At 39.1% G+C, this 72089-nt stretch overlaps 3 protein-coding genes across 3 annotated transcripts; all 3 read left to right on the forward strand.

Moving 5' to 3' along the window:
* The first annotated feature begins 6393 nt into the window (after positions 1–6393).
* On the forward strand, positions 6394–7344 carry LOC136664338 (odorant receptor 131-2-like). The gene has a single exon (XM_066641512.1). The coding sequence runs from the start codon at positions 6394–6396 to the stop codon at positions 7342–7344; it is 951 nt and encodes a 316-aa protein (XP_066497609.1).
* A 24867-nt stretch (positions 7345–32211) lies between these two features.
* Positions 32212–33162, forward strand: LOC136664411 (odorant receptor 131-2-like). Its single transcript, XM_066641624.1, has one exon. The coding sequence runs from the start codon at positions 32212–32214 to the stop codon at positions 33160–33162; it is 951 nt and encodes a 316-aa protein (XP_066497721.1).
* Positions 33163–35329: 2167 nt separating this feature from the next.
* Positions 35330–56950, forward strand: p4ha3 (prolyl 4-hydroxylase, alpha polypeptide III). The gene is made up of 13 exons (XM_066682731.1): positions 35330–35803; positions 38218–38372; positions 38491–38714; positions 40489–40632; positions 40752–40803; positions 41346–41509; positions 42128–42304; positions 48679–48743; positions 51420–51579; positions 52028–52090; positions 53084–53152; positions 55649–55745; positions 56518–56950. Exons 1-13 carry the CDS (start codon positions 35616–35618, stop codon positions 56586–56588), a joined length of 1629 nt encoding a protein of 542 aa, XP_066538828.1. The 5' UTR covers positions 35330–35615; the 3' UTR covers positions 56589–56950.
* The last annotated feature ends 15139 nt before the right edge of the window (positions 56951–72089 follow it).

Genomic DNA, 72089 nt, shown 5'->3' on the forward strand with positions numbered 1-72089 from the left:
GTTCAGACACGACCACATTATTTGACTCCCCCCCTTCAACAGCTTTGCAGAGTTAAGTGAAAATACTACTATTAATTATATAAGAAAGTAACACAAGTATTCAGATTATAAAAAGTAAAAAAAAAGTCCCATGCTAGACATTTAAGAACACTATAAAACTACACTCTTATTTAATGGTTACAAAGTACGTAAGAAGTTGTGCATATAAAAATACTCAGCATATAAAAATAGTCTAACCAGGAACGGACTGACCCGGCTCAATTTTGAAGGTCCTCAGGTTGGGAGATCCGCCGACTACCAGTCGCTCAAACCCCTTTCTTCCCCAGACAAAGCCTGCGCAGGTTCCACTCCGAGCAGCACCCGATGAACTCCTTCATGTCCGACATACATCAGCTCCTCTGCCCACCGGGAAATATCATGTTCACCAGGCTCAACCTTTCACCTGCGCTCCCCACAATCAACAACGGTCACAACAGGTTCCAGTCCAACGCACACACACCAGACCCGGACCTCCTTCTTCCTCCTGTCTCAACATCGTGGCCTCTCAAAACGCAATCGCAACCTGGAAGTCCCCTCTCAGAGATCGCTCCCCTTTTAAAAGGGTCTAACACCACCCCCATTCTTAATCATACTTACAGTACTTCTGAATAAAGTAAGAAAGGTCAGGGGTTTTCAGTGCTTTTGTTACAGATATTGATGCCTGTAAGATTCTCAGGGATTAGTTTGAGAAACGTTAATACATTACAAACTTGAATTCATTTATTATTGTGCAAAATATAGCTTCTGCATTTAACTCATCTGTGGCAGTGAACACATATTAATGCACTAGTGGCGGTGAGCAGTGCTTAATTTGTAAATCATGAGGTAAGGACACACAGAGACTGGGCTGATCTAACAAGTGCACATGGAGTTTAAAAGAATCCAGAATGCACTGACTAAAAAAAACCTTTGAATTTACTTATTTATAAAGTAATATCAGACCTTTGTTTGGTAGCAAAAAAAAAAAAAACACAGTCCACAGTCTGACAATTGGTAAAGTCCACAATGTGGAACACATGTGAACACGTGTATTAATACCTCAGAGTTAGAGCTTTAATTCCCACTGAATCTGAACTCATACTGGGAGAAGACCCACTGTTTGGAGAAGTCCCGTCCCGACCTGAAAAGAAGATTCTAACTGTTTATGCCTTTGAATTTGACTCCCTGTTGTCCTGCACCTAGCTGAAATAGAGAGTGTGATTAGTTCTATTGAGGAGTTTGACTCTCCAGTTCACATGGTTTAGGGAGAGTGGATTTCTTTTAATAAGCAACTGAACTCAGTTATACATCTGCCATTGTGAACAGTGCCGGATCTAGGTAAACAGGTTCTGGAATGCATGCATTATAAATTTGAGAGTTGCTGGATTTTGTTCCGGCAGGATCCGACTCAGATTAGCACTGATTGTGAGCGTTTTATTTAAACAACCGTATGTGTAAAAGTACTCTATGGCAGCACATTTCAGCAAGGTAGCACAACTCATCAGAAAAGCTCTCGCACACTCTCTCTCTCTCACTCATCGAGTGATGTTTACAAAAATAGTGAATGGCTCTCAGCGCTCCAGCTGATTTTGAGCTGGAGGAATAAAATAATGTTGACTATGATAAAACCCATATACCACACTGGACCATGTTATTACAGCCATAAAGTGTAACTTTTTTGGTACACTAGTTGTTACAACCACAGCAACCGAACGTAAAGCACTCATAACCAGAATTCATGTCCAATGCTAAAAACTGAGCTAATTTGGCTAAAGTAAGCAGGTGCTAGCACTTGACCTCATTCATCAGTAACTCTCAAAACCAGATTATAACACTGTCCTCAACTAAGCTTGGCTTCCACCGACACAAAGTGTAACTTTAGTCATTTAATCCAAAAAGCAACTGTCAAAGAGCACTTATTCCCAAAATCGATGTCTAAGACGAAAAAGTGAGCTAACTAGGCTAAAGGTAGCAGCTGCAAACCCTGCCTCTTTGCTCAGTAATTCTCAAGTCTGTTTCAGCTCACTCTGCTGTGTAAATTCAGTCCAGTATTAACTCTTGTACAGCTGCTAATTCCCTCTCTCTTTTTGTCTTCATTGCTCTCTCTGCCATATAGTTAATGTCCATACCAGGAATACCAAGTTAGATTTTTCTTGTAGCTAGGCAATCATCCACCTGTGAGCTGTGCCGTTATGTGTTACCCATTTCACGCGAGAGTCCTCCGCCCGTGAATCAGAAGTTGCTTAGTGCAGTAAACCAGCAGAGGACCCAGCGTAGCCACAACAGAGGCTCTGTTCTCCCTATTACAGCTTAGTGGAACATTGCAATTATTTCGAAGTTGTAATTTTAAGGTAGAAATACATAGCGTTCCTTTAAAATTAAGGTATGTGAGCACACAAAATATTTTACTAATTAAAATGAACTTAATAGAATTTCTTGAAAAACTTATATATTTAAAAAATATATTTTAATAACTGGGAAATTCGACAGAGAAAGCCTGTATATGTATGTTTAATTGAGTAGAGTGCACAGGCTGCTTGGTTGGTGTGGGGGGTGGGGGGTAGCGAAAGATAATGGGTGAAAAAGCCTTTTTTCACATTTAGAAAGCTAGAACTCTATTCTGGGCTTGATTTGAGCAAGGATGCCAGTTCAATTCAGAGACTGCATATTTTGAAGGACACATTTATAGGTTAATTACATCACAGCAGTATAATTATGCTGTCCCATTTCCAAGACTCCTTTGTATGTGGCCAGCATGTGCATCCAAAATAGGTTAGATTTAAGAAGAATACCTCAACCTTAAGATTAGGAATATTTCTTTAGGTTTGTATTTACCAGTATCAGTACTACACGATGTTTACTGAGGGGAGCCTAGACACAAATGCAATGCCAGGATGTTACAAGTGTGACAGATGAGTGTGTATTTATTAACAGAATGATATGACCCTTCACTGTGGTTTTTAATTCTTTGTCTAGCTGAGAATATTATAAGGAAAATAAAAATATAAAAGGTGTGTTTGTGTGTAAACAAAATGTGTTTGTGAGTGTGAGACCAAATTAAATATAAACCAATGTATCTCAGTACAAAATCTTTTCAGAACTTCTAAATAGTGTATACTTGATTAGATATCACAACAACCAAGGAACACAGTATGCATGAACAACAACCATTGCCCATTTTTATGTGTATCAGAAATTTGTTCAAGTCTTCACTACACAGGCAGACAAGCTTCATATGCGTATGTGTTTTGAATGTCTCTCTCTCTCTCTCTCTCTCTCTACTATGCTGATTGGATGTGTGTGGGCTGATGTAACCCGCACAACTCACTGAGAGTTGTACTACTTGGCTCGGGGTAGTCAATTGATTTACCATTAAAAAAAATAAATAAAAATACATATAAGCATGATGCAACACTTTATTTATTCATTCATTATCTGTAACCGCTTATCCAATTCAGGGTCACGGTGGGTCCAGAGCCTACCTGGAATCATTGGGCGCAAGGCAGGAGGGGGCTGGAGGGGGCACCAGTCCTTCACAGGGCAACACACACACACACACACACACACACTTTTGAGTCACCAATCCACCTACTAACGTGTGTTTTTAGACTGTGGGAGGAAACCGGAGCACCGGGAGGAAACCCACGCGGACACAGGGAGAACACACCAACTCCTCACAGACAGTCACCCGGAGCAGGAATTGAACCCACAACCTCCAGGTCCCTGGAGCTGTGTGATTGCGACACTACCTGATGCACATATACTTCATATAACTCTTATGCTCTTTGGTTTGTTTCGCTTTTTCACTTGCTCGGAATCATTTCAAATATCAACATGAACATTTCCACATAAACCTTTCTTTACCTAGCATTTTCTAAAATCACCAGAGTTTTCCTTCACAAAATAATTTTTAAGTGATATGATTCAGTTATATGCAAAAAAACTCAAAAGAGCAACTTAATATACTTATTAGACCATCTGGACAATTTAACAGCTTTCTAAACAGAAAGGATTCTAATAAAAGCAGAGACTCAACACGGGCCCCTGAGATTGCACTCAGTGAAAGGGAGAGAGGTAAAAATTTTAACGTTATATGCACTTTAGAGATGGGCTCAGGAATAGGGTTATTATTGAACAGGGGTTATATGTGGCAAGTTTTCTTATTGTTATAAGTTTATTAAATGTAAAAATATGTATAAAGTTGCAATTACAGTGTGAACTAATAGACAGCAGCTGCCACTAGAAGCCAAACAGATAATGAAATATCAAGCAAAAATATCACCAAACTCTTCTATGTGGATTTGAGCATAAAGTTTAATCGTCCTATTCGATTACTACCTCTCCTGTTCACAATGACAGGCTGAGCTGCACGTGATTTGAAATGACTCAAGAGCCAATCAGAAATAAGCAAATGAAAAAAATATTTTTTGGTTGGTTCAGCTGGCTTTGTGTTTGGGGGAGAAGAGAGAAATTTTAGGTGGGCAATGCCCACTTCTGCCCCTTTCCACCGGCCCTGGTGCACAGTATTTAAAAGCTCCAGAAACAGTGCTTAGTGTAACACACTTGTACCAGTGAAACACACACCAGTATGTCACCACAATGTATATATCATAACTGGCCTAACAATGGTCCACCACCAAAACAATATCCAGTAAGAGGTGGTTATGTGGTGATTACTTTTATTATATTGAGTACTTATTAAGTGAACCTATATTATGAACCATTGTGTCTACTTAGATCAAAAGTTTCTGTTTGAATGTTTTTTATTTGCCTAGGATAATTAAATCTACTGCAAATGAAGCACCCCAGCTTTGGAATTAACTTCAGTCTCAGTGTTCAGGACTTAGACACACTGTCAATAATTAAGGTTAAAATCCTGTGTATTTAGTAATGCATTTGGTAATTTATTCATTAGTTCATTAGTTAAAGGGTACAGATGAGGGGTTCATGGACAAACAAATTGTGGTAATCTGAGATGTCAAAGCTGTCATGATGAAAATAATATTGAATTTAAATAATTAAAGCACAAAGTAAAGGTTGGCTATGTTCTAAGCCGATTATTGCACAGATACTGTCAGTAAATATAAACCTACAAAGTGTACCCAATATTACGTTTTAGTGCAGGTTTGGTGTATTAATAAACTGATAACTCTGAATATCAAGGCCCATTCTTATTCCATGGTGAATGAACACTGGTCAAAAACTTCACTGAGAACTTGGGAGCAATATTGATTATTATAAAAACAATGTGTTGTGACAACGATATAAAATGAACCTTTCCCCAAAGGGACTGCACCAGAAGGCAAATATTTACCAATTGCATCACATAATAAAGCAGCTGCTTCTTCTATATCATATATAAATATGACCAACTCATCTCATATTATTATATAATTTCTCTGCCTGCCAAGACTGGGTGCGTTTATGGACTTTGTACATAACTTGTTAATAATCGCAGCATAATGAAGTAATGCTTTTGCATCTATTCTAAATAACTTATCGTAAAACATGTATTTTATTATTATTTGTTTTAATTTTATAAATTTCATCAGTTGTGTTTAAATTATTCATTCTGTTCATGCATTTAATTATACTTATGACACTAAGCTGATTAAAATTGTTTTTAAATTGTATTATTATTATTAGTAGTAGTAGTAGTAGTAGTAGTATTGGTTGATCTAGTCATTCTCATTGTTAGTGTAAAAACCAGCAAAAAAGTCTCATAGGGTGTATCACTTTGATAGATCTGGAGAAGATTTACAATTTTAATTATTTTTTACCACTTTATAATAAGACTGCACTCATCAAGGTTTATAAATTGCTTAGAATCTGTCGATTAATTCTGATTATTAATTAAGTTGAACACTATTAAACCTCAGACCTTGCCAAATAATGACCTTACTTTGTTTTCTCCATCAGTCAATATTAAACCTGTCAGCTTCGACACTTATTTGTTAAGTTTAAACCATTTAAGCACTAAGTTTAATCAATTAACCACTGATAGAATGTGTTTTTAGACATTAACATATGCAATGACTAAATGCTTATTCCTATGTCTTAGCTTACTTTTTACCATGACATTTTCAGTAAGACCTCTACCACTTTTAGTATTAGACCAAAAAGAGGTCACTGTTGCCCTTTGTATCTCTTTGTTAAAATGATTATTAATGACCTTTAAAATATTTAAAGCCTAATTAATCAACATGTAATTAACCATTTTAAAAACACAATTTATGGAGACTACACCTTTATACGTGTAGTCACATTGTAAAGTGAAACAGAATTTACTTCATTTCAACTGCATATGTTTTAGACCTGCAACAAATACTTTCTCTATTTATTTAATGGCATATCTTTTCTAACAGGTCTGACACTATGCCAAACCTGACGGAATTTCAAGGCAATGTAACCTCCAGTAAAAATGTGTCCATCATTGTGAAGGTATGTGTGGTCATACCATTCTTCTGCATCTTCCTCTACTGTATTCTCCTGATGCTACACACCTTCGCCTCTCACAGGCAGTTCTTCGACAGCTCCCGTTACATCCTGTTTGCCTACATGCTGGTCAATGACACCCTGCAGCTGCTGACATCTGTGCTGCTCTTCCTCTTTGTGATGGGCAGTGTTAATTTCGCCATTGTCTTCTGCGCACCTCTGCTCTTTTTGTCCACTGCCACCTTCCAGAACAGCCCGCTCATCCTGGCTGCCATGTCCCTGGAGCGCTATGTAGCCATCTTCTATCCTCTGCGTCGTCCATTCTCCTGGAGACCAGATAGGATTTGGATGATCATCCTAATCTTGTGGCTCATCAGTTGTGTCTTGCCCACGGTGGATTTCATCCTGATGCAGCTGAAGGCCGACGTGGACGTCTTGTCTACTCCGGTGCTTTGCAAGCCAGCAAGTCTCAACTCCTCACCCATTCAGACTCTGTTCAAAGTGGCCATGAACGGACTCTTCTTCGCCGTGGTGGCAGTTGTCATTTTGTTCACGTATATCCGCATCCTTTTGGAGACCCACAAGATGCGGCAGGACTGTGCATCTGTCAGCAAAGCCCTGCACACGGTGGTTCTCCATGGCTTCCAGCTGCTGCTAAGCATGATGGCTTTCACCTTCCCCATTACAGAGAGCCTGATAGTGCTGCATGTCTCCTGGTTGCAGGAGAATATTTCTTTCTTCAACTACTTTTGTTTTGTTCTCCTGCCACGCTTCCTTAGCCCCCTTATTTATGGCCTGAGAGATGAGAGCCTGAAGACCCACATGAAAAGAGCCAGGCCTTGCTGCAAGGCTCAAATAGATCCACACAAGGCCTCCAAGACCATGAAATGAACCTAGTTTTATTCTTGTAAATGCAAAATTATTGTACTGTAACATATATTTTTTTAATGTTATTTGGTGTATACACGTCCATGTACTTAGGTACATTTTTTGATGGTTTTGTACTTTCCTAAGTATTTTCAGATTGCAATATTGACAATACTGAGGTGAGTAAATTCATCTAATTTTAATCTAAGTGAATTTTAGATATTACTTTTTTACCTTTTTATTTTTATTTTTTTTGGCTACTCTGCTCACCCCTGTGAGAATGTAGAATAGTGAGTGAATTAAACATCTGGGATGTTGTGCCCTCTGGAAGTTCTTATGATTTAACATTAACATTAATAAGAACTTATTCATGTTTAACTTCCTAAGTTGTTTCCCTGAATGAAATGGAGGAAACATCCTTAACCATCCTGAACAGTTAAATATAGATAGTGTACTTCAAAGTTTAGAGCACATTTTTTTCCTAAAAAATATTTAACATATGTGCCATAAACTTTGCATCATACATTTTCAATTTTTATTAAATTCAGCAAATATACAGTCTATATATAAAGTGTTTAATAAAATCTGCAAATAGGCAATATATTTGGTGTATGATATGTTTCTGTCAGTAAACTCAGTGCTAAACAAAATTAAATCTACAGATATATCAGTAAGCCTGCTCTGAGAATCTTTATTTGTATGGGTCCAGGACTGCTTTACTTTTGCTCACAGCTCTTACTTTAGAATTTTATTTATACCAAAGAAACGTAAAATGTAGAACACCATACTAAAACTATGGCAGATATACTATAACAACTCCAGTAATATTGGAGGTTAGGGAACTGGTGGTTAGGGAACTGGGCTTGTAACCGGAAGGTTGCTGGTTTGATTCCCAGGTCTGGCAGGTCATGACTGAAGTGCCCTTGAGTAAGGCACCTAGGAGCCTTGGCTAGGGCTGCCACCTGCTCATGGCATGTGTGCTCACTTCCCCTGTAATGTTTACTTTTTTGTTGTGTTTCACTGCACGGATTGGGTAAAATGCAGAGAACAAATTCCTCTGTGTGCAAGCACAGTGGCCAATCAAGTGATTCTAATTCTAATTCAAAGTGCAAATAACAAAAATGTACTCTCAAAAGTGCAAAAGCAGATTTAAGGTCCTGCTGTACATATGCAGTGAGTTTGAAATGTCAATATGTGTACTTAAATAAAAGGCCTGGAAAAGATATGCGTATATGGAGTTGATAACACACTGTAAAGGAATATGGTAAAATCATCTTTTCTATACAGAGGTACTGAAAATCTAACTATAATATACCACCACATTGGCCATGTTTATACCCTGAATGGAGGGATCGACTGGACATCTGGCATTTCCTGGTGGGGCAATGCCCAATGTGATTGACACTTGGAACAATCACATTGTTGAATACCAACCACATTCAGGGGTTAAAAATTACAGCTATGCAGACAGTGGCCTTCATCAGCTCCCATGGCTGATGACAGTGGTGGTGGTGCCAACAGCGGTTCTGGCATAGTGGCACTCACTATGATTAGGAATATGTAGTAAATCCTGCAGTAGGCTGGACTGCTTTCAGAACACTTAGGCTATGTAATGAGTAGGCTAAAGCAACCCAACCCCTTGGTAAAACTGATAAAATGATAAAACTTCAGCAAAATAATTTTGGCTAATGTTCAAGTTAGTTTGCAGTTAAAATGCAGGTGAAATAAGCTAATAACCAGGGGTGCACATAACATTTTTGGTCTAGTTCTCAAAGGAGCACCTAAAGATGTTGCCTTTTACAATTCAGGAAATACTACAAGCATTCATCATCACTACCCTCCTGACTGCTCTCATCACCCTCTTCCTCCCTTTCAAACATGGTGGATGATGATGAGGGCTGACTTCTTTCTCCCTGATTTAGCCTACGATGAGCTGTGTGCATCCATAAATCAACAGCTGCCTTTGGGTCAAATGTCTCTGTTGTGGTCCTAGACAAGAGGCTGTGCATCAGTGATGAGAGTCGTAAGTCTGATAGGCGGGATCTGTACTTATTTTTTATCATATGGAGATGTGAAAATCCGCTCTCACATGCCACACTGCTCAAGGGCAGTGTAAGGGACAACAGAATTACTTTGTGAATGTTGGAGTAACTATCTGGATTGCTCATCTTCACTATGTTGACCAAGTCATACACAGAGGAGGCTGCCAAACGCTTCCCTGACTGCTTTAAACGCAGCCATTCTCTTAGAGTGGCATCTCTGTCAACAGACAAGCTGGCCTCATATTTCTGGAGCATGTTACTCAGTGTTTTGTTACCAAAACTGTGGAGGTGCTGCATTTCTTGAGGCCAAGTTGAAGGATCAAATACTAAAAATTGATCGCATGATTTGAGTGATTCATATCTGCTTTCAAACTCTTGAATTAAACCTCTCAATACATCAGACTTGTCCCTGTCAGCATCAGCATTTGAAACAGCTTCTTTCCTGTACTCGCCTTCACTGTCAAGCAGTAGTGTCAGCTGTCCAATAGCTACCATGAGCTCATCAAATCAAATCAAATCAAATTTATTTATATAGCGCTTTTCACAACTGATGTTGTCACAAAGCAGCTTCACAGAATTCCAGTAAGACAAGATTTGACATGAAATGTAAAGACAAATGTAAAACCCTCAAGTGAGCAAGCCAGGGGCGACAGTGGCAAGGAAAAACTCCCCCAGCTGAGGAAGAAACCTTGGGAGGAACCAAGGCTCACAAGGGGTGACCCATCCTCCTCTGGTCAATCTACTGGTGATAATAGTTAGTAGTCCGTGAGAACTTCAGTGTAGGGACAGCTTCAAGGCACTTGGTGGTTGCTGGAGCGTGGGCAGCTGGTCTGAAGCGTGGAGGAGGATCTCGACAGTCATCCATCAGTGTCCAGACAGACAGGTGGGCAGTCGTTTACTCGGAAAGATGTAAAGGGATGGAATTAGTTTTGAACTGTTTTGTGTTTGTAAAGTAGAAAATATGAAAATTTCCAGAGTGTGGCTAATGACTCCGGCAGATCTGACTATGACAGCTTTAACTAAAAGGAGAGAACCAGGAGGACACACAGACACGGGAGCATCCTGAAACACTGGCATCCCTCCGCTCCACCGTCAACAAACCTGAGTGATCGCGAGAAGCGGCGGGACGACAGCACCAGCGTCTCAGTATACTATAATTCCCTGTGTCCATGGACCCCCCGGATCTGCCACCTTTATCTATGGGGGAGCATTAGCTACCAAATGATAAACTAAACAAATGAGTTTTTAGCCTACATTTGAAGATTGCGACTGTGTCTGAGTCCCGAACATTTTCTGGAAGATCATTCCAGAGTCTGGGGGCTTTATAAGAAAAGGCTCTTCCCCCAGCTGAGGCCTTCTGAATTCTGGGAACATTTAAAAATCCAGTATTCTGTGATCTGAGTGAACGTGGAGGCTCATAATAGGAAATTGTATCTTGAAGATATTCAGGAGCAAGCCCATGTAGAGCTTTATATGTTAATAACAAAATTTTGTAGTCAATGCGGAATTTTACAGGCAGCCAATGAAGTGATGATAAAACTGGGCTGATATGTTCAAATTTTCTAGTTTTAGTGAGGACCCTAGCTGCAGCATTTTGAACTAGTTGAAGTTTTCTTAAATTGCTGCTGGTGCATCCTGACAGTAGTGCGTTACAGTAGTCAAGCCTTGAAGTAATAAAGGTATGTACTAATGTTTCTGCGTCCTGGAGGGATAAGGCATTTCTAATCTTAGCAATATTGCGAAGATGTAAAAAAGCTGTCCTAGTGATACTACCTATGTGTTGATCAAATGATAAATCCGGGTCAATTATGACACCAAGATTTTTTGCTGCTGAACCAGGTTTAACTGGAAAGTTAGCTAGATTTAAAATTAAATCTGATAATTTATTTCTTGTCACTTTTGGACCCAAAAGCAGGACCTCTGTTTTGTTGCTGTTTAGAAGGAGGAAGTTACGCAACATCCAGCCTTTCACGTCTTTTACACAGTCCTCTATTTTCTTTAATCTGTGTTTGTCATCGGGCTTGGCTGAAATATACAATTGTGTGTCGTCTGCGTAACAGTGAAAGTTAATGTCATGGTTTCTTATAACTGTGCCTAGCGGTAACATGTACAATGTAAATAATAATGGACCTAAAATAGAGCCTTGTGGAATTCCAAATCTTACTTTTGAATAATTTGAATTTAGATTGTTTACTTTTACGAATTGATAACGTTCCGTTAAATAAGATTTGAACCATAATAGGGCTGTCCCTGTGATTCCAACCATGTTTTCTAACCTTTCTATGAGAATATTGTGGTCTATTGTATCGAAGGCTGCGCTTAGGTCAAGAAGCACCAACAGGGATACGTGGCCTTGATCAGAGGCAAGAAGAAGATCATTTGTTGTCTTGACTAGAGCTGTCTCTGTACTATGATGTTGCCTGAATCCAGATTGGAATTTTTCATATATATGATTCTTATGTAGATATGAACTAAGTTGTTGGGCCACAGCTCTTTCTAAGATCTTAGACAGAAATGGCAAATTAGAAATAGGCCTGTAATTAGACAGTGTACTAGCATCAAGATTTGGTTTCTTGATCATAGGTTTAATAACTGCTAGTTTAAAAGCTTTGGGTACATGGCCCAGACTAAGCGATGAGTTTACTATAGTTAAAAGAGGATCAATAATAGCTGGTAGTACTTCTTTGAGCAACTTTGTGGGAATTGCATCAAGTGTGCAAGTTGTACAGTTTGCGGAGGTGATAATCTTCTCTAGTTCTAATTGTGGGAGTGGGTAAAAGGTTTCAAGTCTTTCTTTTACAGTTATATTATGTTTTATTTCATTCACATTGGGTGGCAGCCAGGATGGATTTGATCCTGTGGCTAGAGTTTGTTGTCTAATATTCTCAATTTTATTATTAAAAAAGTCCATAAAATCTTTACTGGTGAGAGTTGCTGGAATTAGTTGTTCAGAACCTGCTTGATTTTTTGCAATTCTAGAAAACACACTAAACAGTGCTTTCGGATTATTTTTATTATGGGAGATCAGCGAGGCCAGATATGCTGAGCGAGCTTTAGTGAGGGCATTTCTATACTCTATAAGGCTGTCCTTCCAGGCAGAATGGAACACTTCAAGCTTGGTTGATCGCCATTTCCGCTCTAGTTTTCGTAATGTTTGTTTTAAAGTACGGGTCTTATCGTTATACCATGGTGCGAGCTTTTTCTGTCTTATACTTTTATGTTTAAGTGGTGCTACCTTTTCTAAAGTAGATCGACAGGTATTTTCTAGGTAATCAGTTAGTACATCTAGGTCCATTGGGTCTGATGGAGTTGGAACTGGGGTCGATAGTTCTGGTAGGTTTTCTATAAATTGTAGGGCGGTAGATGGTTTTATTATACGCCTTGTAGAATAGCGAGGGTTCTTACATATATGGATAAAACGTAGCTCATATGAAATTAAGTAATGATCGGAGATTGCTGAGGATTGCGGTAAGATATTAATTTTGTCAATGTTAAGACCTAGTGTCAGAACTAAGTCTAAAGTGTGGCTGCAGTAGTGTGTAGGCCCTGTTACATTTTGAGTAATACCAATAGAGTCTAAGATTGAGATAAATGCCTTTTTTAGTGGGTCACTTTCCTTCTCAAAATGGATATTGAAATCTCCTACAATTATAACTTTATGATTGCACACCGCTAGGTTTGTAGCAAAATCGCTGAATTCTTTCAGAAATTCTAAGTAAGGCCCTGGTGGTCTGTAAATGTTGCATAATAAAAATGCGTCCTTTTTTGTGACCGGATTTGTAATAATAGTGGAGAGAACCTCAAAAGAAGAGAAGGTGTCACATTGTTTAAGACTAATTTCTAGGGTATTTTGGTAAATTACACATACTCCACCTCCTTTGCCTGATATTCTTGGGCTATGTGCATAATTATAGCCTAGGGGGGTGGCTTCATTTAGTGCTAAATATTCATTTGGTTTAACCCACGTTTCCGTGAGACAGAAAACATTGAATTTATGATCACTTATAATATCATTTACGATGAGTGCTTTTGAGTTTAGTGATCTTATTTTGAGTAACCCAAATTTTAGTTCTGAGGTGTTGCTGCTAGGTGTTGTGTATGATTTAATATTGATTAGGTTGCTGAAACAGGCTGATTTTGTTTTTCTACTTTTACATTTAGTTTGGGGGAAAGACACAGTCTCAATACAGTTGAACCTGGGTGACGCCTCAAGACAGTTCGCAGACGGTCGGTTTAGCCTGTCTGTCTGCGGCCTGGTCCCGGCTCTGGATTGTCAGCAGCTATCTACACTACTCTGCTGACTAACTAAAAGACTATGTGCTATACTGCAAGAAAGTAAGGCAGCACCCTCCCGCGTGGGGTGGATACCATCCCTACCTATAAGACCAGGCTTGCCCTCAAAACGTAACCAATTGTCTATAAAGCCCACTTGATTTTCGGAACACCACTTGGACATCCAGCAGTTTAACGCCCAAAGTCTGCTGTAAGCTTCGTCGCCACGCCGCATTGGTATGGGGCCAGAGCAGATTACGGCATCGGACATTGTCTGGGCCAGTTTAATCACCTCTGTAATATTACCCTTAGTTACCTCAGACTGCCGCAGACGAATATCATTGGCCCCTACATGAATGACTACCCTCGAATATCTCCTATTAGCTAACAGTCTAAGGTTGCCACTAATATCCGGCGCTCTGGCTCCCGATAAACAGCTAACTGTTACTGCCGGCGCCCCTAAAGGAGTAGCTAATTTCACGTGCCGAACAATAGAGTCTCCTATAACCAGAGCACTCTTAACAGGCTCCTCAGCGGGTGCTTCGCTGAGCAGGGCAAACCTGTTTGACACGCGAATCTGAGGAGCGTGGTGTCCCGGTGGGCTAGCTTTGGCCTCAGCGTTAGCATCAGCCTTAGCTTTCCGGCTATGACGCCGAGATGTCACGCATTCACCCCGCTGTGAGGGCTCTAACGCCGGAGTCGTGGGGGTGCTAACTCTCCCTAAGGCACCCGGAGTTGCTAACACTGAATCTCGCTGTTTATCCCTCAACAATAATAAGCTCCGGATGCGCACTTCTAACTGGTCCACTTTATCCACCAGAGAGCTAACTAGCTGACACTTAGTACAAATACAACCACTATCTTTATCGCTAGAGGTGGAAAAGGGCGTTAAACTAAACATGCCACACTCTGAGCAGGCAAAACAGCCAGTAGTAGCCATGGAATTGCAGGTACTTACCGCTTTTAGTGAATTTTAGTAACTTACACCAAGAACGTTACTCCAGGGTCCGGTGGCAGTTTTAGTGCCTCTGTAATGAATATTCCTGCGGAGACAATCTAAAAGATAGATCTATGGATGGTTAGTAGGTTATAAAAACAGATATAAATATAGAAATAACAATGGAAACGAGTAAACAGGAAAACCCGAGCGATCAAAACGGCTTCCAAGCGGGTACAGAAACAGCCAAACGGGTTGCCAGATCCCCAACAAGACATGCAGTGGGCATGTCATCTTTGCATTCACCAATAGTCAGCTTCTCTTGCTGGAACTTGATAGATGTGAAGTGCAAAATCTTTCCAGTGTCAAGCATGTTGGCTAGAAAACACTGAAAACGCTCTGTGCCTATATGTTTTAGGTCACTGTCATCACTTGTAGCCACATGAATTTGAATATTTCCATATTTTCAACAAAGTCTCTTGTCTCCATGCAGACCATCTAATATTGTGAAATTTCCCTAGTTTGACAAGGCAATGCCATTCTCAGCACATATTTTCTTCAAATCAAATCAAATCAAATTTATTTATATAGCGCTTTTCACAACTGATGTTGTCACAAAGCAGCTTCACAGAATTCCAGTAAGACAAGATTTGACATGAAATGTAAAGACAAATGTAAAACCCTCAAGTGAGCAAGCCAGAGGCGACAGTGGCAAGGAAAAACTCCCCCAGCTGAGGAAGAAACCTTGGGAGGAACCAAGGCTCACAAGGGGTGACCCATCCTCCTCTGGTCAATCTACTGGTGATGATAGTTAGTAGTCCATGAGAACTTCAGTGTAGGGACAGCTTCAAGGCACTTGGTGGTTGCTGGAGCGTGGGCAGCTGGTCTGAAGCGTGGAGGAGGATCTCGACAGTCATCCATCAGTGTCCAGACAGACAGGTGGGCAGTCGTTTACTCGGAAAGATGTAAAGGGATGGAATTAGTTTTGAACTGTTTTGTGTTTGTAAAGTAGAAAATATAAAAATTTCCAGAGTGTGGCTAATGACTCCGGCAGATCTGACTATGACAGCATTAACTAAAAGGAGAGAACCAGGAGGACACACAGACACGGGAGCATCCTGAAACACTGGCATCCCTCCGCTCCACCGTCAACAAACCTGAGTGATCGCGAGAAGCGGCGGGACGACAGCACCAGCGTCTCAGTTTACTATAATTCCCTGTGTCCATGCACCCCCCGGATCTGCCGCCTTTATTCATTTTCTTCAGTTTATCTTTCCTTTTTGCACCCCCTTTCTGCAAATAAAAGCTTAACAACTTTACAATGGACTGTGTAAATGTCTCACAGTATGGAACCATGCGATCAGCTGATTTAGCGCAGTTTTCGAGTGTGTGGGCAGTACACAGGATATGTACAAGTGAATCCCCGATCGCAACCATTTGACACAATTTGGGAAGGACCCCGTTTTAAACTCCAACGTTCACTGCAGCTCCATCTGTGCATACGGAAACCAGCTTCGTCTTCCACTCATCCCCTAAACCACAAGCATGGAAGAGCTGCATAAGTCCATTCACTATGTCCTGTGCTGTTCGGTTCACACCCAGATTAATTAATCCAAGGAAATCTGAGGTAATCTCTCCGTTGTTAGACACAGACACAATGTACACAATTTCCTGCTCCAGTTTTGTTATGTCTTCTGATCCATCAAAAAGCACACCCCAGAATTCGGCCGCTTTCAGTTTTTCATTCAGTTCTGAACTTATTGACTGTGCAATGCACTGAAGGATGTGGGCTCCCCCTTCTCGGGAATGATATGCACTGCCGACGTTCACTCCAAGCCTTTTAAAAAGCACAATATCCTCCTCATATGAACGCATGGGACGTGCATGCTTTGCTTTGTGAAAGGCCAACAGAAAAATATTACAAAGTGCTTGACGCTGTTCTTCACTGAGTTTATCCTGCCACCTGTCCAGGGGTCGACTGGAATTCTGATCAAGGCTGCGCCTGTTATCTATAGTTTGCAGTATTTTCATGTGCTCTTTACTCTTCTCGTGCTTTTCAAAAGCTGGGTGGCTGAAATTTTTTGTTCCTATATAAAAGGCACTGCTTTTATCCGCGAGACTGGGATTTTCACGGCATAATTTACACCACATTTCTGTGCGGTCATCATCTGTTTGGAGCCATGCTACCTCCTGCAGCCATTTTTCCGCGAATACTCTTTTTTTACCTTCAGTCTCAGTCTGGCATTTCTTTGGAGGTGGTGGAATACCAAAGTAATTACTTAATGTAGTTTGTTTCTTGGACATGCTGATGAATCGGTGGGAATCTTAAAACCAGTAAAAAAAAATAATAAGCTAGCGCTAGTTATCAAATAAGCTAACTACTCTCTGGAGCCCGCCTATGTTATCGTGGCCCAAAAAGGCCAATCATAATGGTGCGCAAACATGCTTCACGTTGTAATTCACGTTGCGCATCGATAATTTTGACCACGCATGCGCACCTGCGCACCACTTATGTGCATCCCTGCTAATAACACCCTTACAGCTATTTATAATACACTGTGTACACTGGATCTGGATGAGAACATAAGCCTAGGTTAGTTTTTTTATGTCTTCCATCCTGAACTAAATAGTTTTAAATGTGAGAACAGGTTTTAAAACCAGAATTCACCAACAATAACAGTAAGTCAGCAGGCAGCATTCTAATTAATTTACTATACTATAATTGTTTTGCTTTAAAAGTTGTACAGTTGGAATATACATTCAAAAGGCTGAAAAGACCAAAAAGGTGTGCATTATCAAATGTGGTGGGCCAGTCTGGTTCAAAATGCCAGGACTGGTTTTTGTGTCCCAGTCCTCCCCTGCCTGAATGGAACAGGTTTTTAATAAGCAGCATTCCAAAGCCTAGGCTGTGGCCTAGGTAGGACGTGTCCTCAGTAGGACTGTCCTGTGAAAACTCCTTCTTAGTAACCCAATCACACAACTGGAACGGTCTAGGGAGGCTGCATCATAATATCACAAGAAAGGTCTTATCTGCCTTGAAGCACTAATATGACTGTAAGTTAAAATATGTAGTATTTGTTTATCAATATTATCCTACAAGACAATACTATTTTAAAAAATTTATTAAAACTCTTCATGTTCAACATACTTCATGTTCTAAACACACAAACTTCATTTTTAAACCTTTACATTTCAACTGGGATTAAACATAACATACTACTAAATATGTACTTTCTGTGGTACTGTAATTTGCCTTCTCCCTCCCTCCGAAAGAAATGATTGGATGAGGTTTTTACAGTCCTGTGCTTTATATTAAAAAGCAAATCTTTTTTTTTATGTTGTCAGACTATTTCATTTACTTATTGATATTGAGATTTAAAGAGTATCTCAAGAAATATAAAAAACTATTTTCAAGACGAATCACCTACTCCAGCTTTAAATAACAACGTCTGGACGTGGGCTAAGTGATCTAGTGGCAACAGCTGCTTCTTTAAAGAACTTTGAAAAACTTGCAGCATTTAAACAAATATAATGCCACTTCTAATTTCCCCCTTTCATCTGACCTCTAATTGCAGTGCAGTAATATAAACAAACCAGATTCTGATAGTGAATACAAGGAAAATAGGATTCCATCACTAGCATGATATTTAGCACTCACAATTTGTGTAACCACATCATCCTGTTCAGGGTTGTGGTGTTTCCGAAACCTACCCAGAGTCACAAGTGAGGAACCACACAGTCACACCTATGGACATTTTGATTAGCTTGTCCACCTAGAACCATGTGTTTTGGACTGTGGGAGGAAAATAGAACGCAGGGAGAAAATCCACACAAACACAGGGAGAACACATAAAACTCCACAAGAACAATGACTGAAAGTTAAGGATCTAACCCAGGACCCCGGAATGAATTGTGTGACAGCAACACTACTTTCAGCACCATGTGCCGCCCTTATAATAAAATGTAGATTATGTTTAAACAGTGGTGGACAGTAACAAAGTAAATGTAATTCATTGCTGTACTTTAGTATATTTGTACTTTACTGATGTATTTCCATTTTGGGCGGCTTTTTACTTTAACTCCACTACATTTCAAAGTTAAATATATTTTTATTTCACTACATAATGAAAATCTACCTTACCTTTTGCTTTATTTGTGAATAAAACCTTAATGTGCCTGAACAAATCTCCATGCTCTGCACAGCTCTCTGCTTGACACACATGCCCCTTTGCTAGGAGACTAATGAACATACTCGCCACACTAAAACAAGTGAAAGTGTTTCTCCGCCTAAAACCAATAATACCAAACACTTTTTTATCCACTGTTGTGCGAATTTGAGACTGTAAGTAATCACTTTCTGTTCTTAGGACCATTATGAATTAACAAAATGATTTGTACCATTTAGTATTTGGCTGTGTAACGCTCCAGTCACAATATAAAACTATCATCAACCAGCGTTAGGTTCTTTCAACATCCCATGTAAGTGTTTTCCCCAAGTTTTCTTAATGGTATACTTCACCAAGGCTACAGATGCAAAAGTAATTTCCCTTTTTATAAATCAAAACAAGAAACCCAAAGATTAGTAAAAGAATAGACCACTTTACTAAATTAGTAATGTCAAATAAACTAAATTGGAATCAAAAACAATACAATTCGTACAGAAATTGCATAAATGTTTTGAGTCCCTTGGTTAATAACCTTAAAGTATTCCCCCTCCCTTAAACTCTAAGGGCCCTTAAGATATTCCAACTCAGAAGTAACCCAAAACAAACGTTGCAGGCCTGAGCGTTGCTGGGGTCCGTTGTGGTCAACAAACTAAAAAAACACTGACCGCTTCACTCAAAGAGCCAACAAAATAAACTCAAAGGCAGTACCTGAAATAGAAGATCAGAACCTGAGGTCCACTCTCTCTGCGAGTTAAGTCAACTACTTATCCCGGAGGCCTCACTCTATTTGGAACTCGACGGACACTTTAGTCTTGTAGTCCTCTGCTGCACTTCCCTCCGAAACACCAAAGTCCTGGCCACACTCATAACCAGCCGCACCTTTGACAGTCAATTAAGCGTCCTGCTCATAAATACGCCGGTTTACCTAGCACAGTTCAACCGTTCAGCCGTGTTGAACGCATCTTCGGTAGAGCATACAGTGCCGCTGCCCAGTTATAACTAGCCTAGCCAGCTAGCAGCCTCGGCGCAAACCCTTTGAGCAACGAAAAAAACAACCCGCCTAGCGAGCGAGTAAAACGCTCCGTAATACTAAAATCTGATAAGGGATATCTAGTCGACTTCCCAACAGGCGGTTTTAAACACCTACTAAAAGCTCTTGAGCTAAAAGCTTCTTCACAGCAGGAGCTCTAAACCGATTCTGCCCCTCGTTTTTCTCCTTCCCCCAAAATGCCCAGAGGACTCCTCCCCACAATTGATATACGTAGGTTGGCTTAATGACTATCAACTTGTTGTTTTTTTTTCACACAAACACTCAAATAAGTAACTATTTCTATTACATTGTAAACCAACACATAACTATATTACTGCTCAGGTATTTATTCTTTGTTCTGCTTCTTACAATTATTTATGTAGATATATTTATTTATTTATTTTTTCTCGGGCTACACTCTCCCACTTGCGAACTGTCTGAATGTCCTCATCAGACCCATAATGGCTATCTCAAATCAAACTAGTACCTATATTCTTGTCTAGGTCTTTTCCCCCTTTGTGTGGCCTATTTGAATAACAACTCCTCTGTGTACTATAGTCAGTGGTTGGTCCCTAGATATTCCCAGTTCATCATAAGTAAGTCTAGCCACTGGCTTGACTTTCCTTTTAGGACCTACTGGTTCTTGTATCTGATCTTCCTCCGAATCAGAGACTGTATCTGATGAACACCTAATCTGACCATCCCCTTCAGTTGAAATTTCGACAGCAGGGGAGTCCTGTTCCAGCTGGAAGGGTCTATCCATCCAGCTGTTATTATCCTCACACGACGGCGTCCTCTCTCGGGTAGGCATTTCAACTCTGGTATCCCCTGAAAACTGTCTGCCTCGCATCAACTGTTCAAGATGGGACCCATAGAACTGGCATGTTGATCCATACTCTACTTCTGACGATGAATTCTCATTATCTTGGTCTGACTGCTCTCTGCAGTCAGAGGGTTTTGGAGTCCGTAGCCTCCGTCTACAAACCAACTGGAATTCATTTTCATTCTTTTTTGGTAGTCTCACTAATTGTCCCATGGGTAAGAGATGATCTCTGTGGATAGTTCTCAATCCCTTTTTTTCTCCTTCTGGTCTTATCCGGTAAACCGGTAGATGGGGCAACTTCTCAACCACCTCATAAGGTACAGGACTCCAACGGCTCTGTAGCTTATGCTTGCCCCTAAGTCCAAGATTCCGTAATAGAACTCTGTCTCCAACACCCAGAGACTGAAACCTCACTCTTTGGTCATAGAGCCTCTTGTTTCTAGCATGGTTCTTATTGACGGTCTCTGAGGCTAACTTATAGGCTTTCTCCAGGTCTTCCTTCAGTCTGGAAACATATTGATAATGTGTGATCTGGCAGCTACTCTCCACCTGCGTCCCAAAGCATAAATCCACTGGGAGTCTCGCTTCCCTCCCAAACATCAAATAATAGGGGGAATACCCTGTGGCATCACATTTAGTGCTGTTATAGGCATGGACAAGATACCCGATGTGCTGACTCCATTCACGTTTTTTATCTGGGTCTAAAGTAGCCAACATGGCAAGCAAGGTCCGATTGAACCTCTCAGGTTGCGGGTCGCCTTGGGGGTGGTAAGGGGTTGTTCTCGACTTCCGTACTCCCATGCAAGTCAGGAGTTCTTTAATCAGTTTACTTTCAAAATCTCGACCCTGATCTGAATGTATGCGGGCAGGTAACCCGTAGTGCAAGAAAAACTTGTCAACCAGGACCTTGGCTACTCTGAGAGCTTTCTGATTTTTTGTAGGAAAAGCTTGTGCGTAACGAGTAAAATGATCAGTCACAACCAACACATTGGCAAATCCCCTGGAATTGGGCTCCATACTCAAGAAGTCTATACAAACCAAGTCCATAGGCCCTGAACTTACTATGTGATGCAAAGGAGCTGCTCGTGGACTAGAACTCTTACAGGTGATGCACACACCACAATTTCCAATGTACTGTTCTACATCTCCAGACATCTTAGGCCAATAGAACCTAGCTCTCAGTAACGCCAAAGTACGCTCTACCCCCAAGTGACCTGAACAATCATGTACAGACTTCAGAACAGACTCTCTGTACTCCATGGGAAGCACCAACTGCTGCATGTCCCCTCCTGTATATTTTTTAGCAACTCGGAGAAGAAGGCCATCCTTAATTATTAGTCTCTCCCGCTCCCGCTTCAGCCGTATAATCTCTGCCTTTAGGTTACCACCTACTTCTGGCCAGGTACCATTCCTTACGGCTTGGTAAGCTATTCCGATGGCAACATCCTCCTTCTGGGCTTTCATTAAGTCAGCCTTGCTCAGCTGTTCCAATGGACCCATTTCTAGGTTAGTAGGAAAGGCATACACCTCAGGAATGCAATCTGGGGAGGCCCCCAACTGATCTACATACCGGACAGGGTCCTCCGGTTTCCCTTCTGGAAGAACTCTTTGACACACTGACTTCACCGCAGGGGATGGTATGCTTTCCCAATCGCCGGCTCTGTTCTCTGAGTTCACTCGCCTAGACAACAAATCAGCGTCAATGTTGTGTTTGCCGGGACGATACTGAATATTAAAATCATATGTGGCCAAAGCTGCCAGCCACCGATGGCCTGTGGCATTCAACTTAGCTGATGACAGCACACATGTGAGTGGGTTGTTGTCTGTCCGGACGGTAAACTTGGCCCCATAGAGATAATCATGAAACTTGTCCACGACCGCCCATTTGAGGGACAGAAACTCCAGCTGGTGGATATGATAATTGTGCTCAGAAGCACTTAGCTTCCTGCTAGCAAAGGCTACTGGTCTAAGTCCTTCTGGGTATTCCTGATATAATACTGCTCCCAGCCCGCTTAAACTCGCGTCCACATGCAACACATAGGGCTTTTCAGGATCAGCGAAGGCTAAAACAGGGGCGTTGGTCAAACACTTTATTATATGCTGAAAAGCCTCTGTAGAGGACTGGTCCCACCGTTCCCCAAACGGATCTGACTCTTTGTAGTAGGATTGGGTTTTCTCCCGGTGTGGCGTCCGGTCATGTTGAGTTGGAGGATATCCCTTTGTGAGGTCAGTCGAAGGCCTTACAATCAAGGAGTAATTTGCAATAAACCTTCTGTAATACCCGCAGAACCCTAAAAAGGATTGTAGGCTTTTCAGGTTAGTGGGTTGAGGCCATGTAGTGACTGCCTCTACTTTGGCTGGATCAGTAGCTATGCCTTGAGCTGAGATAATATGTCCTACATACTTTGCCCTTGGTTGGCAGAATTGACACTTGTCCAAAGAAATTTTCAGCCCAGCCTCTTCCAACCTATCCAAGACTTTCAGAAGTCTCGCCTCATGCTCTTCCAGTGACCTCCCAAAGACTATGATGTCATCAAGGTAAACAAGAACTTGCAAAAGGTTCATGTCCCCTACAGCTTTCTCCATTAGTCTCTGGAAGGTTGCCGGGGCTCCTGTAATGCCCTGAGGGAGTCTTTCAAACTGATAGAATCCCAAAGGACAAATAAAAGCTGTCTTCTCTTTGTCAGCTTCTGCCATAGCTATCTGGTAATAGCCACTCCGCAAGTCAAGCACGGAAAACCATTTACTTCCAGCAAGGCAGTCAAGTGCCTCATCTATACATGGTGTGGTATATTGGTCAGGGATGGTCCGACTATTAAGAGTGCGATAGTCGATACACATCCGCACAGCACCATTCTTTTTGCGGGCAATTACAATAGGCGAAGCATAGGGACTGTGGGATTCTTTAATGATCCCAGCTGCCAGAAGTTCTTGGAGATGCCGCCTCACATCTTCGATGTCTGCAGGTGCAATGCGTCTGGACCGTTCCCTAAAAGGTCTTGAATCTGAGAGCCGAATAGTATGCTCCGTTCCCTTCGCTAACCCCACATCCCACTCACGGAGTGAAAACACATTAGCCCTCTTTGACAACTTGGCACGCAGCCTCTCTTTCCACTCTTCCGGTATTGGAGAATCACCAAAACTAATAACGGTTGGATCTATTGCTGACTTTTCTTGTTGCACTTTCATTGGTGTGGCCACTGAATCTGAGGGACACAAGTGACCCACGACCGTTCCTTCAGGTAAGGCAATATCTTTACAAGAGACATTCTGGAACAGCACATTGAAGTGATGAACATCTATAGCGTAGCTTGGTACTACCAAGGGTTGAAAAAACAATCCTGATGGAAGGGGATCAGTGGCAGAAACTTCCAGTAACAGTATGTCCTTGCTTGATGGTACTTTCCACTCCACTGAACAACTAGCACTGTTACTACTAGCAGCTTTAATCTCCAGTGGGCCTGGCCCTGACCACTTTACCTGACCTGCCACGTCATCTGGATCTTTTTTAGTTAACTTGTCCCTATCCCTGTGCAGGCTACATGTAGGTTCAGTAGTCTTAATCTTCCAGAGGTGAGCCAAGTCTCCTCCTTCTGACCCTTCGCATAACTGGGCCAAGTGATCAAACAAACTAGCATTAGTTCCGATAATAACTGGGGTCTGATCTGGACTCTTGGGCCCAGGACAAATGAGAGCCAGAACTGAAATGGTCTGAGTAGCTCCTAAAATCTTCTCTGGGAACTCTATCTCAACCACTACATAACCCTTGTATGGGTAACTAGTTTCACTCAGGCCCCATACAGCTAGGCCAGACACTTCGTGAAGTGGAACTTCCTGTAAATGCTGACAGAACCAATTTTCAAAGATTATCGTTACCTGGGAGCCGCTGTCTAACAAAGCATTGCACTGGTGCCCATTAATCTTTAGTGGCACTAAAGATGAAGGGCCTACCAGGCCTTTGGGCAGCTGCTTTACCCCACAGATCTCAATAGCACTTTTCTTTACTGAGCAGACCCTCTTCCTCTCACACTCACTAGACGTTTCTCCTTTGGAATCTCTATCTTTTTTCAGACAGTGGATCAATTTCTGAATGACCTTATTGTGATTTTCAGGAAGGGTGCATTTAGTTGCTATATGCCCGTTCTCCCCACAACGATAGCAAAAGTAGTCCTCTGGATCTCTGGGGAATTTCTTTGGGGTGGGAGAGGAACTTCCAGCAGCCTCGATAGCTGCTACTTGGGCCAGAGTGTCACTCTCTACCGCTTTCCTGGTGGTTAATTTCTGCTGCAACCGTTTTACTTGTTTCCGCAGTGCAGTCACCTCCTGCTCAGGTCCCGTCTGTGCCACCGGAGCCTTGAGGACAGCTGCAAACCTTTTTCTATCACTGTTAATGTCCGGGGTAGCTTCACACAGAGCTGAAAACTGAGACTTCAGCTCCTTGAGTTCACTCTTTAAAGCTAAAACCTCCAGCTGCTTACTGTCTACCTGCTCTTTGGCCTGAATTCTGTGTGCAGATGCACTTAGCCTGGCCCGGGATGTTTCGTATTCTTCCTCAGCACGAATCTCACTCAACAGTGTGAGAAAAGTTGGTGGGTTATTCTTCCGCTCTCTGAGTCGGAGCTGAACCAGCATTAAATCAGAAGCTACTGCCCCTCTGAGTAACTGCTCAAGCCGTACACGATCCATGTCCTCCACTGAAAGGCCTCCCCGTTGTACCACTTTAACCAAAACTTGCTCCAGTGTCAGGAAATCTGACAGCTTCTCATTTGCATACTGTTGTAACAGGCGTAGAGCAAAGTATAAGTCATCCCCTGACTCCGCTGTTCCAAAAGCATTCTCAAGAGCCTCAATATATTTCTCTGAGCTGGCTTCTGGTTCACTAATACGCACAGCCCTCACCACTTCTAAAGCAGGTCCCTTCAAGCTTTCCAGTATTCTCCGCCTCTTTTCTCGGTCAGAGCAGCCGCTTTCCTCCACCATCAGAGAAGCCTGTTCAAGCCAGCTCTCAAACTGTTCCTCTCCTACGGGTGTAGGGGAAACACCTGAATAGGTTCGCAGTCGTCTGTATCCACCACTTTCTGAAGTAGGTTTCATGGTTTTATCTAAGAGTTCTCCCACTGCCCGAATAATTGATTCAGGAGAATCACTTCTTGACCGCGATGTAGGAAACATAGTCTGTAAATCTTCCATGGTTTTCCCCTCAGACAGCAATAGCTCCTTCAACTTACTGGCAAAATCACCTGCTAGAAGGGACTCCTCTAACGTATGGATTACCTGCCATGTCTCAAGCCCATATAAAGAAGGGACTTCCTCTGGAACCCGGGTAGGGTCTATGTTCTCTCTGCACTCACACAACACTATTAGTTTTTTCAGATGTGAATGAAACGTTTTGCCCCTTATACGAACCTGTCCTAAACACTTGATAGTCTGTACTGTTTGCTCAATTTGATGAATGCTAAGCTCTTCTGGAACACCTACCAATAAAGCATGTTTTTCTTCTAATGCCTCCCCACGGCACCAGTTTTTGAGATCTTCTTTAAGTTCTACACAAACAGAGGGTTCCATTTTGTGTACCGAGTTGATATCTTATATATTTTAAATGTAATCGATTACTTTACTCTCAAAAAAAAACCCTATTAAAGACAATATTCTGTTTTCTAATACCTGCTTTACCACAAATTGAATTTGTATCCTCTTAAACTACAGCAAAACAATTACAAAGAAAACTTGACTAGTTGGAAACCTAATGGGATCCCAGCGGTGCCTCCATTTATGTAACGCTCCAGTCACAATATAAAACTATCATCAACCAGCGTTTGGTTCTTTCAACATCCCATGTAAGTGTTTTCCCCAAGTTTTCTTAATGGTATACTTCACCAAGGCTACAGATGCAAAAGTAATATCCCTTTTTATAAATCAAAACAAGAAACCCAAAGATTAGTAAAAGAATAGACCACTTTACTAAATTAATAATATCAAATAAACTAAATTGGAATCAAAAACAATAGAATTCGTACAGAAATTGCATAAATGTTTTGAGTCCCTTGGTTAATAACCTTAAAGTATTCCCCCTTCCTTAAACTCTAAGGGCCCTTAAGATATTCCAACTCAGAAGTAACCCAAAACAAACGTTGCAGGCCTGAGCATTGCTGGGGTGCGTTGTGGTCAACAAACTAAAAAAACACTGACCGCTTCACTCAAAGAGCCAACAAAATAAACTCAAAGGCAGTACCTGAAATAGAAGATCAGAACCTGAGGTCCACTCTCTCTGCGAGTTAAGTCAACCACTTATCCCGGAGGCCTCACTCTATTTGGAACTCGACGGACACTTTAGTCTTGTAGTCCTCTGCTGCACTTCCCTCCGAAACACCAAAGTCCTGGCCACACTCATAACCAGCCGCACCTTTGACAGTCAATTAAGCGTCCTGCTCATAAATACGCCGGTTTACCTAGCACAGTTCAACCGTTCAGCCGTGTTGAACGCATCTTCGGTAGAGCATACAGTGCCGCTGCCCAGTTATAACTAGCCTAGCCAGCTAGCAGCCTCGGCGCAAACCCTTTGAGCAACGAAAAAAAACAACCCGCCTAGCGAGCGAGTAAAACGCTCCGTAATACTAAAATCTGATAAGGGATATCTAGTCGACTTCCCAACAGGCGGTTTTAAACACCTACTAAAAGCTCTTGAGCTAAAAGCTTCTTCACAGCAGGAGCTCTAAACCGATTCTGCCCCTCGTTTTTCTCCTCCCCCCAAAATGCCCAGAGGACTCCTCCCCACAATTGATATACGTAGGTTGGCTTAATGACTATCAACTTGTTGGTTTTTTTTCACACAAACACTCAAATAAGTAACTATTTCTATTACATTGTAAACCAACACATAACTATATTACTGCTCAGGTATTTATTCTTTGTTCTGCTTCTTACAATTATTTATGTAGATATATTTATTTATTTATTTTTTCTCGGGCTACAGCTGTATTTGAGTCATTAGTAGTTATTCATTCATATACATGGAAGACAACTTCCTCTTGCATCGACATGTTCTTTGTGGATCTAGAGAAGGCATTAGACAGAATCTCTCAGTATAGCCAAGTGGTGGAAATCACATTGTTGGACTGGTTAAGCATACTCCCATGCACCCTCCAGGATCCTAGTGAGGGTGAACAGTTGGTGCAGTATTCCACAAGTGGGACGGAATCCACAGTGGACGGGACGGAACGTCCAGGATTCAAGATTAAACTATCAGCTGCATTCTCTTCTCTGGGGCTCTTGAAGAGACCTTGCTAGGGAGGCTGAGGAGTCTGATTCCCTTGTAGTTGGAACCAAAACAGTCATCTGCAAATCAAGAGGCAATGTCCCTGATGTCCATGCAATGTTTCAAAGAGTTGTCAGCCAGGACAGCTCCACAACATCCAGAGCCTTGCAGAATTTGAGATAGAACCCATCTACCCCCGGCGCCCTACCACCAAGAAGTTTTCTGACTACCTTGTCCCCCCCTGGGGTCCCCAAACTCTGCTTCCTCTGTAGTTCAAGAAGTTTATTGTCATTTCAGCAGTATACAGTGTTTACAGTACACAGTGAAACGAAATAGCATTCCTCCAGGACCAAGGTGCTACATAAAACAATACACAACATTAAAGTGCAGAACATGTGAACATGTGCCAGTATGATTGACAAGATACTCAAAGTATTCCTTCCACTGCCAATGATGTCCCCAGTCCCCACCCCCACCATATACAGTGTTGGTGGAAAACTACTTTCCCCTCCTGAATTGCTTGAAGATTTGCCAGAATCTTCTTGAATCTGACCGAAAGTCGTTTTCCATTTCTTCACCAAACTCCTCTCACACCCGATTATTTGCTATACACTTGGCCCTTCGCTACTCCTGTGTTGCCTCCAAACTCCCACAAGCATGCAAAGCTCAGTAAGACTCTTTCTACAGCTCAACAGTCTCCCTCACCCGGGGTATCCACCACTGAGTGCAGGGATTGCCCCCATGACAATGGAGGTCCAAAATATGGCCCATTTAGACTCTACAAGGTGGGCCATTTATATGGATACACCTTTATAAAATGGGAATGGTTGGTGATATTAACTTCCTGTTTGTGGCACATTAGTATATGGGAGGGGGAAAACATTTCAAGATGGGTGTAGTGACCATGGTGGCCATTTTGAAGTTGGCCATTTTGTATCCAACTTTTGTTTTTTCAATGGGAAGAGGGTCATGTGACACATCAAACTTATTGGGAATTTCACAAGGTGCTCGGTGCTTTTAACATAACTTTATTCTTTCATGAGTTATTTGCAAGTTTCTCTTTGTTTACAGCCATTGACATGTCACAGAGGACAACATGTGAGGAGCGGATAGAAATTGTGTTGATGTCTGGTGAACGCAGTAACCGGGTCATTGCAGCAGATTTCAATGCAAGACACCCTATGAGACCACCCATCTCCCATACTACAGTTAGCAAACTGCTTGCCATGATTTTTCTTGAAACTGGTTCAGTGTGGGATTTGCCAAAATGTGGACGCATGAAGAAACATCAGTGGCTGTCCTAGCTTCATTCAGCAAAAGCCCACAGCGTAGCACCCGTCATCTGTCACTGGAGAGTGGCATCAGTCGAACATCCCTTCAGCGGATATTAGCTACTTACAAATGGCACCCTTACAAACTCCAGCTGCTGCAGCATCTCAATGAGGATGCGCCGCTCTGGGGCATCCTCGCTGAATTTGCAGAATGGGCAAAACAAAAATTGGAACAGGATTTTGTTCAGTGATGAGGCAAACTTTTACGTGAATGGTGAAGTTAACAAACAAAACTATTGCTATTGGTCTGACACTAACCCACATTGGATAGATCCCTCCAAGACTGTTGGAACAAAAAAATTGATGCTATGGTGGTGTATATGGGGTACAAAGATAGTGGGGCCATTCTTCATCAGTGGAAACCTCAAGGCCACTGGATATGTGAAATTGCTACATGATGATGTGTTTTCCTCTTTATGCACTGAAGCTGGCACGTTTCCTGAGTTTTTCCAGCAAGATGGTGCACCACCATATTATGGGTATCAGGTCCGAGGATTCCTAGATGAACAGTTTCCTGGAAGGTGGATTGGTCATTGTGGGCCAGTTGAATGGCCCTCGAGGTCTCCCGATCTGACCACCTTAGACTTTTATCTTTGGGGTCATCTGAAGGCAATTGCCTATGCTGTGAAGATATGAGATGTGCAGCACCTGAAACTACAGATACTGGAAGCCTGTGCTAGCATTTCTCCTGCAGTGTTGCTGTCAGTGTGTGAAGAGTGGGAGAAGTGGGTTGCATTGACAATCCAACACAATGGACAGCACTTTGAACACATTTTATAAGTCGTCAGAAACTTGTAAATAACTCATAAAAGAATAAAGTTACGTTAGTTTTGAAACCCTTGATGAAAAATGTGAGTGCTGTCCATGAATTTATGAAAATGAGGATTCTTCAAAGACGAGGAAATCTCTGGTTTTTGGAAAGTGAAAAATTGTTGTCTTATCTTTGGTTCACTTTTAAATAATGGAAATCCAAAACAACAATAATAAAAGTTACACCATTGTTTTTCTTGTGAAATTCCCAATAAGTTGATGTGTCACATGACCCTCTTCCCATTGAAAAAACAAAAGTTGGATCCAAAATGGCCGACTTCAAAATGGCCACCATAGTCACCACCCATCTTGAAAAGTTTCCCCCCTCCCATATACTAATGGGCCACAAACAGGAAGTCAATATCACCAACCATTCCCATTTTATTAAGGTGTATCCATATAAATGACCGGTCCTGTATATCACCAGCCTCCCTGGGATACAGTCAAAGATCTGCCACATGTATGAGTTAAAGATCTTTCTGACAGGTTCCTCTGAAATACGCTTCCAGCAAACCCTCAACACATGTTTGGGCCTGCCAGGTCTGTCCGCCATCCTGCCTTGCCATCTGTTCCAACTCACCACTAGGTGGTGAAAAGTTGACAGATCAAAAGCGACCTATAGCGTATCCTGTTACCATGTGTATTTATGGACATCCTTATGCACAAATATGTTGTTCATTATGGATAAATTGTGACGAGCACAGAAATCCAATAATTAAACATCACATGTGTAAATATATTTGCATATATATATATATATATATATATATGCAAATATATTATTATTTTTATTATTATTGGATTTCTGTGCTATATATATATATATATATGTTCAAATTGTCACCCTTAAATACTGTATACACATAGTTCATTAATTTATTCATTCATTGTCTGTAAGTGCTTATCCAATTTAGGAAAGTTATTATAGAGAAATTCCCTCATGTATTAATCTCCCTCCTCCCTCATGTATTGCTGTAGTCCATATTGTTACTTTTTGATCAGATTTAATTTCAGAGCCAAGAAACCTTCAGCGGATCAATAAGCATAACATCTAATTAATAATAATGAATTCTAGCTAATTCCCTAGATTCTATTTAATGTCACTCAACATGAGGCCTCCTTCTCCAATCTGAAATTGGACAGGTAAAATGCTACATATTTTAATGGCATTCAAATGTGGGATCATGACTCTACACATTATTTAATGGCTCCCAACCATGGGGCTTAAATCATTAATCATTAATTAAATAATAATAAGTAGTATTTAAAATAATTGAATAAATAATTAAGTAGTACTTGATATCAGCCCAGACTCACTTATCACTAATAATATATACATACACACACAATTTAGATGAGAAGAGATAATCACTAATATTATATGTGGTTTGAGGTGGTCCATTGGTGATTTCTTTTTATTTAAGGTAGAGCTTGGCAAATTGTGCATAGCTTTCAGCATGGATACAGTCTGTAATTTTAAACCATCGAAGTGTACTTTTTAATAAGTGCAAATACACGTTTAGTGTATTAAAAATGTAATATGAATTCTTTTAATATGTGGACGTCTGAAATTTTAGGCCCATTCTTTTTTCTGTGGTGACTGAACAAAAATTACTTACCTGTAAGGCTAATTAACCTGACTAAAAACCTGTTTCATCATTAACATTACTGGGAATGTGGGAGCAATAAAATATTGTTGATCATAAAATCGATGTGTTGTGACAATGGCATGAAATTAATATTTCCCCTGAGGATATGCTCAACACAAACCTTTCATCCAATTACCTCATGTTATGATGTTCCTATAAAAGTGGCCAATTCATTTCACATATCTTCATTTCTCTGCTTACAGAGACTGTAGTGTAAGTTCTTGTTTTATATATTTACATTTCTGATTAATAATCATAACATAATCAGAAATTGTAGTTGCTTAAATGATTTATTACATGTACTTTAATACAGTCGACCTATTGAATTACACTAATATTGCTTGATATGTTTAACCCTAATCTCATATGTAAAATGCATGGTGCTGAAATTAATTTTTTTGATATGCTGTATGATTATTATTATAATGTTTTAACAAAATACTTTGAAAATCTTTGTGTCTGTTAGAAATGTATTTCACAATTACAAATGTTTTTATTCAAAACGTGCACATGTTTTAGACCTGCAACAAATACTTTCTCTATTCATTTAATGCCATATCTAACAGGTCTGACACTATGCCAAACCTGACGGAATTTCAAGGCAATGCAACCTCCAGCAAAAATTTGTCCATCATTGTGAAGGTATGTGTGGTCATACCATTCTTCTGCATCTTCCTCTACTGTATTCTCCTGATGCTGCACACCTTCGCCTCACACAAGCAGTTCTTCGACAGCTCCCGCTACATCCTGTTTGCCTACATGCTGGTCAATGACACCCTGCAGCTGCTGACATCTGTGCTGCTCTTCCTCTTTGTGATGGGCAGTGTTAACTTCGCCATTGTTTTCTGCGCCCCTCTCCTCTTCTTGTCCACTGCCACCTTCCAGAACAGCCCGCTCATCCTGGCCGCCATGTCCCTGGAGCGCTATGTGGCCATCTTCTATCCTCTGCATCGTCCAATCTCCTGGAGGCCAGAGAGGATTTGGGTGATCATCCTGAGCTTGTGGCTCATCAGTTGTGTCCTGCCCACGGTGGATTTCATCCTGATGCGGCTGAAGGCCGACGTGGACGTCTTGTCTACTCCAGTGCTTTGCAAGACTGCAGTCCTTAATTCCTCACCCATTCAGACTCTGTTCAAAGTGGCCATGAACGGACTCTTCTTCGCCGTGGTGGCAGTTGTCATTTTCTTCACGTATATCCGCATTTTTTTGGAGACCCACAAGATGCGGCAGGACCGTGCATCTGTCAGCAAAGCCCTGCACACGGTGGTTCTCCATGGCTTCCAGCTGCTGCTAAGCATGATGGCTTTCACCTTTCCCGTTACAGAGAGCCTGATAGTGCTGCATGTCTCCTGGTTGCAGGAGCATATTCCTTTTATCAACTACTTTTGTTTTGTTCTCCTGCCACGCTTCCTTAGCCCCCTTATTTATGGCCTGAGGGATGAGAGCCTGAAGGCCCACATGAAAAGAGCCATGCCTTGCTGCAAGTCTCAAATAGATCTACACAAGGCCTCCAAGACTATGAAATGAACCTAGTTTTATTCTTGTAAATACAAAACTATTTACTGTAGCATATGTTTTTATGTGCTTAAAAAGACTTATAGTCATTAAAACCTTTACATACAAATCTTTACAGACATGGGTAGGAAATAATTGCATTTACGTATGTACATTTACTGAAGTAAAGTTTTGATGATTTTATATTTTTCTGAGTATTTTCAAATTGTAACACGGATGCTACTTAAACATACTATGAGTACATTCATTTATTTTTTATTCATATACCTTTTAGATATACACATTTAGTTGTAATTAACATCAGTTATTTTATTTTTTTGCTGCATTGATCACACGACTGAATTCATAAGTTTAAGCCTTTTATTTTAGACCACAAACAGAAGAATGAAAGTTAAATTCTACTCAAGTTGTGTGTGTACTATATACACCTCTGATTATGTACCACTTTATCATTGTGAGAATCAAGCCATGAAAGAGCTGAGTATGACTGAATTAAATAGCTCTGTAAATGATGATTTGTTAACAGGAGAAGTTTCATGTCTAAATTCCATTTCCCTTAAGAAAATAAAACAATGCCAGGTTTTAATGACCAGAAATATGAATAATTGATAATGAATAATGGATTATGAATGATTTTTTTAGTGTGTGTGTGTGTGTTTGGAGTTTTAAGCCCAAACACACACACACACACACACACTCAATGCAGTTGGGTAATGTAAGAAGAGATGTATAGGTAATAGTTAAACAGCTACAGTCCTATTCATATTTTTTGAATGCCCCTGGCCAAGATAAATATTGTGCAGATTTCCTAAGGAAAAGTAAACTTCTGAAAATGGATTTTGTATTGCAAGGTTTAGTGCACATTTTCTATTTATATTAGACCTTGACATATATGAAATAATAAACAGAAAAATTAAAATGAATCATAAACTTTGCATAATGCATGTTTAATTATTTTATTTCCTGAATGATAATTCAGCAAATGCATTGTGCAATCAAATGTGCAGCTGTGTGTTGAATACACTTTTAAACTTAGAAGAAATACAGTATCCTTGCTCCTACATTCATAGAACTCCTCAGAGTTCTGGTCTGGGATGTGTTTCTTTCAGTACTGTGAATGGTATACAAAATAAAATCTGAAACATGTTTACATCATTGAGATGTTATTCATTTTTTATATATAATTTTTTAGTGACAGGTTGAATCGTCTTAACCATCTCAAGAAATCTCTCGATTTAAAGAGAGATTTTTTGTTCTTGAAAGTTAAGAACAAAACAGGAAGTACACTGAATACTTTTAAAGAACACATAATTAATTCTTATAATTTAGTGGAGTAAATAGTAAGATATTTGACTTTAAAATGTAGTTAAGTTCCTGCGTGTGCTGCTGTTTCCTCCCACAGTCCAAAAACACACGTTGGTAAGTGGATTGGCGACTGTGTGAATCTGTGTGTTACCCTGTGAAGGACTGGCGCCCCCTCCACGGTGTGTTCCTGCCTTGAGCTCAATGATTCCCGCTAGGTTCCGGACCCACCGCAACCCTGAACTGGACCAGCTGTTACAGACAATGAATGTCTCTTATCTTTACATATAGTATACTAGTGACACTAAATTCCTAAATTTATTTGGAAAAAAAACTCTTGCAAGTTTTAAACACTGTTAATTTGCCAATGTTTTTATTTATTTATTTCATTTATGCTAGAATCATATTATAACTAAAATAAGCAGTCCGTGCCATGGCTGGGCGTTTCCACTTTGTAACTGCAGTTTCCCAATGTTCGTCTCAAGCGAATTTAGATTATTATGTCATGAACCTAAAAAAACAATAAACCAATCCCATCAACATGTAAGGCGGGGCTTTCGAGCCGCAGGCGAGCGGCAGGGAGGTAGAGGGGCGGAGAATATTTGCATATTTCCTGCATCAGCTTGCACCGAATTAAAACAGATTAAAAAAAAAGTCTCTAAAGCAATAGGGTTAGTTTTTGTTTGCCTTGTTGTTATATATTAAATCTTTTAAAGCATTTGTCTAGGAATTAAAACCTAACATATATTGTTAATGAACAGAGATGAGTCTTTATAGGACTTTACTCAATGGCCATAGAGGGGATTTTAAATAGGTGCCACTCCTTAATTTTAATTTGAACTGAAATTTAACGCAAAATATAAATAAATCAACCTAATGACTGTACTAATAGAAGGTTGTTAATTATATCTAAATCTGATTGCTTCTGGGGATTGTGTGTGTGTGTGTGTGTGTGTAAAAAAAATAATTTAAAAAGAAATTCCCCACCTCGTGTTCACAACAAGGAGCCCTTGGCTCTGCAAGACTCACTTTTCTCTGTCTTCGAGGAGGACGGCTATATTCACAGTCTCAGTCAACACAGAGGGTACACGGCAGAGTGAGCTGACAGAGGGAAAATATGACAGAAACCTAAAGCTTCGAGGCTTACTCTTTTAGTTCTTAAAATGTTAGCAGTGTTTGGTTCGCGCTTGTTTTCCTTGTGTTTTGTGTTCATTGTAGCTCAGGAATCACTTGGGGAGATGTATACTTCAATGTTGAGCGTAAAGCAGGCGATTTTATCAGAGAGGAAACTCATTGGTTATTTGAGAACCTACTTAGACCATGAAACGGAAAGACTGGAGGATATTAGAAGGTAAGTTAAATGTATTCCGGCATTCATGATGATTTTTTTTAAATTGGCGTATACTTTAGACTTTGCGATGTTTAAATTAAGTACTCTTAAAGTGTATGTGTAACACAAGTTTATTAACATTTGCACCTATTAAGCTACATGCGGATGTATTTTAACCGAGAATGACTTGCTTGGGGCGCAGAAACCTGAAAATCAACGAGATGTGCAATACATAGTTACTTGGCGTTGTTTTGCGTTTCTCACCCGTTTTCAGACAAACCCCAACTACTTTGCTATGATTGTCGGATTTTTAAAATTTATTTATTTATTTATTGTAAAATACAAGCCAACCCCATCGTAGGATGTGAATAAATTTAGCCAATCGTAATTACAAGAAGGCGGGGTTTGTGGAAATATGGGTGGGTACAGATTTGTGTCCATGCCAGTTCTGGGTGAGGACTTATTATTTAATTACTTTGTATCTGCGTATTTTTAAAGATAACTTGAAGATACCAGACGTATATAATTTGTATATTTGGTAATTACAATATTTTCAAAAGGATTAAGATAGATATATAACCACCGTCCATTATAAAAACACCTATTTTCTTTCATGACGTTCAATACGTTCCTATCATGACTTAGCTTTTTCTTTATTTCTTTTTGTTGGGATATTAAAAGCAACATAAAGTGCTCCGGACTAAAATAAAATAGAACTGTGTCACTCGAAGTAAATGGTTACAGCAATTGGTTATCATACTTTGTAATAGCAACATGAGGTGCATTGTTGTGGGCTGCCTTGGCACAGCTGATAAATGCATTTGTATGATTCAAGCATGCAAAACATTTAAAACAGCTAAACTCTTAAGCCTCCTCAAATAGCAGTGAAGGCCAATTGAAGTGCAGGGAACAATTATTATAAAACTATCTAAGGGCCCAAAAATCCTCCAATATACATTTAAAATGCTTAACTATGAAAAAAGTGTAAACTTCCAACTTAAAGTCCACAGTGCATACAGGGTACTTCTAAAGTTTACAGTTGTCCTTAAAATGCTCATTAAGGAATACAGGGGTTGGACAATGAAACTGAAACACCTGTCATTTTAGGTTGGGAGGTTTCATGGCTAAATTGGACCAGCCTGATGGCCAATCTTCATTAATTGCACATTGCACCAGTAAGAGCAGAGTGTGAAGGTTCAATTAGCAGAGGGTAAGAGCACAGTTTTGCTCAAAATATTGCAATGCACACAACATTATGGGTGACATACCAGAGTTCAAAAGAGGACAAATTGTTGGTGTACGTCTTGCTGGCACATCTGTGACCAAGACAGCAAGTCTTTGTGATGTATCCAGGTGATGTCAGCATAGCACCAAGAGGGATGAAACGCATCCAACAGGATTAACTGTGGACACAAGTGGAAGCTGTCTGAAAGGAATGTTTGGGTGCTAACCCGGATTGTATCCAAAAAACATCAAATCACGGCAGAATTAAATGTGCACCTCAACTCTCCTGTTTCCACCAGAACTGCCCGTCGGGAGCTTCACAGGGTCAATATACACTGTCGGGCTGCTATAGCCAAACCTTTGGTCACTCATGCCAATGCCAAACTTCGGTTTGAATGGTGCAAGGAGCGCAAATCTTGGGCTGTGGGCAATGTAAAACATGTAAAACAGTCTCTGATGAGTCCACATTTACTGTTTTCTCCACATCCAGGAGAGTTACGGTGTGGAGAAGCCCCAAAGAAGCGTACCACCCAGACTGTTGCATGCTCAGAGTGAAGCATGGGGGTGGATCAGTGATGATTTGGGCTGCCACAAAGACGCATTCCCTTGGCCCAATACTTGTGCTAGATGGGCACGTCACTGCCAAGGACTACCGGATCATTCTGGAGGACCATGTGCATCCAATGTTTCAAACATTGTATACTGAAGGCGGTGCCATGTATCAGGATGACAATGCACCAATACACACAGCAAGACTGGTGAAAGATTGGTTTGTTGAACATGAAAGTGAAGTTGAACATCTCCCATGGCCTGCACAGTCACCAGATCTAGATATTATTGAGCCACTTTGGGGTGTTTGAGGAGCGAGTCAGGAAACATTTTCCTCCACCAGCATCACATAATGACCTGGCCACTATCCTGCAAGAAGAATTGTTTAAAATCCATCTGACCACTGTGCAGGACTTGTATATGTCATTCCCAAGACGAATTGACGCTGTATTGGCTGCAGAAGGAGGCCCTACACCATACTAATAAATTATTGTGGTCTAAAACCAGGTGTTTCAGTTTCATTGTCCAACCCCTGTAACTGGTAAATAAAGTTAAGCGTTTTTACCTGAAATCTCTATATTTGAGAAACATGTTTTTTCCCCTACAGTATGTTTGTTTTAAAGCAAGTGGGGTAATTATAACATTACAATTTGTTTCTTTAGGTTCTATTTAAAGGTTTCGGCATTTCACAGTGAGAGACACAACAAATTAGCACCTGCCATTGCTAACCCTTTGATGGCGTTTACACTCATAAAGAGGCTGCAGTCTGAGTGGATGAACTTAGTTTACAGCAATGAAGCAGATGAAAACCTTGAAGGTACTCCCTCAAAATTGTGACCCTAAATAATGCACTCATTAATATACTTTTAAACATTCTGCCATTACCCTGTCTCAGAAATGCGTCTTATTCTCCTTCCAATCTTTTTATTTTAAAGGATTGAGGTTTGGTTACATTCTGACAGAAAGCAGTTTGCCCAAACTAGAGGATCTCCAGGGAGCGGCACAAGGACTGATGAGGATCCAGGATGTCTACGATCTTAAAGTGGAGGGACTAGTGAGAGGTCTCTTCCAGAGGGTCTCCAATGGCAACACAATTGACATATACACACCCACATTGTCCACCCCTCTGTCTGGAGATGACTGCTTCCTTGTTGGAAAGGTGAGGCATCTTCAAAGAGTGCTGTGGTTTTGGATGCATATTCTGCATGCTTGCAGATATGAATATGATTATATGAATACAGATAAACACATGATACCAGGTATATAGAACAACTATTCTAGTGAATACAATCCTTTTAGACACATTTATCATGTCCACATTTTACAACTGTTTCATCCTTTCAACAAAATATATTCCAACTAGCTTCATTAACATTATCTGTCAAAAAAACTTAAATAAATAAAAATGAAACCTCCAAAACACACCCACAATTAGTTTTCTCATATATCAATAATGTCTACAGGAGATATTTCTGAAGAGATGCAAACCACTGCAAATGGGATGGATATTCAGATTTTTATAGATTTAATTCAACAGACATTAATACTGAAATAGTGTAGACGTAATGGCAAACTTTAAAATATAGATACTGTACTGAGACCATTGGATAGTGACCTCTTCAACCATCAATATCTTTGCTACTCTGCTGTTCTGTTTAGTCTGATCTCATTCTTAGGGATATCCTGAAGTACAGCTATTAAAATAGTCTCTTTCTCACAGTTTGTAGTATGGTATATCACTATGCTCTGGAAGATATAGCTGCTAAGATATTCCAATTGGAGCACATTGGAACTTCCTAATTGACATTCCATATTGAGTAGGCCCTGCTTATACGTTCACTCTCCAGCTTTGTGGTGCTTTCCTGGCTGAGATCCAGTCAGCACGGTTTAGGGAACTTGGACTGAGAGCTGAAGTTTCATGGCTGGGATTGTGTGGAATCCTGTTCAGTTTGTTCTTGGTTCTTGTAATGTGTGCAGCAGTCTGTTTTGCTACATTTTACAATCACTGAGTAAAAAGTGAAGGCATTGTAGGCTTTGAATAAAATTATTAAATATGATGTGACCTAAATTGTAAAACTTATATTTTCCAAAAAAACCCTTTTCAATCAGTCTCTTCCTATGTCTAATAGTTCTCCCTCACTCAGATTGTTGTTATACCACTCTAGCCGGCAGTTTTCATTAAAGGCAATGTAAATTATTCTGGGGAACTGCTGCTGTCTCTGGTTACATTCAGAAGCTCCTTATCTTTTAAGGTGGAATGGTAGGTTTGAGGGGAAAGAAATGTTTGTAGCTGACTAGAGATCTAGCAAATTTTATAAATGTTTTTTGATTAAAATCATGACTATCTCCTTTAAGCTTGGATTGCAACATTGAATGTGTCCAATATTAAATTAAATACATTCAGTAATTATGTGGAGTGTCTACATACCTTCGGACATAGTATGTGTGGACATGTACTATCATTGTAAATGTTTCTTTTTATTTCTGCTTGCCCTAGATGTTTTTACAGAGAATACACTCCATGTAATTACAAATGTTTAATGCAAAATATTTAATATCATGATTTCCTTTTCTCACATGGACACTGATATAATCATTCATTCATTCGTTGTCTCTAACCGCTTATCCAGTTCAGGGTCTCTCTGGCTCCAGAGCCTACCTGGAATCATTGGGTGCAAGGCAGGAACACACCCTGGAGGGGGCACCAGTCCTTCACAGGGTGACAAACACATACACATTCACTCACACCTATGGACACATTGGAGTCGCCAATCCATGTACCAATGTGTTTTTGGATTGTGGGAGGAAACCCATGCATTGGAATGTATCTAGTTTCAAGTTGTTTCGTGGGTCTAGATTCTGTGAGGTAAACGTGATAATTTTTTTTTTTTTTAAATTGCCTGTTTAAGTTATTATAGGGTTCTTTTCTCTAGGTTGCCTATGAAGTTGAGGATTATTACCACTCTGTGCAGTGGCTGGAAGAGGCAGTGCGGCTGTTTCGCAGTGTAAACTGGAGCCCAGAGAACGAGGGCACACTGGAAGATGCCCTGGATCATTTAGCCTTCTCTCATTTCAAGGTCTATTACTCTTTATCTGTTACTCATTTCTGTGTCCTTTTTAATTAAAATGTTAATTTTGAAACAGTCTGTAGGTTTGACAGTTTACATTATTAACCCTCTTGTTTGTATTATACCAGACAGGAAACATCTCGTCAGCACTTAGTCTCTCTCTGGAACTGCTGCGTCATGGTAAGTTTACATTTCTAAAACTCTAAAGGAACAGCTCATACAAAAAATGAATTTTTTACACTTACTACTTGAATAAATGCAGTTGGGTGTTTGAAAGGTATGTCTTTAGTGTTTCACTGGAATAACAAAGCACAAGTAATCAATCTTACATATTGGCACAACAGAATTTTCTTTGGTCATCTTAAATAGGCTAGTGTATGTCTTGTTTTGACAGAGTTTGACATGGTTTACTATATTTAGTTTCGCTTTACATGGAAAATAAGTGCGGGTGAGTGTGTGATGTCCTGCAATGCTCTGGTGCCCTATCCAGGATGTATTCATGGATTGTGCACAGTGTTTCCTGATAGGGTCTAGACTCATCACAGCCCAAATAAGACTGAAGCCGTTACAGAAGTTAAATGACAAAATGACATTAAATAGTTTGATACGATGATGATATTTAATTCAAATAATCTCAGTGGTTTGCAAGTAATAGTAATAAATAATTTCCGTGTCATTTTACAATTGTCTGTATTTACTTTTATTTTAATATTTGCTTCAAGATCCCTCAAACAAAAGGGTTCTGCGTAATGTGGAGAAGTATGAGAAACTGATGGTTGAAAATCCACCCATTCTAAGCTCAGGATCAGTTTTAAAGAGGCCTAGTTCCAACTACCTAAGAACCAGGGAGACATATGAAAAACTTTGCCAAACTCAGGGATTGCAGGTATGATCTTAATGTACTTCTGAAGGAGCTTAATGATTGTTTTTGTCTTCTGTTCATTTGCAGACTAATCTGCATACAAATCAGAGTGAAAATATTGCACAAAATTTATAAGAACTGTTGAAATTCATTTATTTACTTGTTTGCTGTTAGGGACAATGGACATTTAAACAACATCTCTGTTTCCATATTAACGTAAAGTGGAAAATAAGCTACTTTTTTTTATCTGTAGTCCCTGGGCAGATGATTACAAAATAAAAGCCAATGTCATCTGCTCGATATACACTAAAAACAAAAAATAAAACACAATAATTATATAAATATACATGATTACATGCCTGATTTGCTTTAAGCCATGTCTTACATTTACATATTAAAGCTTATAAAATGATAATTAGTGCTCTCTCTTACTTCAGTCGTTCCTATAATGAGTGTCTCTAATTGAGAATACATGATTTTAATTAGACAACAAAGATATGCAGAAACTTGAGTTCTAAAATTTGCTGCAGGGCTTGGGCTGAAAATATGTAGAAAGAGAATATGAAAGTCAGTATTGTTTTTTTGGGTTTTGATTGGTTTCAAAGTAGGTAATGAAGCTCAGATGTGTTTCTGTGCTCACAGCCAAAACTCTATGAAAATCCTGGACTGTTCTGTGACTATTTCACCAATGGTAATCCTGGTTTGCTCCTGCAACCCATGAAACGTGAGCTTGTCAGCCTGCAGCCTTATGTGGTGCTGTTTCATAATTTCATCTCAGCCGCTGAGGCGCAGAGCATCAAGGACTGTGCAATGCCAGGGGTGAGTCATTCCTACAAATAGCATGTCCTAAAACTGTTCTTTTTTGTTTATTGGAGTTCAAAGTGGCTGTCTGGAAAAAAAAAAGTCATTGTTACAGCTACTGTAAACCATTGTGACCATTCACCTTGTTTTTTTTGGGGGGAAAGCCCCCAAAAACCCTTACTTTTTTTTTTTTTTTTTTTTTTTTTTTTTTTTTTTTATAAACTTAAAAACTTTTTTAAATAAGTTGACAGGCATTCCAGATATACAGCCAGATATACAAACATAGGTGCACAAGCAGTCCTTTTTTAAAGAGCATTTTGAAATAAATGTTAAACACAGAGGAGTGGGGATTAAAAAGGGTCACCATTCACAAAAGACTTCAACAGATGAAACCCACAACATACACTTGTAAACATCTCCATCAACATCCAAAACAGAAGGATAAAGCTTTAATTTGCAAAGAAGTGTTGAGAAGAGGTCTGGAGCAAGGTTTTATCATCTTCAAATGTAAAAATAAATGGGACAACAACTTGGAGAAACATATTATTTAATTAAATGGTTTAAATATCTGCATTTTGCTTCAGCATTAAAGTGTTTAGTAAAAAAGGGGATTTTCCTACATTTCTCCGTGCAGTAGTCATGGAGGAGAATGCAGTGTTAGGAGGGAATTACTGGCGAGGAAGTGAGAGTTTTATCCTCGGGAGATTGATGACGGAAAGGCTCAATTCACTGTTCAGTCTGCCCACACAAAGATGACCGAGCGGAATAACTGATGAAATAAGAGCTGGAAGAGTTGGCACTTGATGCTTCCCAAATGACTCACCCAGTACGTCAAAACGTCTGTTTTTAATCACCTTCCTACAGCATCCTCACAAAGTAACTCAAATTTAAGGTAATAATAATGGTCTCTTTTAAAGGACTGGGAAACAAAACTTCTCCTAAGAGAAAAGCTTGGAACTGTTCCTGCCTTTATGTTGTGGGCCAGTCATTACTTGTCATGAATATTTTCCATAAGTTATAGAGTAGAAAGACAGCCAGAAATGGTCTGTGGTTTGCAGTTCTTTGCTGAGTATTTGGAGCCACCCACGTCTCTTTAATCCCAAAAGTATGTCCATATGGTCCAAGCATCAATAATCACAAAGCATTTTCATTCCCATACTGTTTTTCACAAAGAGCAGACCTTACTTTTTTGCCTTTGTTAATGTGGCATACCACACATTTCAAGAGTGTTAGCATAGCTTTTGCTGTCAACACTTCAAAACATTATCATAACATGCTGGATAGTCTTAAACAAACAGGGAGATGGGTCATGGGGAAAAATTGCAAATTTAGAGACTTACCTCAAGAAAATATTTTACAGTATAGGTTGCCAACTGATGAGCAAGATTTTCTGAAACTTTACAGTTCCTTTAAAATTTGTTGGTGTTTGCTTGTTTTGTTTGTGTGTAATCCACTTACCTTTTTAGTATCACTTGAAAAAAAAATGTTAATGTTAAAAATTGTTACCAACCATAGTCTCCAAAATTTTCTGTAGTTGACATAGGGGTAGTTTCATAGGCTGCTGTCACTGTTATGGCATTGTTAGTTCCCTAACTAAAAGAACATATTCAGTACCATATACAATATTTGTATATTTTTTAAAGTGCTTTCATATGCCTAATTTTCTCTCCAGGACTTATATTATGCTGTTTAATTGAGTATTCTAATAAAATTTTACAAATATTCTCCTCTCCATCTGTAGAAGAAAATGTAATGTAGCTTTAGGGAACACAACTGGACTTTAAAACCACTGCTGCACCTTTTTTAAAGACACATTTACACTGTTTTTATAAGTGAGAATCATGTACCTGTACTGTACTTATTTTCTAAGAGTTTCTGTAGGTAGTGTTTGGAGAATACAGGGCTAGACCTATTCCCTATTTGGGAGACAAATGCATAGATGTCTATTATGTAATATTTATGTGGCAACCCCACATAAAGACAGTTGCACATTTAAAAAGAAAGAAAAAAAAAAAAAAAAAAAAAAAAAGCAAATTAGTAAAATTAGATTTTTGGGTAAAATGAACCTTTAAGCTACACTAACATCAAACATCCCAGGTGCTATTTTCTTTACACACCAGCTACACATTTGCATGCCGTGCCTCTTCTCAGGCAAACAAACCGAAAGATGTAGCCAGAGAAAAGTGGTGTTAGAGTATGCAAATTTGAAAACCGGTGAAATTTTCAATCACAACCAAAAGGCAAGAAATTCACTTGTCTTATAGATTATAATATATATATTATACATTAAATTAAGCCCTGTGAAGGACTGGCGTCCCCTCCAGGGTGTATTCCCGCCTTGCGCCCGATCATTCCAGGTAGGCTCTGGACCCCCCGCGACCCTAAATTGGATAAGCGGTTACAGATAATGGATGGATGGATGGACATTAAACTAATACATAGCACAGAAGATTTTTCATTATGGTTCATTACAGGGCCCAGCATGCATTACATAAATTGTTAGTACCTTTTGCATTTACCACATACCAAGAATAAAAAGTTAAAAACACCCTGCACATAAAGGCAACATTCAATCAAATCAAAATAATTTTTATTCATGCAGTGCTTTTCAAAACAGAAGTCACCACAAAGCAGCTTCACAGAGATCTGGGTCCAAGCATCATATGAGCAAGCTAGGGGTGACAGTGGCAAGGAAAACTCCCTCAGCACACAAAGAAGAAATCTTGGAAAGAATTCATCGTCAAAACTGGAGAGCAAATAACAGAACAGAAAATGCAGACTGATAGAGAAAATGAGATGTAGGTAATATTATGAAAGTAAAAAAGTAGTAATGAAGATGCAAGAGGGAGCAGGAGGTAGTTTGTGATTCTGTGGGAAAGCAAAAGCAGGTGCAGAGTCCATTTGGGATAAAACAGCATTCATACATGGCCAAGATCTTGTACAGGATGCATAGGTCAGAGCTCGATCAGGACAACATCAGGTAGAGCAGCAGGAACTGAGCATCTGGAGGTATGAGAGAGACAGGAGAAAGAATCCAGACACGAGTGTATGTGTGTGTGTGGGGGGGGGGGGGGGGGGATGATACAAAGCAGTGATAATAACTAGCTATGACACCAGTAGAGAAGACGTAACCCGAAAGTGGGAGATTAAATCGAGATTTAAAGATTCAGAGTGTCTGAGGCCCATACAGTAGCAAGAACACTATTCCAGACTAGAAGATATAGTGGGCCTAAATCATTTAGAGATTTATAGGCAAAGAGACAATTTGTATTTTATAGTCAATGTGTTGTGTTTTTTTATTTATTTATTTTACTTTTTTTTTTTCGGTAGCTGGTGTAGGGAATGGAGAACTGGGGTTATATTGTCAAATGTTTTAAAAGGCACTCTGGTTACTAAATGAAGTTGTGTAGCGCTTTGCAAGAGGGGAGCTCATTCCAGAAGCGCATTGCTGTAATAAATGTTATAAATGCATAGACTAGTTTTTTTTTCTGCATCTTTTAAGGACAAGATATGCAATATTGACTAAATTCAGCATAAGTGGAAGAAGGCAGTTTTGACTGTATTGGATATATGGTTGTCAAATGTGATTGCCAAATAAAGGTTTTAATGAAGATACTGGGTATCCCTATGGAGATATCAAAATTAACAGACATACAGCCCTCATCAAATAAAAAGAGTAAGTCATTGGTTACTGTTTTTAGGGCTGCTTCTGTGCTGTGATTTGGTCTAAATCCAGACTATAGAACTTCATGAATGTCATTGTTTGCTACATGATGATGTGTTTTCCTCTATGCACTGGAGCTGGCACGTTCCCTGAGTTTTTCCAGCAAGATGGTGCACCACCACATTATGGGTGTCAGGTCTGAACATTCCTAGATGAACAGTTTCCTGGAAAGTGTATTGGTCATCGTGGGACAGTTGAATGGCCCCCAAGGTCTCCCGAACTGACCCCCTTAGACTTTTATCTTTGGGGTCATCTGAAGGCAATTGTCTATGCTGTGAATATACGAGATGTGCAGCACCTGAAATTACGGATAGTGGAAGCCTGTGCTAGCATTTCTCCTGCAGTGTTGCTATCAGTGTGTGAAGAGTGGGAGAAGAGGGTTGCATTGACAATCCAACACAATGGGCAGCACTTTGAACACATTTTATAAGTGGTCAGAAACTTATAGTAAATAACTCATGAAAGAATAAAGTTACGTTAAAACCAATTTATGTGAAATTCCCAATAAGTTTGTGTCACATGACACTCTTCCCATTGAAAAAACAAATGTTGGATCCAAAGTGGCCGGCATGGGCACCACACATCTTGAAAAGTTTCCCTCCTCCCATGTGCCACAAACAGGAAGTTAATATCACCAACCAATCCCATTTTATTAAGGTGTATCCATTTAAATGGCCCACCCTGTAGAATGGCTGTGAACAGATATAATTTTTTTAGAGAAACTTTATATATGATTAGATAGTGATTGGAGATGGTCTTGTGTAGCGGGAGGTGCTCTATTCATTCATTTATTTTACTGCCCAGTGTTAACTCTAGGTCCCATGAGTTTTTACTTCAGTTTGTGGGCCCAGTAACACTCTGAAAAAAAAATCCTTCTGAAATCGCCAACAATTAAGTCCTTTTTTGAAGTGCTGACTACGCTTGAGCGAAAATCAGCTAATTCACTAAGAATTTTTATAGGTACTGAGAGGATTATCGATTGTGATGAGCATAAGAGTGCTGTCTTTTTGATGCCATAAATTTAAGACTAAGCACTTCAAAGGAATTTGATTCAAAACCAACATTGTTTGTTGTCTATAATAGGATCGTAAATTGTGGCTACACCACCACCCCGACCAGATTTGTGTTATTGATTTTAATACAAAAACAATTTTTATAAAATTCAGATGTTTCCTCACCATTTTGCTAGCTCCCCAGTCTGTTTGCTTGCTCTAAACCAGTTTTATTTATTTATGCTAGGCTTTCTCTCTCTAGGAGGTATTTAGACAATGAAGAGCATTCCAAACATTTGAAAAGCATGAAATGAGGCGAGGCTATTGCTTTGTTCCTGCTCCATATGTGCGTAATATTTACTAATTTTTAGTTGTAGATGGAAATTTGTGTTTCCCATTAACTTAGCTGCTAACTATGTTAGCAGCTTACCTATATTTTAAAAAATAAAGGTGCTACAAAAGGTCCTTTGAGTGATGCCATAGAAGAACCACTTATGGTTCCATTGTAGAACCATCTCTGCTGATATGTTTAAATTGGTAAAGACAGAGTGAGGAATTTTTAAACCTTTAAATGAATTTCTCAAACAAAAATATTTCTTTTTGGAACCAAAAGTGGTTTTTCTATGGCATCACAGAAACTTTTCTAGTAAATTTATTTTTAAGAGTGTAGTTTGAATGATGTATTTGCGATGCAAGTGTTTCTCAACGTCTTTGTAAATATTGAGGTAACTATGTTGGTAACTTGCATAGTCTGAACCATCAATAAACATCACAAGTGTTTCTCATAACCGTAGTTCCACCAAATGTTCGTATATATATATATATTCGCATATATATATATATATATATATATATATATGCAAATTATAAATACAATAATGTAACGTTTACCTATGATTTAATACAAAGGAGTGTAGTTTTAAACTTTGAATTAATTAATTAATTGTGGACTACGTTTATATAAATTAAACTAGTAAAATTAGTCTTAATTCAGTCATAATTAACAAATATCATCATGATTTTTAAGTTTTCATACAGGAGAGTAATATTTAAAGAGTAGCAGCTTTCATTCCCTCAACACTGTGTTACAGTACTTTTTCCAGCTATATTATTTCTCATCTTGTCCAACAACGATACATACGTTATGTTCTCTTAGCTTCGCTTACTATACTGGGACAGTAACATGTTGGTGGTGTGTTAATGTGTTGTGCTGGTTAGTGTGGCTCAGATACAGCAGTGCTGCAGGAGATTTTAAACTCCTCAGTGTCACTGATGGAGGATAGTCCACCAACCAAAAATATCCAAACAACAGCATGGGCAGTGACCGCTGATGAATGACTAGAAGGTGACCAACACAAACTGTGCAGCAATAGATGAGCTACTGATTTTAAATCTACAGGGTTGGCCAACAAGATCCAAGCTCTGTGGTTGTTCTTTGTGGGGGTCCATGACCATTTAAAGAACACATTGAACTGAGCAACAGGTGGACTACAGTCTGTAATTATATGACTACAAAGTGCTCCTGTATGGTCAGTCGAGCTGAGAGAATGGACAGTGTGTGTTGAAAGGAGGAAGTGTAATAATTGATGTATAGTGTAGTGTTAATGTCAGTCAGGTGTTTATGAAATCAACTTTATGTTGCTTTGATATATATGGTTCATTTTTGCTTCTTTCAGCTGAGGAGATCAGTTGTGGCATCAGGGGCAAACCAGGCCACTGCAGACTACCGCATCAGTAAGAGGTAATAAATGTTGATTACAAGCTTTCTCTGCCGACACACTCTCTGGGAGTGGCACTTTTTGCTGTCTTTATAGCATTTAACGCTACAATGCAGCAATAGATTACACATTCAGTTCCAGCATCATTTGAACCAGGCATGGTAGGATTTCTCATGAGCAAACACATAACACAGAAATTACACTTACTAGAAACTGTTGAACACCTACCTTGTATCTACACTCATTGTCCATATTTTTTCTGCTCCACTGACCATACAGGAGCACTTTGAAATTCTACAAATACAGACTGTAGTCCATCTGTTTCTCTTATCCCCTCTTCAATGGCCAGGACCACCACGGTGCATTAGTGTGTGTTGTACTGGTATGAGTGGATCCAACACAGCAGTGCTTCTCATGTTTTTAAAGTCCTCGGGGTAACTGTTGGACTGAGAATAGTTCACTAACCAAAAATATCTAGCCAACAGCATCCTGTGTCCACTGATGAAGGACTAGAGGAACAGATGAGCTACTTACTCTAACTTTACATCAACAAGATGGACCAAATAAGTAGGTGCGTATTAGAGAGTGGACAGTGAGTGGACACTTAATCTCCAGCAGCACTGCTGTGTCTAAGACACAAGAGTCTGTAATTGTAGTTAAACCATAAAGTGCTCATATATGGTCAGTGGAGCTGATGAAATGGACAGTACGTTTAGATATAAGATAGGTCTTCCTAATCCAGTGATTGTTCAGTGTAATTTATACATCAAGTTTATACTTTATCAAGTTGCTCACACAAAATCTGCTTTCTAAATATCGTAAAAATGGACGGTGGACATACCATAGTCTGGAGTGTGCAGTCTCCAGTAGATGAAATTTTGTTCAATCCCTATTTTTCTAGTAAAATTATTTATATTATAAATTAATTATTTATAAAATATAAATTATTATATTATTTCCATGCTGGAAAACCAATTGATAGTAATATGCAAAGGTCAAAGACCACCTTTCATTAATTGTAAAGCATTATTGATTTTTCATTGTCTTCATTGTGTGTGTGGTTTTCTTATGGTTGCTGTTGTTTCCTCGCACAAGCCAATAACACGTTTGTATGTGAATTAGTAGTGTAAAAATCCAGGGCTGTGAGAGTGTTTGATGTACCGTGATGAACTGGTGCTACACAGATGAATGTTCCTACTCTGTTCCTACTCTTTTTTTTTTGTTTTTTTTTTTTTTTTGTTTGTTTTTTATTTTTTATAAATGCATCTATGAGGGATAGATCTTGACAACACAAGTTCATTTTCTTGCATTTTCTTTCTTTTATTTTTTTTTTCATATATGGAAGACCAAACCTGCCAAAATTTTAAAATAAATAAATGAATTAATAAATAAAATGTATTTCCTCCATAATATTGACAATAAATATAAAAATAAATACAAAAAGCCTAGAGAAAATAATAAATTAAACCTTACATAAATTTAAATGTCTACTTACATTTAATTTTCTTTCTCTCTCCTGATTAAATTTTTTTAAATACATTTTTATTTATTTTTATTATTAATTTTATTTTTCATTTTTATGATTTATTCATTTCTCTAACTATATATATTTTTTGTGTTTATTTATTTTTTCAGTTTTTCCTTGCTCTTATTACCGTATATGATATTAAGGAGACTGTCCATAATTCTAAACATTCTTATTGCTTGATCAATGCCCGATGTCGTAGATTAACTGTACATGTCTTGCTCTATCAGCTGTATTTAGTGGTATAGAAATGGCGGCCTTGATATACCCATAACACAACTTGATGGAACACTAGGGTTGACCATGTGTGGGAGAGACAGCTCTCTTTCCAAGTTATTCTGCTCCCAGAAATGGAGCTGCGGGAGACACATCTCTCCCTATGCAGAGCCTCTGCTCCCAGAAACATCAGTCCGCCCGGCAGCTCACAAATATCAGAATGAGCTGTGAATGTGCAAAAAGTTCCGCCAAAGACACGTTTGCTTCCTTTATGCTGAATTAATTATTTCAGAACTCCTAAACTGAGATCACATAATTGATATAATAAAGGCATTCAGCTTTATTCAAAACAGTCTACGAATGTATGACAAGAGACCAAAGCTGCGATTGGATCCATGAAATGCCATGGCATCACACTTAACCAGTGGATACATACATTGCTCCATTTAACTGAGGCGAGCTGCTTCTCTGAGCAGATCTAACACCAACCCAAACTATGTGCTCTTGGACACTTCTACAATCAACTGCTCTGTTCTGGACTTGAGCTTGAATGTGAAAAACACGCTCCGTTCATTAGCATAGGAAATACAGAAAAGAATAAATGAAAAATAAAACATAAGTAAAAAATATAAGTACAGAAAAAAATGAATATAGGAATTAATCAAATAGTAAATAATACAGAAATAATTATATTGAGCAATAAGTAAATGCACAAAATTGAAAGATATGCAAAAATGTACACATTCATTTATTTGTTTTTGTTTTTATGTCCCATATTAACTCATTTATTTCTTGTTTTCCTCATTTTTTTCTTAAACTCCACTTTTATTAATTCATATATATGTATATATTTGTTTTATTTTGGCATTTTTAGTGGCACATTTATAAATTAGTTATTTTATTACTGTGGTCTCTGACTATTTCATAATATATCTAATAGCTTGTACTTGTCTTCCAGTGCATGGTTAAAAGACTCGGCACACCCCACCATTAGCAACGTGGACCGCCGTATCACTTTGCTGACAGGCCTAAATGTGCAGCTTCCCTATGCTGAGCATCTGCAAGTAGTAAACTATGGTATTGGGGGACACTATGAACCACATTTTGATCATGCAACAGTGAGTAGGTACTTTATCTCTGAAAAAGGATTTAGGATAGCTGTGTATTTTAACAAACATTCAGCCTTTTCAGTCCTAGATCAAAGTGAAATAAGAAAATGGTTTCCATAGCTCTTTTATTGTTATTAGTATACTTTTACTAATGGCACGCCATCAGAAAATATTTTCAAAGCCATAGATCAGATCTCCTTTTTCCTGCTGATTTTACCCTTAATTTTCCCTTGATTTTTGAACCCCAAGTAATAATGGATAATGATGCAGTACTTTGATGATATTATCTGTCAGTTTGTGTAGATGGCCTGCATGTTCATATAAAGGCGCACCCAGACTCAGCTGTGGAAAATTTTAGCCTTCACTGAAAATGATTGATGAGATGTATAGTCTCAGGCTAAGTCAAATCCAGGCTTGTGATAATGTTTTTTTCCCCCTTTTTTCTTTCCACCACCAGTCCACATCCAGCCCTTTGTACAGATTCAATTCTGGTAATCGAATGGCCACATTTATGATATATGTAAGTAATTAATGTCATCTACTTGTCAGTTTGAAGTAGTAGTATCAACATAATCTTTGCTATGGGGGAAAACCTTGTCTTTTAAATGTTATTCTTAGTTTTCATTGTGTGTTGTGTTCAAATTTCGTGACGGACTAACATAAATTGTCCTATATTATGGAGAGAGATTAGTCTCAAAATACATAAATGTTAATCCACAAATTAACACAAGTCACAAATATGTTCTGCAAATAAATATCCCAATCAGTGTCTCACAGTTCATAAATACATGTTTTTGGTTTTTATAGATATATATTAATTTTATGCAAAAATACATTTGTTGACATTTACATTGCATATATTTGTAAAGTCACAGTCTCAAATTTAATTTAATTTTTTATAAAGTGTTGAATCTTGTTTGTTGCTTTTCAGTTAAAAACATGCATCTCCATTTTTGTCGATTTGTTTACTGTATCATTTGATCAAAGCAGCCCTGCTCCACATTGTGTGAGAATTTCAATATGAATGAACCAATAGAAACGCTCCAAAATCCAAGATTATCACATTTTTATTCAGGGTGTGTTCCTGCCTTGCGCCCAGTGATTCCAGGTAGGCTCTGAACAAACTGCAACCCTGAACTAAATAAGCAGTTTCTGATAATGAATGAATTAATTAATTAATGTAAAGTTACTATTTTGAAGGATGCATGTTTTTAAATGGACATTGACAATATGTTAATTTGTTATAATAGCAACAATATTTCATTTATATCAGTAGCAGAACTGATGTATTTAAGATTTTCCTATAACGTAATTCAGCCCAGCTTCCACCCCCCTCTCTGAAAAGTGATATATAGCCTTTACTCCAAGGAAAACATTCCTGTCTGTGCAATACGAGAAAGTCAGTGTGTATGTTTTGGACAAGCGACAAGCTCAGCTGTGCCATGGGCTATACTGATTGATGTGTTTACTGAGATTAACACTGAGTGAATGAGAACATTGTGATGCACTCCAGCTCAGTTCTGTGGAAGCAGGAGGATCCACGGCCTTCATCTACGCCAACTTCAGTGTTCCAGTAGTGGAGGTATTGTACCCACTGTCTTTAACACATTAACACTTTCACATTCAGATCAAATTGTGTATCAGTACACAGCAAATGTGACCATGGGTGTACAGCATATCAGCTGCTTTTTATTAACTATTTTATTAATGATTGATTACATTTTACTTAATGCAGACCAGCACATTAAATATTACATGTTAGACTCAAAACTCCAGGTCTTCTCGCTTTCAGCTCTAGTCGCATTACAAAGATGGGAGCATGGCATGATTTAGCTGCCTTGCAGCTCAACTTGGATTCAATTCAGAGTGAAGGAAAACAAATTAGTACAGATATATGCTTAGATTTGGACACCACTATTCTAATTATATACTTTGTTTATTTTCTTAGTAACTTAATTATACTCTACAAATTTAAGCTGCCTAAAGTATTGCCGTTTTTGTATGGTTCAAATGCCGCATATTTAGTGCTGTAAATGTTTACACGTTAATGTATGTGATTAATCTGGAAACTTTAACATGTTCATTTAAAAAAAAAAAAAAAAAAACTCGAATGATGGTACCAAATTTCCCCACAACTTTATTGTTACACTTATATTGCACCTTTCTTAATACCCAAGGACACTTTAAAATCAACACAGCTCAGAACGCCATTCCATTCAACACTCAATACACACACACTGGTGAGAAGTGGCAGCCAAACGTGCACAGTGAACTTTCAACCAGGAACGACCGTCCACTTGGAGGACTGCATCGGGCACTAGGGTTTCACCCAGGATAGAGCGTCAGTCCATATCTGGGCACACACATACAGACAATCATTCACATACACACTCATTCACTCACACCAGGAAAGTTATTAAAGAAGCCAATTCACCTAACCTCCATGATTTTGGACTGTGAGAGAAAACCGAAGACACTGGAGGAAACCCATGCAGACACAGGGAAAGTATAAAACCAAGATCCTAGCGCAGGGAGGCAAATGTGTTAACCACCAAACCACAGCGCCGCCCGTAACTTTCAATATGTCACTGCACTCTGTAAAACGAGTGAATTATGCTAGAAAGATTTTTTAGATGATTAGCATTACTGTTAAGTACAGAAGGTAGCTTACACATTTTATGATGAAATATAGATTTAATCTCATTTATCTATTAACAGTTCGGTGGCATGGTGTTTCGCACATTCGCCTCTCAGCACTGGGATCTTGGGTTCAAGTCCCACCTGAGTGGAGTTTCCATGTCCCCGTGTCTGCGTGGTTAGGTGGAGGTTAGGTGATTTGGCTTCTCTAGTAACTGTCCTGGGGCGTGAGTGAATGTATATGTGTGGGCGTGACAAGATGCCCAGAAATGGATTGGCACTCTATCCTGGGTGAGACCCTAGTGCCCACCGCAGTCCTCCAGGGGAACGGTCGTGTGCTGTATGCATGTATATGGCATGTATGCCATATGAGGTATGATGTACGTGTTTGGCTTCCATTTCTCGCCAGTGTGTGTGTAAATTGAATTTTGAATGGAATGGTATTCTGTGCATTGATGATTTAATATATTTATTTATTTCCCTTCCAAAAATAACGAAATAATAGCATTTTACTTCTGATAAATCATACTTAACCCGAAAATGCCACTGTGATTAACACGATTATATTTTTTGATGGATTGACACCACTACACAAGACATTATGGACTTCCATTAGTGAGGGTGTTGGTGCCTACCGAAATAGCAGTGAATATTTGGCCCAAATGTGGGCTATAGGAGAACTGCAGATGTGGGCTGCATTTGGGCCAAATATTCATTACTGTCTTATTTTGATTATTCCTATGAAGGATGGCACTGACTCCAAATGGCAGGTATATTGTGGACCAAATCTGGGCCAAAGAAATTCTTGAACAGGATGAGTACATTTTACTACCATTTTGTTTAATACAGGAAGAATTTAATCTGTTTCATCTCTTTCCTTTCACATTTACTGTTAATAGCCCAATCACACAATGCTACCAAGTCTGTTATGTGAAGCTTTATTACAATCTGACAAAATATTAAAGTCTTGACACCCTAACACACACACAGTGCCAGCATCTCTAGGTTGAATAATAATGTTGAAAAGGCACAACTGTTCATCATAATTTCTTATAATGAATCTAGAAATATCCATTAATGAATATCAAATCAAAATGTAAGACATTCCACTCATTATTACCACAGAAATGCAATGCAGAGGGAATTCTTTCTGCAGGAAGGTATCCAATTACAGTAAATGTTTTCAGTTAGCAGTCTTTGACTCCACAAAATGAATTGCTGCAGAAGCTATACTGATTCTTGGTGTGAATTTTAGCCTTTGAGGCCATTGGGGGTTCACCACCTGCAGCTAAGACCTTTGGAGATGGGTTATCATAACACTCCTAAGCACTGACCTGTAGAACATCCATCTGTCTCATTTCAACAGCTAAAATAAAGCGTGTAGGAGTTAAACATGCAGAGGCTTTGCACTTTGTTTTAATGTTTCATGTCTTTATTCCAGAATAGTGCACTCTTCTGGTGGAACCTACATAGAAATGGCCAAGGCAACGGAGACACTCTGCATGCAGGTTGTCCTGTCCTTGTTGGCGATAAATGGGGTATAATTTCTATAATTTCATTATAAAATGATGGTATTTATTTGGCAAAAATTAATAACATCTGCATTCCATTACATCTTTGCATGAGACATACAAAGATAATAATTTGGCTCAATATAGAACAAAAACATGTTTACATTAATATAAAGGGAAGCCCTAATAACCAGAGCCACAGTAGAAGGTAGACTAGGATTTTTACATTTTAGAACTAGTAAATCCTTCTTTTCATGATGTATCCTAAAGGCTGGAGAAAGATTTGAAAAACTACATCTGCTTTGGGAATTATTTTCGAGGTGTGCTTTTTAATTTATTATTTACCGTATGGTTATTAAAACATTATAATACAGTTAAACTGTAATTTAATCAAAACCGAATACATTGCTGTTGCCAATTTTTGTTAAGGCATTCAAAGTTAAGGCATTCTGTGGAGGTTGAATATAATACTATCTCTAAAACCAAAAGAATTTAATCTGAACAACAGAATACCCATTTTTTCTGATCTTTAATATTTGTTCTTGAGTAGCATTATAGTAATTTAAAATGATAATTGGAGCCATTGCCTCTTATCTTGTCTCTTTTTGCAGAGTTATCAGCTGTGTCAGTCTCGCAATACATAGCACTACACATATAACATACCTAGGGTCAAGTTGAGTGTTGATATGAAAAGTTGCTCCAAATGAAACTTGCACTTTTTGACACTGTTCTACTGTGCTGTGTTAAGAGTAGTTTTCTATATTCTACTGACAGAGGCCTAAATATCCTTATTTTTCAGTGGCGAACAAATGGGTGCATGAGTATGGGCAGGAGTTCCAGAGGCGCTGTAGTTCAGACCCTGAAGAGTGATGAGAGATTGTGGGCCGCCAGGAGTACAAGAGCCAGTGTCCACAATGGAGGGCAAAAGGAGGAGGGGCCCAGCATGGGGCTGACCTGCCTGCCTGTCTGGACTAATGATTTAAGGCAGCAGCACCAAGAAGAGGAGTGAGTTACATAGACACTGGTAAAGTGACTGAGTGCATGTGTGAGTGTTTGGCAGTCAGCCACAAAATCAAGCAGGCCCCTTATGCTCAAGAGGCAGTGAGCACATCTCACTTCCTGTTAACTTCATGAGCCCAGGACTATCTTCAATGTGGAATTAATGTGTAAAACAAATGCTGTATGCATGCATTTAAAGACCTGGGAAAAACACACAAATAAATACAAATAAAAACAATGAAATAAGATAAATACATAATTATTTGCATATCAGTTCCCAGTGTGTGTGTCTATTTTTTAATCGCAATATACAACCATTACTGGAACAATGTGATCTGTGGTATTTTCAACATCATTGTTCATCAATATATCAGCATGTGTCAAAGCTCATGTGTGTGCTTTTTGGGCATCCATATTCTGTGTTATCACATTTATCTCACAAACTAACTCCATCTGATATTATTACACACCCATGTTATACTGGTTGTTACTAACCAAATAGCCTTACGCTGGATGATTTTTATTGGAAGGGAATTAAATAATGCAGTGATTTTTCAAAATATTACTGTATGATTTAATTATTTGGATAATTTTCAATTAGTTGGAGAAAGTTTTGAAAAACTACATCTGTTGGGATAACAGAAGAAAGTAGCTTTCACTGAACAACTTGACAGTGTTTTATAAATGTAGATGTAGACATTTCAGATGGCCAGACAGTAGGAGAAATGTGTGCCGTTGTCATATAACTATATGAGGGACCAGAGGCGATTGCTCTAAGACTGCAAGGGAAGCTCAGCTTCCCCTAAAATGTCAAAAAAATAAGTGATCAAATATATACTGTTGTGTGTACATGTCATTGAATATATATGCACCACAACGCGCTCAACTTTTGTTCAGAATCAACTTTTTATGACTGGTAAGGACGCGGCTTTCCTCTCAATCATTCCCGCAGCTTCACAGTGCGTCCACAGAGTTCAATAGCGAAGTAGAGAAGTGCAGCGAAACGAGACGAATCATTGGATAAATGCTGGGCTGTACTCGCCCATCGGACGCTCAGCGTCTCTGGGGGTCTATGGGGCAGTGGGCTGGCCTTGGCTGGCCCGGACGCTCAGCTTCTGCATGATGATTGGATGATCTGTCTGAGGCTGAATCCCTTTTTGATTGACAGCAAAATGAGCGAATCAGCGATACTTTGGTTTAAAGATACGTGGGAGCATTACATTTTCATTCTGTTCTGAGTTAACCCAGAGACTTTCTTAATCCTCTTAGTGGCATATTCTTTGTTAAATACGACTAGTGACAAATCGAGCTTCTATTTCTGCTGGGGTTTTTTTGTAGCTGCTTGTGTTTGGAGACTGACTTCTATCACTCTTTCTGACTTCTATCGCAGTTTCTGTCCAGCGGGTGCTGTTGAGCCCCTCCACCGTCACAAAGCACTCACAGGCGGACACACTTCACATGGGCCAAGGCCATTTAAGCAGCCTAACACTCCTGGCCATTGAGAGGACACTAGTCAAGTCCCTGGAAAAGACACCTTGTTGGTACGACAGGGTCACAGATCATTTTCTTGAAAACGAATGGAGGGTAGAATTTACGTATAAATAAAGCGACATGTTTTATGATGTAGGCCGAAACTGTGCTTCCCCTCCTTGAAAGACCAGCATCCGCCACTGTGAGGGACCATGAAGACTGCTATCAGCGATAGGTTTATCTCTCATTGTTTTGAAGGTTACATCAGTAACCAGGGCATGTAAAAGGTTTTCATTGATATAAAGGCAAACTTTGTGCTTTTAGAGAAACATACACAGCCATTAACCCAATGTTATTATATTACAGTCTTAAGTATTATTTCAACAAGAAAATGCCAAGCCTAATTCTGTAAATACTACAGCAACATGGCTTTGTAGACAAAGAGTGTGTGGATCTGACCTGCCTGCATCCTGTCTCCTATGACACATCATGAAGAGGAGAACCAGGAAATGCAGACCACAGACAGTTGAACGGCTGAAGTCTTGTATCACACAAGAATGCAAAAAATCTCCACCTGCAAAACTTTTCCTTTGTATTCTCAATTCCTAAACAATTAAACAGTGTAACTAAAAGGAAAGGGCATGTAACAGAGTGGTAGACATGCCTCTGTCCCAACTTTTTTTTGAGTATGTTGCAGGCATCAATTTAAAAAATGTTTTTATAGTTAAAAATTAAATTCCAGTTGTTGAAACCCTGGAAACCATTTCTTTTTACATTTTTTCATTTAAAAAATGCTTCAAGAGAATGAACACAATGCAGATTCTGTTTTTTTTTTTTTTTGCATTATGCAAAATGTACTAGATTGGTGCTTAATTTTAAGCACAGTGAGGAATTTCTTATGAAATGGAGGGGGGGTTTCTCTTAGTGGGACTTCACCATACAGAAGTGATGGGGTATTTGGGGAGTGCTGGCAGCAGTTGACTGCCCATGCACATGTGCAGATGCGCGCAAGCAAGCACACACACACACACACACACACACACTAGTGAGAGAGGCTTCTGCATCTGGAATGTTGTGGGCTCCCAGCTGTATTTGACTAAACAGATTCATAATACATTTTTCATCACTGTTGACAGTCCCAGGATATGGCCTGAATATGCATCTCTGTTTTTGAGTGATTCCTGCATTTTTTACCATAAAGATTCTGAAAAAAGAATTATAGAGGGAAAATATGCCTATTTTTAATATTTTATGACAATGTGTTTACAAAAAATGTTTTAATTAAGAATTATATTCATGTGAACGATACTGAGCAAAAAGATTTTAAGCTTTATCAAATGAGCAGAGAACAATATAAAACACTATGCTGTTGTTCATTAAGCACCTATGTGGTTTATTTTGTTTTTTTCTGCTAGTAAAATATGAACATTTTAAAACAGAACTTAAAACATTAGCAGATCTAAAAACTGTCCACATTGTAGTTGCAGAACCACTTTGTAAAACTATATTTCTGGTACAAACTTTAGTATGTGAAACACATCACAAAACACCACAGCACTTCCATCAGCTTTTAGGAGACGTGAGACTGTAACATGTCTGATATAATAGAGATGCAAAGAGGAAAAAATTACATTGTTTATTAAACAGTCGGATGCACAAGCAAGGTTCCAAAACTGGAAGACAAATCTACCAAAAAACCAAGCTGAAAAAGGGATAAGACAAAAACCCTGAATGAAGAATGGATAAACAATGTCATACTCAAAAAATATTGGACCCTGAGGCATGACAGGAAACCCCTCCCATTCCCCAACCAAAGAGTCCGGAATTGCCAAAATACGAGGACAACCAAAACAACAACCATGCCTAGGGCGTAACATGGCAGGTGTTCCTGGACCTAATAGGATGCTGGACCTGAGGCCTTCTATGAGACAGGCCTCCTAGGATTACTCTGGATGGGTTGATTGATCACATCAGGACATAGAGCTGGACAGTCAGGGTGGAGATGGTTAAACTCCTCAACCATAACCAGATTCACAATGCCCAAAGTTGGTACCCAGCTTCTCTTAAGACCTTACATTTCTCAGTCAACAAGGACCTGAAAGACACTAATTCTCATCTGGATATTCAGCAATTGCCAGACATCATACCTTCACCTCTACCTCCACCAGGAAAGTCGGGTCTATGTCGAGAGTCAACTCGTCCAGTGTACTAGAAAATACAGGTTTAAACATAGAGAATCACAAACATGATACTGAGGCAGATGTTCCAAATGGAAAATAATTTTCATGTGTAGATATTTTTAAAAGGCCAATACAGTATTTAGATGTAAATGTATGGAAATGTATGGTTCCCGATTAAACTTGAAATCCCTGGTTGACGACCACACTCAAAATTCTGAAAAATGAGTACAGTAGATTGGTCCTAGGAGCAAGGTAAATATGTGAGAAACTCTAAAGTAATATGTGACAAGAACAAATAATGGCATGAGTATTTATCTCCTTTGGTGAATAAGTGATTTCCCAGCAGTCTACTAAATACATGCTCAAAGCATACATGCTCGATATGAGTGGCTTGGAAGTAAATCAGAATGTCATGTAGACAATAACAAACATATCCCTAAAAACAAAATTTATCAGAGATTTGAAAACATTAGAGTCCAAAGGGCTTCATTGTATATTCAAATGGCCCCCAGGTGTTGACAAAATGTGTCTCAATTATTCTTCATACATGAAATGCTTTATTTCTTTTTCACAACATTGTTGGATTTTGGCCTACACTTACCTCTAAAATGGCCTACACTTACCTCTCCAGTACATCCAAAATTATGCAGCTAGAATTTAAGTATTTACTAAGAGGTCTGTCATCAGTACCCCCTAACTTTATTAGTTTCATTGGCTTTCAGATTCAGAATGCTTCCGCTTCAAAATAGCATTGCACCTCATTATTTCTTTGCATTATTACATCCTCATGTCCCCTCACACAAGTTAAGGTTCTCTGATTCTGGTCTTTTAATTGTTCCTAACTTAAGACTTTCCAACACCTGTGGCAGTCTTTTAATTTTGGTGCCCTCACACTTTGGAACTCTCTACCATGATCTGTTCACTCTTCTATCTCTGTTTCCATATTCAAAGATCAGCTAAATGCCTAAAAGTCTTTTTTCTCAATAAAAACCTGTGAAAGAAAACCCACAAATTCTTGCAAATCCCTAAAATGTAATGTGTCACAGAAAGATTAACTTACCTAAGTCTCACAAAAGACTGGGAAATATTTAGAGAGGATGCAACGTACAGCAACATAAGAGACTTGGAAGAGTACACGTCATCGATGAACAGCTACATCGGCAATGCTACATGAAGACTTGACTGTCTCCAAGACCACCACCAGAAATCCCAACCAGAAACTGGATGACTATAGAGGTGCATGCTCTGTTAAAGGCTCAAGACCTTCAAAGCAGGAGACAAGACGGCCCAAAGAGCAGTGATGGCCAAACTGTCTCAGGCCATCAGAGTGGCAAAACGCACACACGACCAGAGCATCCACAGCCACTACAAGGACAGGGGTTACACACTGTGCATGTCACAGGGCATCCAGGTCAACACCAACTACAGGACAACACAGGGCAGTGAAAGTGATGCTTTGATGATCAAAAACAGCTATATTTTTTTCTAAAATAAACTATATAGTATGAACTTCAGACCACTAGGCCATAGCCCACTCCAAAGTTTTGCTAGTAAAATGAGATAGGACAAAGGATGTGCAACATCTATCTATGCAATTTACCAGAATAATAGAGCATTGTAAAGTTAACTCATGACATGTCAGGGGATCCAGTGAACATCTATCCCATTAACTCAGCGGAAATGTGATGTAACAAGAACAGTTTTGAGCAGTCTGTAAAATATTCCTGGAGGGTTCAAGCCTCAATAAATGATTACTAATGTCTTTGACACTACTTGCAATATAGACAACCACTTTCTGTTGTTCCCTTTCTTGTTGGTGTCTAGTGGTATTATTGGTAATAATTAACACTAATGTTGTTTGGGCTAGTAACATTAAACAGAGGTTAAAAAAAAAACAGATTATCTGATTCCTCCCAACCACCTCCACTGATAGGGATTTTACTCTATAAGGGTCAAAGCACTCTGAGATTCCAAATCAATGGTTTAAAAAAGTTTGAAATCAACTAATTACTTTTATACTTCTTTCAGGCCTATTTTAGGAAAAACATCTGAAGCTACTGAAAAAATAATCAAGGGCTTTAGACAGTCCAGGCCTAATCACAGTCCTAGTGGGGTATGTATTTAGGAGATACACTCATTCAGTTCCAAAGGTGCTTGTTGTCTGCTTAGAAGTTTATCCATGAACATTAGGTAGGGAGAGTTTGGTCTATTTTTGTCTTTGTGGGTGAGATTTAGGGTCTTATTTCTGAAGCTAACAGCTAGACTAATAATACGTATGTTGAAAACAAGTGATGTTGTCAGATTCTGCATCAGATACATGGGCTTTTAGCCCTGAGAAGAACTGAACTAGCACATGGGTAAAATAAATAAATAAATAAATAAAAATAAAGCCTTCTGCATTTCTAGGAATATCCTATGTGATTGAGTCAGATTTGAAACATGAGCCAAATGTGACTGTTTGTCCAAAGTTTCACCAAGGCTACATGCAGCTCCAGATGGTGAACACAGTTCTAGTAGGAGATCTATGAAGTGATGTTTGCCAGCTGAGATTTCCTTCACTTCTCCAGTTGCTGTGGTGTAGATCTGTCAGCTAGGGGGCAGGCAGAGTGGATCTTATTGTCCTGGAGGAAAGACAAAAAGAGAATAAGGTAACACGATTGCCAAACCACAGCAAAGAATATTAGTACAAAATATGCTTGGACTCAATTACTACTTGATACAGGAATGAATACTCATACTTAGAAAAAGGAAACTATGTCTCTGTCATCTGTTTCTTAATCATCAGCCTCATCATTGGAAAAAATCTCACTTCCACCCAACGGCTAACACAAAATCACACCTACAGCTAACTACTGCTAAGATAAATAATTAAAACAATGCATTGAAACTAAAAGAATGTAAACAAAAGTAAATTGAATTCAACTTCTACCAAGAAATGAATAAACAAGACCTATTTAAGAGCTGTTTAAATTCAAAGCAGTAATCAGAACATCTGTTCTGTAGTGTTGCTGCTTGTAAACTGTCTCCACTTTTCAAACACAAGGCCAATATTTCCTCTCATTTTACTCCCTCTGGACATGGAGATATTTAGAAGGGCAATGGGGCTTTATGGGTATGGTAAAATATAACATTAACTCTGTTCACTTGGTCATTTCATGGCTGCAAGACACTGTTTGGAGACCTGGCCACACGGTGGACTGTAAAATGATTGGACACAGGGCAGGATAAAAAAAAAGTGTTGTGGTTTTTGGGGGCTGGGTCGATTGAATTAATTGTATTTAAATTCATTTTAATTGGGAAATTTAATTAGATATAGAAGTAAATCGAGTTACGAGCTTGTTCACAGAATGAATTAAACTCGTAAGTCAAGGTATTACTGTACACAGTTTAGGGATCTGTAGATGTCAAAAATCATTCACAGAGGGTGAGAACACAATACATGAAGCAAGATCAAAACAAGAAATATTCCAAAACCCAAAAATCAGTATAGAGTGTTAAGTCCAAAAGACAAAAATGAGTATTCGGCATAAATGAGTAGCCTATTTAAGAAAAAGGTGTCTCAGAATAGTAGAAATACCTCAAACTCTGTAACTATGAAGACAAAGGCTTAAAGGAACTAGGGGGATGACCAGAAGCAGAAAAACCCAAAATCTTACCTAGTGTTCCTAAATGAGTTAAAAAAAAAACTATGTTCTGGTTCAGAGAACACACTAAAGGCCCATTTATGCTTTTGCATTGACTTAATGAAGAGCCTATGTTGTAGCTTTCATAAGTGCCCTATGCCATTGTGAATGTTTATACTTGTGCATACTTGGCATCTTGGCGTTGCTCTGCAATTGCACTGTGAAACCACTAGGGCTGAATTTCAAACATCTTGTTCAACCCTATGTAGTACACAATGGAGTGGTGTAGTAGTATGTTTTATGAAGTGCACTATTTAGGGAGTGTAGTGTAGAGGAGTTAATATTTCTTGGACTTCTTGACTTGAGCAACTTGAACTATGTTCGTAGACGCAACGAGTTACATTTCTGAAGAGGTGCACATCAGGCCACGCTGCCTACATTATAGGTTCAACACAGAAGCATAAATTGGGTTAATACTCAGGAGACAGTGACCTCTTTTGTTCTGGAGGGGCAGCACCTTGGGTGTATGTTATAGTTGATATAATTTTAATATGGCCATTCATCTTTGGCCGTATCTGCTGTGTTAATCCATGTCAGACTAATTAATGACATCCTATTAAAAGACTGGGGAATCAAGAGTGACACTAGAGTCCTGTTACAAAAGTTATAATAGGACAGTAGAGTCAAAATATGTCATTTACTTTCAATACTTTAGTACGTTTGAAGGTACTGATACTTTTGTACTTTTACTCAAGTGGAAGTCAACAATGAGTACTCCTACTTTTACTGGAGTAATATTTTACCTTAAGTATCTGTACTTTAATTCAAGTGCATGGTTTGTGTACTTTGTCCACCAATGACACGGATAAAAGTTGGTGCCAACCGTATGATGTTCTATTAAAAGCTTGCAATGTAGTGGATGCTTAGGGATGTAGAGGTAGAGGTTGGGCCCTATTTAACTCAGTTGATTAAGTGTAGGGTTTTCAAATCTAACTTCACTGTTTCATGAATTTCATTTATGAAGGAAACACTGCAAGTTATATTTTCAAAATATGTACATTTCTTTTATCATTGTTTTTTCACATAAACACACTCAATTTTAATTAGTTTGAATAATGAAGCACTGGTGTCTTCAAAGACTTGGTATGTTCTGTAGATGTTTCTGTTTTGACTATTCAAAGGCTTGTTTGTAGCAATCCACACAAATGAGTCATGCATATTATGGAAATAGCCCAGTCTAATCGTTTGATCCATTTACTTTTCGAATGATTTCAAAAGATATTAAGACAAGCAGTGTCACAAATTAAATCAACACCACCTGCTCATTTAAAATAAGCCATAAAATGGCATTTTCTGTAATAAACCTCTGTGACACAAGTGATATATTCAGGATTTTCAAGATAAGTAAGTAAAATTTTATTTATAGAGCACATTTAAAACCAAAGTGCTTCACAATAAACAAAAGAAAAATTAGAATTTTTTTTTAGATTTTAGTATTTATTATATTTTACAAAACCTCTATTGATTTTCCTTTTTATTTTAAAATAAACAAAATGTATTTATCCAGGTATACACAAATATGCATTTAAAATATGACTACACTTATAAAGTGTATAAATGGTTTAAAAATCTGTTTATAAAATGGTTATTAATTAGGTTGTAAACACCTTAAAGGTCATTAAAATCATTTTAGAGATATAAATGGCAACAAGACCTCTTTTTGTCTAATAGTGAAAGTGTCAGATAACTTAATAAAAATGTCAAGGTAAAGCATAACCTAACACATGAGAATGTGAATTTAGTCATTTCAAAGGTTAAGGTGCATCACATTGTCATCGGTGCCTAAAAAGGCATTCAATCAGTGGTTAAATTCTTAGTTCACAAAGTTCACTATCTGGCAAACAGATCACTATGAGCATTTCTAACTATTTGTTATGAATTATTATTAATGACTTTTAACGTGTTTAGGACCTAATTAATAACAAGGGGAGAACAGTGCTGTGTTTTTTATCCTTGTGGTATTTCGACCAAAACATGTCACATAAAAACAATATAACAATATATATAAACACTTTTATTTAAAGAAGTGAACTTAATGTAAATCTATTAAGTGTTCCAATCCATTTATACAATGTACATTGGTCAGTGATAAAAATATCAGTGTAAATGTAACATTACCATTTGTTGTACTGACAATGGTGAAATTCCTGCTAAATGTGACGTGCTCCACCTACTGATTGATCAGTAAAATACAGCTTTGTCTTAAAAGAAGCACAGCCAACATGACTAGGTCTCCCAATTCATCCTCTAAGAAATAAGGCCCAATATATTTTATAATTAATATTACAGTAATCAGAATAATTATAATAACAATAAAATTGAAAATATTATCTTCTCCTCCACCTTACATTTAATCTTACATGATAAATGCTTCCCTCCATTGTCTGGAAGGCTTTTTGTTTGTTTGTGCTTTTATGTGGTCAATTTTTTATTTTCCCTGCATCATTCTGCATTCTACATCAGGATAATATTCCAAAACCTACCACCATGAACAGACACGATTGAAGCTTTTGAATAGCCCTCCTAATCATAGAGGGTCTGGAGTTCAACCTAAACATATTTAAATCAGAGCTGAAGCTAGCGTTGTAGCTTTTGAAATTTTTGGAGCAACTGTTATTTCACTTTATCTATTTAAATCACAAAACCAATTGTATTATTCAACCAATTATTCACAATTTTCGTATTCAAGCATGTAGTTACACTTTAAAGTCTTATTTGCTTTGTTCTCTAGCTCCTTATTGAATATTCATTTCCACCTTAAAGAGATATGCGAAGCTAAAGCTAGCTCTAGTATTTATAAACAAAACCTGTTTCTCATTTTATCCATTTAAAGTGCACATCATGTCACTAAAACATCTACCTACTAGTAAATCGCTTATATTTGCTGTGTACTACCAAATATGATTTCTCCATTCCACCTTAAATAGGTTGTAACGGTTAGGGGATCTCATTTGAATTTTTTTATGGGTGCATGTATATAAGTGTCTCTCCCATGAGAGAGTGAGTAGTAGAGTGACCCCAGCGAGAAGCTCTCCGCTGCACTTTTCCTTCATGTAAGAACGGAATGAGTAGCAGCCGTGTGACCTGACTTTGTATGGTCCGTGTAGGAAATAAACTAGCCTTCGTGTAGCCCACTCTAAAGTATGTGTCCTGAGTGCTAACTGCTTGCGGCTTACTACACGCCACGTAACCTCTAAGCCTGGAGCTTCCAAATTCCCTGCCCTAAATGTAACTTAGTACAATCAAGTGTTACAAGTGGCACCCGAACATCTTGTTAATAGAACCGAGAGCCCTACTTGGGTGGATATCCTGCGTTTCGCATCGCGAAATGACTACAGAGGCACCTCCACGCGGCTAGCGGGAAGCGAGTGGCCGGCCTGTAGTTGTGGTTGTGGGAGAGGGAGAAACCAGGTGAACACACTTTTTTTCCCGCGCGTTATGCGTACGAGTTGGTGGGAACGCGAGGCAAGTTTTTTTTATGGAACGCCAAGAGGCGTTCTCCCGGTGAAAAAAACGGCGTTTCTCCCGGTGTAGCGCCGTTAATTATGCCGTGAAAATATAAATACCGCCGTTTTTACACAGTTAAAATTCCAAGGTTCAAAACAAAGTAAAAAACGACGCTTGGAACCTCCAGGTTGCTATTTATTGGACGAATGGAGTTCAAATGGATTTCATACCTGGCAGGTGGAGCTCATTATCTTATTTTATAACTTTTAACGGCATCAGTTTGGCTTTGGAACGACGTAAAATACGGCGTTTTGAACCTTGGTATTTTAACGGTATATTAAACCAGAGATATTTATACTTTTACGGCGTAATTAACGGCACCATGTCAGGAGAAACGCTGTATTTTTTCAGCATTTTATAAAGTAAACGCGTCTTTTAGATGCCGTCTTTTAACCCTCTTGGCGTTCCATAGTTTTTTCTTTGCATCTCTCTCTTATCGTGGGACTTTCTGACTTGAAGTAATATATGACTGAAACGATTGTCGAGTAACTATACAGAGAGAGTTTAAGCTGAATTTCATACCTAGCAAGCTCATTCCAACGAGGTGGAGCACTTGTGTTTTTTATTTTATTGTTTTTACTCTGTTTCCTCTTCTTCTTCGTCTTCTTCTTCTTCTCAGATGTAACGCGATGGGCAGACCAAAACGTAAATCCTACAGACTTGCCGTTTGGTCAGCTGGTAGTAAACCCTTCCACTACTCAGGAGCAAAGAATCAGCCCGATTAGCCTGATGGTGGTGCTATAGCGACGCGGAACGCGTAGCCGTCTGTATCTCCTACCCCGTGTAGGAGATTTTGAACTAATTTGCATAACATGCAAAATTTAAAAGTATTTACATTTTGTGCTAATTGGCATAATATGCAAAATTGCATAAATATTTTGAGCGCAAACTAGTCCCTGGAAATGTACCCAATATGGACATATGTGGTATTCGCAGATTCCTAAGAACCTGAACTTTAATGATTAGCAAAAAAAGTTGTAATTTCCTCACTGCTTGGCTTCCAGACTCCGCCCAAATACAAGGGTGGAGCTCGCGTTCCAAAAATCAGACAAATATAGCTATACATGCTTGATCCCTATAAGGGTTAGACGATATGAGTACTTGGTTGTATAACTGCAAGCCTAGGTGGCGCTATAACAACAAAAAAAATTGTTACGCTTCACAGGATTGTCCGATTGACATGACACTGAGTATGCATGTAGTGGGCAATGTCCTGAACCAGATTCTATGACGATGATGTCATATTAAAAAAACATGTCCGCCGTCAGCCAATCAAATTTCAGCAGCTGTTTCACAACCTTAACAAGGTCCTATCATCAGGAGACTTGCAAGGTATCTCCATGGCAGCACTTCAAAGCACATAAAAAAAATTATAACAATAGCCACTAGTGGGCGATATATAAATTTTCAACATATTCGCAATATCCGAAGATCTCCGAATATCTCAGCAAAAATGTATCATATTGACAAGCAGTTTGCTTTATTGAATATTCTGCATAGTATATTCTGCATAGTGTCTTACAACTTTGCCATTACAACTATTGTCAAAAAATGCATCAATGCATCAAAAGCAACAATAGTCAGGTATCTGAAAATTGAGTTTTTCAAACTCCTCCATGGAAATTCGTCTTATCTATAAACAATTGGTACTTTTGAAATGTGTATAGACTGTAGGTAAATAATTATCAAAAAAAAGTTTGAACTTTTGACACGTTGTTGCGGCAGTTATTCAACAAATATGCATGGGTGGGGGCTCTATGCACTCTTTCAGCTATAGCTCAAACAAACTTAACCCAAATCAAACAAAACTTGGTACTTTAGTATAGTGATCGACCAATATGGATTTTTGATAGCCGATGCCAATTTTTCGACCGCAGTAGTGTAAAGCTATATGTATGTAAAGTCGATATGTAAACCCGATATTCCCATTCCTCAGGCAGTTAGAGGTCCTGAAATATATATGAAGTGGTAAAAAGCTTATGAAAACTACAAAAAAAAGGAAGGCGCTTGTCTTATTTTTGAAAAATAAATAAATAAATTTAGTGACTATAAACTGAAGAGTTCATGAGTCCCATTACTTTTTCTTTTTAAAATTGTGTCTCCAGGGGTCTGTTTTCATCAGGTAAAATTTGGAGTTGATACCGCCTACTGATTTGAAGTTATTGAAGCTGAAGCAGACAGTAGATGGCCTCTCCGTCTCTTTAAGCCCCAAGCTCAACATAAGGTAAATGATTACTTTTACTGCAAAAATACGGTGTATATATCTTGTCTAGACCTAATGTCAACATCTTAGTGTTTTTCTTAACATTCTATGAAGAACACGTCTCCTGTCCCTCACCAAATGGCCATTTACTCCTCACCAAGCTGTAAAAACCCTTAATTATGGTGTGTTTTATTCTGATGTACTGAGTTTATTTCTGATGTTTACACTTGTTTCTCACTGAGTACAGTGTTCCTTTAAATGTCTGACCTGTTAAAAGGCGAGAGCTGCACTCTGATTGGCTGTAGATCAAAGGCAACCTCCCCCACACCCCTGCTGCATTTAAATGTCCTCAGTGGGGGAAACGTAACTGGTAAAAGACATCTAAGCTTTAAAGTTTATATAGGCTGGAAAAGGTGGATAAAGGCCAAGACACTGGTGTCTTCCCTTTTGTCAACTTACAGCCCTTCCATACATAGGACACAGCGGCTACTATCTTACACAGCCCCACGTTCAATGTTCAGATTTTGAGAGAGCAGAAGACTGGTTGGACACAGACTATAGTGAACCAGACCAAGCTTGTCCTGAAAACATGCATGCTGAGTCCTCAAGTAATATTTTTGGCTCGTTCTTCAACCAAACACAAGACATACCTGACTATGACTCTGCCAATACTGAATTGACCTTAACCGACCCAGTCATGACACCTAACAGCCCATGCCTTGCACAAAGCCAACTGTCTGACTTTGAATTTGTCCCTGACACCTTTAGTTCATACAACTTTAGGCCTAGGTGGGTTCCCAGGATCACATCAGGTTGGTAATCGTCTAAGTGGACCAACCATTATCATACTGACAGAATGAACCTTTAGTCCAGTAATACTATAGGTCTGTTAATATACTAAGGGTCTGTTAATTTGTTCCCATTTATTAATATTCATTCACCAAGTATAAGTGTTAAAAAGAAAAAAAAAAAGCATGTTCTAATGTGGTTAACATCTGGTTTGACATTTGATTGGGCATTACACTGAGAGGGTTTACTTGAGTGCTTACACCTTTTGTTGTTGTTTAGTTTTTTGCCTATATACTGACATGTATGCCAGTTGAGTATACAGGAGGTCCTTGGGTTACGACAGTCCCTAGTTACGATGTTTCATGGTTACGACACATCTCCCATTTACTGTATAAAGCCTTGTTTTGACTTAAGTGGTTTTGCATCGTAAACGTTGTAACGCGAACTTCATGTTTGGTGTGTGCGACGGAAGAATACACGGTTACGCGGCTGGGGACCGAGGAGGATAGGTGGTAGGATAGGATAATTACTTACAGTATGTTATTTACTTGTACGTCTGTTTCGACTTATACCGAAAATCGGTTTACGACGCGACGTAGGAACGGATCAACGTTGTAAATCGAGGACCCCTGTATTCTAATCTGTATATCTTCTCTATTGGGCTTTAACAGTTATCACCCTGTCCATGTATGAAAATGATATAGCTGGTCTGTTCCTCACTGTGTACAGCTGGGGTCAGCCTCTTTATTGTCTGGGGAGAAATGTAACGGTTACAGCTACGCTGTGCCTTTAAGAGAGGGGAGAAGAGGGTAAGCTGGTACAGCAACTTTAGGTGGACTCCATCTTAGTGTAGACTCAGTAACACTATTAAGAAGCTCTCCGCTGCATTTTTCCTTCATGTAAGAACGGAATGAGTAGCAGCCGTGTGACCTGACTTTGTATGGTCCATGTAGTAAATAAACTAGCCTTCTTGTAGCCCTGATGTGTATGTGTCCTGAGTGCTAACTGCTAGCGGCTTACTACACACTAGAGGTGGGCGGATCGATCCAAATATCGATAATATCGATACCAACGCTGGTATTGGTAAAGATCGATACTTAAGCTTTTTTTCTCTCCCGCTGCTCTCCCGCTAAAATCTGTAGGTGTATGTCGTTAATGTCATTATTTTTGTGCCACCATTCTGCTTGCGCGGATATTTTTGAGCGAGCAGGAAGGTTTCTGTGCACGCGCGCGGATATTTTGAGCGAGCAAAAAGGTTTTTGCACGCGCACGCGGATATTTTGAGCGAACAAGAAGGTTTTTGCGAGCCCCCGTGTATATTTTAAGCGAGCAAGGAGGTTTCTTGAACGCACAATACAACCTACACATCTTGCTCCCCTGTCCTACGCGCAATGGCTCTGACCCACGCGCTCGCTCCACACTTACAGCCATTACAATGTGCCTCAGTTTCAGCCAATCAGAAACGTCAAATGACAAAGGTAATTTCTGATTGGACGGGTTGACCACCAAGTGGGAAGGACATACAGGCCGGGGAGACCAG

The sequence above is a fragment of the Hoplias malabaricus genome, chromosome 1 (assembly GCF_029633855.1).
Source record: "Hoplias malabaricus isolate fHopMal1 chromosome 1, fHopMal1.hap1, whole genome shotgun sequence".
Classification (NCBI taxonomy): domain Eukaryota; kingdom Metazoa; phylum Chordata; class Actinopteri; order Characiformes; family Erythrinidae; genus Hoplias; species Hoplias malabaricus.

What these genes read in the sequence shown, in the direction of transcription:
- LOC136664338 (XM_066641512.1), top strand. Translation starts at nt 6,394, where the DNA reads ATGCCAAACCTGACGGAATTTCAAGGCAATGTAACCTCCAGTAAAAAT.
- LOC136664411 (XM_066641624.1), top strand. Translation starts at nt 32,212, where the DNA reads ATGCCAAACCTGACGGAATTTCAAGGCAATGCAACCTCCAGCAAAAAT.
- p4ha3 (XM_066682731.1), top strand. Translation starts at nt 35,616, where the DNA reads ATGTTAGCAGTGTTTGGTTCGCGCTTGTTTTCCTTGTGTTTTGTGTTC. An exon ending in AGCAGATGAAAACCTTGAAG is followed by an intron (nt 38,373 to 38,490) that starts GTACTCCCTCAA and finishes TTTATTTTAAAG; the next exon opens with GATTGAGGTTTGGTTACATT. An exon ending in GACTACCGCATCAGTAAGAG is followed by an intron (nt 48,744 to 51,419) that starts GTAATAAATGTT and finishes CTTGTCTTCCAG; the next exon opens with TGCATGGTTAAAAGACTCGG.